The sequence below is a fragment of the Homo sapiens genome, chromosome 1 (genome assembly GCF_000001405.40).
Source record: "Homo sapiens chromosome 1, GRCh38.p14 Primary Assembly".
NCBI classification, from domain to species: Eukaryota; Metazoa; Chordata; class Mammalia; order Primates; family Hominidae; genus Homo; species Homo sapiens.
Window position 1 is genome coordinate 101,142,538 of NC_000001.11, and position 71,310 is coordinate 101,213,847.

The 71,310-nt window shown below is 38.3% G+C and overlaps 1 long non-coding RNA gene across 8 annotated transcripts, besides 1 other annotated feature; it reads left to right on the top strand.

The window, feature by feature from the left end:
• Window positions 1-8,077: 8,077 nt before the first annotated feature.
• On the top strand, window positions 8,078-34,018 carry LOC101928334 (uncharacterized). Of its 8 annotated transcripts, XR_947640.3 has the most exons (5): window positions 8,078-8,371; window positions 20,918-21,128; window positions 21,606-21,668; window positions 22,302-22,355; window positions 23,920-24,691. It is a non-coding gene; the product is annotated as an uncharacterized LOC101928334 (long non-coding RNA). The 8 variants fall into 8 exon arrangements; XR_426738.4 differs by lacking the exons at window positions 22,302-22,355; window positions 23,920-24,691 and adding an exon at window positions 32,991-34,018; XR_947636.2 differs by lacking the exon at window positions 22,302-22,355 and having other exon boundaries at window positions 21,606-22,047.
• Window positions 57,131-57,180: an enhancer, noted in NCBI's record as "active region_1394". NCBI's record gives its function as "activates an Ori minimal core promoter by ATAC-STARR-seq in GM12878 lymphoblastoid cells {active_cell/tissue: GM12878}" and the evidence as "EXISTENCE:reporter gene assay evidence [ECO:0000049][PMID:35858748]".

Sequence of the window (71,310 nt, forward strand, 5' to 3'; positions counted from 1 at the left end):
AGGTCCTCATTTTCCTTCTGATAGTGAACTGAGGGCCATTACAGTGGCCATTTAGAGGCCACTGTAGTCCCTGTTTCATGGCCCCCTTCCTCTGTCTTAAAAGCCAGCCATATTGGGTTGAGTCTTTGTTGCATCTGTTTCTGACCACAGCAAGAAAAAGTTCTCTGCTTTTAAAAATGCATGTAGTTTGATTGGACTCACCTGGGTTGTCCAGGATATTCAGGACAGATAACCTGAAGGTCCATAACCTTAATTGCATCTGTAAATTCCCTTTTGCCATGTAAGATGACATATTCACAAGTTTCAGAGATTTGGACATGGACATCTTTGGGGGCCATTATTCTATCTACCACACATGAAGAAGCACATGGGTGGTGGAGGGAAGAAAAATTATCTAAGAAAGAACTATGTTTTACCATTTTTTTTTCTGCAATGCGTCTCCCAAACATTGTCCCTGTAAGTGGTTTCTAACTCTTGAAATGACATGCTTACTGGTTTACAGTGCATAACTTAATGGTTTACAGTGCAGTTGAAGAAGACACCCATTAGGAAGCATGACACACTGGCATTGTTTTCTTTTGTTAGAAGGTCTGTTGGCCTCTCCTATTTAGGGTATTATGCCAACAAGCATCAAGAGTCTCCTGGGTTTCTGACCTCATGGTCTGATATCTGGATCTTACAAACTGCTCTAAATGTTCAAGGTGAACTATGGCAGTTCTCCAGAAGTATATAGCCTTTCAGGAGACCCTACTCCAAACAATAGGACATGCTAATTGTGGGTCTCTCTAGGGGATCAAAGTTACTTTTAGGTGGACTCCAATGAGGGTCAGATTTAATCCAGTTATTTCTAATAGTCTGACCAGCAGACTTTTCTGGTGGTCATTTTTTTATGTGGGTCTGGACCATCGATTTAAGTTACTAGACTATTGCAGTAGCCTTCTAATTCATCTCCCTCCTTCCAGTCTCTCTCCATGATATCTTATCCTTTATGTTATCAGAACAATGGGAATTCTCAACTTTTTAGTGTTTAACATCCCTGAGGAATCCACTATACTTCCATTAGTAACAGTGCTTCATAATGGCGGTACTTCTCAACGCAAAGTCTGTTAGGTTTACAAAAGAATCCTAGATGATTCTGAGCCTCCATTACTCATCCCCAAATAGTTCTGCAATCTCCTTTTTATATACTTTAAGGGGGCATGGGATCATCATCATAATAAAACTTTTTGCCTGTAATCCCAGTGACTTGGGAGGCAGAGGTGGGAGGATCACTTGAGCCCAGGAGTCTGAGGCTGCAGTGAGTCATAATCATGCAACAGAGTAAGACCCTGTCTCTTAAAAAGTAACAAAAATAACCTTTTTATTGTCATTACAATAACACTTACGTGCTTCTTACCATGTGCCAGATATTGTTCTAGGTGCTTTATATATGTTAATTACTTTAATCTGTGTAAGCGCTCTTATTAAACCAATGTTACAGATGAGGGAAATGAAGTTAAGTGACTTGCCCACAGTCATATAATTAAATTAGTAAGTGAGGGACCTGTGATATAAACTCAGATTCTATACTCTCAACCACTAAGCCAAACTGTAACCCAGCACCTTCTGTTAAGAAGCCAGGATTATTTATTTGCTAAAACATAAATATTATCATACTCCTACTTTTCCAAACTTTCTGTTAAAGATTTTATTTACTTATTTTTATCTTATTTTATTTATTTTGAGACTTAGTCTCACTCTGTCGCCCAGGCTGGAGTGCATTGGTGCAATCTTGACTCACTGCAACCTCCGCCTTCTGGGTTCAAGTGATTCTCTTGACTCAGCCTCCCGAGTAGCTGGGATTACAGGCACGCACCACCATGCCTGGCTAATTTTTGTATTTTTAGTAGAGATGGGGTTTCACCATGTTGGTCAAGCTGACCACAGGTGATCTGCCTGCCTCGGCCTCCCAGAGTGCTGGGATTACAGCCTCCCAGAGTGCTGGGATTATGAGCCACCGTGCCTGGCCTAAAGATTTTAGCATAGCATTCAAGACTCTTTATTATCCATATCTAACCTCAAAACTGACCTTCGTGATTTCATTCTAGTATCCCATCACATTTGCTTCCATTTAGTAAACATGGATTGGGTATTTTGATCTAGGTAGAAAGGGTATAAAGACCCTACAAAGTACAGTAGAGAAACAAAGAAATAATGATCATAAACAGAGAAGGGGATTCATTTATTGAGGCTTTATGTGTCAGGCACTGTGCTGTTGCATGTATTTACCCCTTACAGCTGGGATGGCAGTGGTACAACTGGGATTCAGACTCTGGCCTGTCTCCAAAGCTCATGGTTTTTCCATAACACCAGAGGTTTTTAAAATTTTTCTTTCCTGTCAAGAAACTTATTATTGAAGTGGAAATAAGCCGAACAGATAACAGCAGAACTCTGATTAATCAGATGTGAAACCCAGCCCAGAACCCCTACCTACCTCCATCCCCAGGTCTCTGACAGGACACCACAGAGCTCAATTTGGAAACCATGCACTTCGCAATGCTGCTTTTCTTTGGTTTGGCCTTTTAATAACGTACAAAGTGCAATAGTATAAATAGTGTAGCGTGTGCAATGCATTTTGGGAACTAAAAGAAAAGGAGGAACCAGAACTAAATTTTATAAAAGAAAAGTAATTTCCACAGAGAAGGTTACATTTGACCTGCATCTTAAGAACGGGTAGGGGTTTTCCAACAGGAGAATGAAGTATGAACTCTGAAGGCAGCCACAGCAACATAAATACCCTGACCACATTTGGCATTCTCACATTTCATTGCCTTTAAAAACAAAAATGGAAACTTGGTGCCTGGACAGTGTAGTGTGGTGATAAGAGACTAAGCTGGAAGACAGGGGACTGGAACTAGACATACTGGATTAGCTACTTCAGTGCCTTGTTCTTCTTTCATGTATGAATTCAGAGGATTTCACTAGGGACCAATAAAAGCTCCTTCAAGCCATAGAAACATCATTTTGTAGATCATGTGCAATTTCTTTTCTGCTATCTTATCTGCAAATGTAGAAGAAAAACTATTACAAGTGTCATGAGTAAGAGCTTGGGTTCTGCTCCTCACATGCTTTATGATTCAGAGCAAGGTTCTTAACTACACTATGCTTGAATTACCCTAGTTGACTATATAAGGTTGTTGGGAAAAGTATGTTAATGCATGTAAAGTACATTGCCTGGTATATACCAAGGGCTTAATAAGTGTTAACTATAATTATGTGTGTGTGCACATAATACATATGTATATCTACATGGGTAGAAATTTTAAAAGATTCACAGGGTATACAGAATATGTAGACTTCGAAAATGCAATAAAACAAGAAAAGTATCTTTGTAATCTTAACTAGAAGGAATTGCTTCCAACATGAAAAACTGGACTTTTTAAAAAAATGTTTAATTTATTTTTTTAATGGACAAATAATGATTGTACGTATTCAGAGAATACATAGCAATGTTTGGATTCATATAATGTATAGTGATCAGATGAGGGTAATTAGCACATCCATCATCTCAAACATTTATCATTTCTTTGTGTTGGGAACATTCAATATCCTCCTTCTAGCTATTCGAAACTACATTTTTGTTAATTATAGTCATCCCATAGTGATACAGAATACTAAGACTTATTCCTCCTATCTAGCTGTAATTTTGTATCCTTTAACTAATCTCTCCTTGTTCTTCCCTGTCTCTTACCTTCCTAGACTCTAGTATCCCCTGCTCTACTATTTACTCAAAAAAGTGGACTTTTACTTATTGCTTTGGCCTTAGGTCAAAAAAGTGAAGGAATTGCATCTTCTTATCTGTCCTTTTGGTCTCTTATAACTTAGAAAGACTTATTTTCTTTATTATAGTTTATTTTCTAGATAGAAATAATCTATCCAGCTTCTAAAACTCCACATTTAAATGTCTGTTTTGGTTTAATTCAACAAGAAAAATAAGGATAATAGCTCTCATGTTTACAATACATGTGTGTCAGGCAATTTTAGACACTTTACTCAGATAATCTCATGTATCTTCACAAGAATTTTATGAAATAAAGATTCGTATTCCCATTTTACAAATGAGCAAATAGAGGCGAAGAGGATTAAAGATTCTGCCCAGGTCATGTGACTAAGAATTGCACAGCCAGAATTCTGTCCCAAGTCCCGCCTTGCCAGTCACGTTTGGCTTTCCCACCTGCAGTGCGGGACCCAAGCTGCTTTCTGAGGAGAGCCGGGAGCTGCCCTGAGATCAACACTTGGTCCTGTTCTATCAGTAGTTACCAAAAATGGCTAATGATCTAAATTCTCTGGGTGCCCAAATGTCCTTCAACAGATGAAAGAATAAACAGAATGTAGCATATCCACACAATGGGATATTTTTTGGCCATAAAAAGGAATAAAGTACTATGCTAATACATGCTACAACTTGAATGGACCTTGAAAACATTATGCCAAGTGAAAGAAGCCAATCAAAAAATACCATGTAATGTATGGTTCCATTCATATAGAGGTCCAGAACAGGGAAATCTATAGAGACTAAGATGGTTGTTTAGAGATGAAGGTGGCGGGGGTGGGGCGGGGGACAATGCATTAATTGCTAAAGAGGATGGGATTTCTTTCTGAGGTGATAAAAATATTCTAAAATTAACAGTGCTGATGGTGACACATATCTGGGGATATACTAAAAACCATTGAATGGTATGCTTTAAATGGATGAGTTACATGGGATATGAATTATATCTCAACACAATTGTTTTTAAGAAATTATCTGGAGATTTTTAAAAAATGCTGATTCCTGACTTTGCCTCACCCCACCCACACCTCCATCTCAACTCCTACCTCTGAGTTTCCAATTCAATAAATCTGGGCTGATTCTCTGGAAATTTGTATTTTATCAAAGGTGCCCCCAGTCATTCTTGTGATAATGCATGTTTGGCTGTTACTGCTCCAGAAATGGGTTGGGCTGGCCAAGAACTAACCCAGAACTAGGTCAAACATGTTGAAACCCAGAATTCCTGGGCGGACATGGCTCTTTATAACTGGCATGATTTTCAGGGTGGCTGGTGGAATACCAAAGTCACTGAATACCAAACATCACAAAGTTGGCTTGGGCACTTTTTTCCCAGGAGTAAAGCAGTGTCCAGTAAAATCTGGAAGAATATTGTTTTACCGGAACATCTTGAGATTCCTGTTGAGCGAGCTTTTTCCTTTTTGCATAATTTTGGTGATCCTTTTTGCTCCATTGTAAATGAGTTCCCAAAGCTCTTCTTCAGTTGATTTTTTATATGGCAAGTTAATAGAGTATCTTATTTCTGAGATGTGGAGATAAGGAGTCAAAAAAGTAACTTAATAGAGAGAAAGCATATCAACTCCAGGAGAAGGAATTATACTGAGAAAGAAGTAATGGCAAAAGTTTAGTGTCTGAAATTTTATATCTTAATGACAGATTGGCTAAATGATCAGAAAATAGATTTAAGGAAATGACACTAAATTGGAAGGAGATGAAATAAATGAGCTTCTAACTAACGTTTAACCATATTTCATGATTATAAATATTAAGCCAGGTGCATTTCTGGGGTTTTTACTATTCAAATATAAACAGTTGGGCCTCTGAAGAGAACAACACTACATTTTATTATTCTAACATTACAAATACTTTTGAGTATTTCTAGAATGTGATATACTTTTTCTGACTAAACAGCATTATCTCTTAGTTAAGATCCAATGCTACAATTTGACCCCTTCTGGCAAATTAAATATAATTATGCAAACTACTAGGATTTGGGCCTAATCTAATTAATACGGTACATATAAAGCAGATAATAATTTCCCTGGTGGAAAACTAGATTGTCTAATTTCATGTTTGAAATGTGGTTTAGAAAAACATTGTATTATGTAAGAAAGATTTCATTATCTTATGTATTCTGTTTACTCAGCCCCATAATGGACATGTTTAGAAAAATAAAGCCCAAACTGGAATCTTCAAATGATGACATCTTGTTTCGGAAATTTAAAATTAAAAAATAAGATATTCCATGAAACTAGAAAAAGAATAATTTCATTTAGAGAAGATTGCTTTTTCTCTAATAAAGTACAAACATAGCACTACTATAATTTTTCTCTTTATATAGCCACAAGCAGTACTGAATATGATTTAATGGAGATAATTCTGTTCATTTAAACATAAAAGTTTAAGGGCTTAAAATTGATCTAGATTAGATGCATGCCAATAAATTCCAATCACAAACTTTCTGGATGATATTTATAATCCTGAGATTGAGTGCACGCTTTTTAAAATGTCTGAATCCCATTAGCATTAATCAGTGCTGTATGTGTGCACTGAGCAGAAATCAAGAAAGAATTTTGTTTAGTGCCCCTTACCAAGAAAACAAAAGAAACTATCTGTTTCATATGGAAAAAAAACAGGTCTTTTTTTTGTTGCTTTTCTCATACAAAAGTGAATTCTATATGTAACTGAAGTCCTGGTTTAATAACACTGAATATTCGTTTTTCATCTAAAGGAAGTGCACATGGTGTAGTGAGACAAGGAGCTTTCTCAGGCCTGTGTCATTTCCAAGTGTGTGAACACAGTCTTTGCTCATTTGTTCCTTAGCTCCTCGGGGAGACTGCCAACAAGCAGGCCAGCTCTCAAGCTGTATTGTGCAAAGATTTCTAGCTCACAGGAGTTGGATTTTTTTTCCACAGGTAAAAATGTCAACGTCATAAAGCTGTCTAAACACATGTTGGAGAGCAACAACTTTTAGAAAGTAGTAGCCTGTGTTACTTATTTTTAGCAGAGAAACATCAGTCTGGTGGATAAAGAGAAAAAGTTCTGTTGAGAATTCTAATGCTATATTTTCTACTCTGCTTGTAAACCTGTAATGACAAATATATTCCTGAGAAATAAAGCAGTAGAAGCAGTGTTTGTGTTGTGAGTTTATGTTTATGTGCTATTAAACAAGCACAAATGTGAGTGATGCTAGCAGCTACTTTCATTGTGCCAGGGATTCCCCACTCATGGGCTACATACCTTTGAGATGGGGAAGGCGGCACAGAGTTGTAGTAAAGAAAGGAGGAGGGAGCAATAATCCTCATGTTCATGTGGAGTTTTAACTGAGTGGTATTAAAAATGCAACCATCGTAATGTGATATGGAAGGGCCCTCAAATATTTTCTATTAAGAACAAAAATAAATCATCTCATATCTTAGATTTGCTTCAGAATAATCTGAAGTGGGATGAGTAAGTAAAGCACAGATAAAATAAGGTGGGTCATGAGATGATAATTGTTAAAGCTGGGTGATGGATACATGGAGGTTTGTTAAACAGTCTCTAACTTAGGATTTTTTTTTTTATTTTCCAAAATAATAAGCTTAAAAATATTATGCTTAGAAAGGTTGGAGACCACTGCTTTTATACTAAACTATCAAGTAATTTTGCTTAAAAATTCTTGCACTGGGTACCCAATTGATGACAAATATGAGAGTAGTCAAGTTGTTAAAGCAAATATTAAAGTGGGTTACGGAATGCTACATAAGAGATACAATTCAATATTCTTACTATAGGGGTGCCCAGATCTAGTTTTTACACTTAATCTAATTTTTATCTCACATCAAATATTGGAAAGAAAAAACATAGCATTTGTGTACCCACAATGGATTATAAGATCTATTGACTGAGAAAAGCCTAAAAATTAATATGCATTTATCACAATTACCTGTTATGCCCTTTTTCCTTTTTCCCTCTCTTCCTGTCTCTATTTTTCTCTAATCCAGTGCTATTTACCTTAAGTTTGAAGATAATGACCTATTTCATAATTTAAGTGGCAAACACAAATTAGAATACATCCTTTTGGGCTATTACTCACAACCACTTCGTCTGCGACAACTGTTCTACTTTTCTTTAGCCTTGGCAAGCTATTCAGAACAACATTTCCTTCTTTTCATTCTTATGCAGGGTGATTGTTTGGTGCTGATACAACATTGACTTTTCCCATAATTTAGCTTAGAGTGTTTTACACTGGGGAGTTCCAATGTGTTTAAATTGTAAAACTTTTTCCGAGCATTTTTGTAGCAGAACTCCATGTTCTAATAGCCCCGGCAAAGTTGTTTTTAATACTTTTTCTCTACGAATTTTCATTAAAATTTAATTCCATTTTAACTTTGTCAATTTTCCCCAAAGATAAATTAAGACACACAGAGAGATTGTCATTTCCTGTTTGAAGTCTCATTCCTGTGTACAATGTCAGTCTTTTTTATTTAGGCCTATGCCATTCCATCAGGGTAAATAACTTTCTAACTAGTCATTTAAGAGCAACTCCCGGGAAACTGTGATGCAATCCCACATATCAGCCAGGTGAGTTACGTTGGGATCAAAGATTATGTGATCGCATGTATGTGTGTTTCTTTGTCATATAAGTTATACTCTGGCTTATCACTGCGTGATAACTTTACATCAACTTCCCACATTCTTATCTTTTGAATGATATGTATGGTGAGCTGACCAGTGGGTTTTAAGATGTAGTAGCAGAAGAATCCAACAGAAAACTGTGGAGATTTTAGCTGAGATAGGAATTTTTAGGTTGGTCATATTCGCTTTGGGGATGAATTGCCATGATTTTGTGCTCTCAAGGTATTGTCTTCTGCTTTCTTCAGTAGGTTTTGGAGATACTTTCAGAAATGTCTGCATTTCTTGTGAAAATACTAGAGCTAGTGATGTGTTCCTGTAGCATAGCGGGCTTTAATTTTTCCTGCTCACATACAGCCTAATAGAATTTTGAAAAATATGGTGTGTCCCCCTTGCACATTGTTAACAGCTGAAAACTTTTCTTATACGTTCAAATAGTCACAGAGGATGTGATTTCCCTGGTGTTGTAAATATTCTCCTTAAAAATATAACTGTTACATCACTTTTTAAGTAATAACTAATGTAATCTAAATGTTATGGCAATTCAATACCCCTACTATCCATTTAAAAACACATTATACATATTATTAAGCTTTCTTTAATAGATATTTACATCATTTTTTTCCTTAAACTCATGTTTCCATTCCACTTTGCCAAGGAATTTTGTTCCAATATATGTTTATGCTTGAACAAATTGATGACCCTATGTTTCACTTCAACAAAAATATTTATATAAATAAAAATTTGTGTAAATTTACTTCCCTGTAATCATAACACCCAAACTTCTAGAGGGCTCACATTACAATTATTAGCAGTATATAATTGATCCAAATGATTTTAAACATTGACAAAAAGAGTTAATGTAAGTAAATGTTTACTAAGAAGTAAATGTAATTTTACTAGAAATACATCTGTTAATGAGATAAATGTGCAGGGAATTGGGCTTTTTAATTTTTTAAAATTCTGCTTCTTTTATTTTCTGTTGTTTTAGGGCTTGTTTTGCCTGACAATCGGTTTGTGTGTATTTATTGCTGAATAGTTATTGCTTATTGCTGGAACGAGATAATTTCAGCATTGATATAGTCCGTATTTTATATTGTTATACATGCATGTCCTGAGAAGTCTTACCATATACATAAGTAGATGGCACTGAAGAAAGGCTTTTTTTGTGTGTTTATTTTGGAGATGAAATTTTACTTAAACTCTTTGAATTGCTTCTGAGCTATATATCCAAAGTCACTCAGCAATCTTTTATTAAAAAATAATCTGGAGGCCAGGCGTGGTGGCTCACGCCTGTAATCCCCGCACTTTGGGAGGCCGAGGCGGGTGGATCACGAGGTCAGGAGATCAAGACCATCCTGGCTAACAGGATGAAACCCCGACTCTACTAAAAATACAAAAAATTAGCTGAGTGTGGTGGCGGGCGCCTGTAGTCCCAGCTACTCGGGAGGCTGCGGCAGGAGAATCTCTTGAACCTGGGAGGCAGAGGTTGCAGTGAGCCGAGATCGTGCCACTGCACTCCAGCCTGGATGACAGAGTGAGACTCTGTCTTAAAATAATAACAATTTGGAGATCTATCAGTGCACAACTTCATGAAGTCTCACACTTGGCTACTACTTCCTACTGCCTTTCTTCTAGAACCTCTTAAGTGAGAAACAGATCTTAAAACTTTCACCAAGACCTCCCAGGCCCCATGCTCCTCTCAGCCTGAATGCAGTTCGTTTCACTGCTTCTTCTCTGAGTAGTGCCAGTCGGCAGGTCGTCAGCAAGCAACACATTCACAGACTGGCTCCTCTAACTGGAGAGGGGATCCTGCCCTGAGACAGAGCCATGGGTGCTTCTCAGTAACTAGATGAGTGGAAGCCAAGCCCCAGATGCTGTCCTACAATGGCATCACATTCCTCTGCCCTATTCTCATCTGTTAAATATGGATTACTATTAATAGCAACCTCTTAGGGTTAACTCAATGTTCCATTGAGTTGCTATACGTAAAACTTTAAAATATTACACAAATGTTAGTAGCCCCATGTTGAGGATGTTTGAACATGATCTGTCCCAATCTTGATCTCCTCATTACATAAACCGGATCTGCTCATAGAACATGATGCTAAGACACATGCAAAAATGTGGCCCAGCCATTTGGACCTGCATTTTATTCTCTAGCCACTTGGTTTCCCAGTTAATGAGCAAGGATCTCATTGACCACCTAGGTCCGCCTTGTTTAGATGAGCATTTGGACCCTGAGATGTTCTTACCTCAGCAGTGTTTTCTTCAGGTAACCTTTGATGCTTTCCCTCTTGTTCCACACATTATATAGTATGGGGCAAGAGACACTCCTGTCTTCTTTCTTGGCCTCTTTCAGGCTGAACTAAACCCAGACAAGCCTTCACTGGAGATGGGGAATTGGATAAATATGGACACAACTGGAGATACAATGATGAAGAGAATTTAAATAACTCAGTCTGTTCACTAAATAAATCTAGATAAAAATAAATACTTACAATAAGAAAGCTTAAGGGAAAGTGACAAAACAGATTTTAACAAGGTATGCAGCTTTCTTTGGGGTATTAATGGTTTATTTTTATTTTTATAAAAATATCTATTAGCAGTATTTATATAGTGAAAAATTAGACAAAGAGCAAAATATTTAACAAAAACTTTATTGTATTTTTTCTATTTTTCTTTCTTAAGATTTCATTTTGAAAGGTTTCAATTTATTAATCAGAAGTTTGCCTCAAATCAATGCTACACAGCAACTGCTGAAGTAATTTTAGTTACGTGTTAAGTTAAAAATTCCCCTCTAAACTGCATGTTCAATCAACTTTCACTGTGAAATAGGATTTGATGACATTTAATACTGACTCTCTTGATACAAAGGGTTGGGAAAAGGTCATTGAGTCAGTTGACATTTGCTGTGTGCCCACTGAGAGTGTGACTCTGTAGTAAGTATTATTATGTAGTAAGTATTAAGTATGAGGCACTTCATGGATCTGAAGGACTCCTCGAAAGTGAGACTTATTCAATGAAAAAGAAACTTTTATATGCTTACTACTCAAACTCTGGTGAATTTTTTCACCTTTATTTGTACTTGGGTCAGAGGGAGCTGTGACATCAAGGCAGTGATAAAGAAATAAGCCAGGGACATAAGGAATGGTATGGTAGGAGAACAGATGTAATTAAATATAGGTAGCTCCAAATTAACTAGTACAGTGCTAAGACTCTTCTGAATGCTCAGTTAATATTTATTGATGAGGCCATTCATACGCATACATCCTTTCTTTCCCCAAATCCCTTTGCAGGCAGCACATTGGAGGTTGTCTGGGCTCTGAAGTTCATCTTATAATATTCTCTGCATAAAATGAAATACATTCTGAGGTCTGAGACTGTTCGAGAACTTTCAAATTCTTTTTTCACTTTTATAGTCCCCATATAATTTAACTTTTCTAAAAGTTTATAGACATGTTCATTTGGTTTAAAATTTTTTTCTTTCTTTCTTTATGGCGGTAAATATACATCATATAAAATTTACCATTTTAACCATTTTTAAGTATATAATTCAGTGGGATTAAGCACATTCACAATATTGCATTGCTTTTTGTCTAGCTGAATGGGATTCTCAATGTGCCTGTGACAGAGATGAATGAAGTATTAGCTAAGAAACAATTGTAGTCAGCTTAAAGGACATTCCATAATCACAGAATACTCAGTAGGGGACACAAATACACATCACATAGGAATTGAGTAGATCCCAAATACCATCCAAAGAGGCAGGAAAGCCCCATAACTGCTGTGTCATGTGCAGCATCAGATCTTTGTTGGAACAGATTGTCTTATAGCAGGCCAATACGAATTTGTCATTGATGCATAATTAATGAACTGAAAAATGGATGAATGAGATTTCTCTCTAATTAATGTGTCCCTAATATCTGGCACAAAAGCAAGCTGTATTAATTAGTAGAGTGGTTGTTGTGTGTGTGTGATTGTGTGTGGATGTGGCGTGTCTGTCTGTAAGCATAGTTTGACATGTTTTATTTTTCAGCCTGTTTCTTTGTCTGCTCTTATCCTTCTTCCTAATTCCTACCCTCTCATCACTCCTTTTGTTCTTCTCAGAATTGCATTTTGTTTTTATATGTGGATGAGGGAGAAGGATGACAGATTGAATGATTCCATTTTTAGATGGATGTCTGAGCATACATGAATTAATCAATATTTCATAATCTAGGTGATGAAAGCCCCTCCTTTTTTAAAGCATGAGGACATTATGCTTTGTGTGTGCAGCTTAACTACTATTAAGGTTAACGGAAATCAGGCGACAAAGCCCCTTTCTTGAGTTGATAACATGCACTAGTGTGCATCATTGTCAATTATACATACACTCTTAATCACTTTGGGAGGGAGGAGAGGTAAATCCCGCTGCTGAGCCAAAGCACCTCATGTAAGGATTATTGGCCAGCATTAGGATCTGAACTTAAAATCTGAATTCTCTATTTTCTTTCTAACTTATTCTACAATTGTTAATTAAGTCAAATATTCCCCTAGGAAATGAGTGAATGTGTGGGTGCTTGCACATGGCGGGGGGAAGGGGGTGAAAATAAAAAACACTGAAGGCAAAGAGGAAGAATATTTTTGCATTCGTATTTTAGGACTACTAAAATGTGTAGCTTGTTTTTATAAAATCTTGAATCTGAATACTTGTCTGCAGATATAATATCTTCCATTAGGTGTATAGTTCTGGTATTTTTAGTTCCAGGTGTGAAATAACCTCTATTGAAAGATTTACTCCTCATTTGGCTAGACATTTCTTCATTCAACAGATATTTATGAAGTCTATTCTATGCCAGGTAGTAAGTGCTGTGAAGATAATTAGGCTTTTACCATCAAGTAGCTCCTTGACTAATGAGAAAAACTGACATATAAACAGGCATTTAAAAATGTATGAGCATTCAGTTTGCTAGAGTTTAAATTCAAGCTCAAGACTGATGAAAGGAGAGGCTGGAGATGTAGGGAGAGGGCACATTGTGGAAAGTCAGTCCAGCAAAGATGCTGTAATGAACAATGATTTGAAATAACAGAAATGGAGTTCACACTCCCTGACAGTTTAGCACAAGCCTTCCAGACTGTGGCCCTACCTAGAGTATTGAGTCTTCTGCTAGACCTCCTGCATCTGCCTACATCCTGGAGAAGAGAGGGAGGAGTTAGGCCTGAGTCCACCCTGGAGTGGCACACATCAGTTCTTCCCATGGTGATCATATGACCCAGTTTATGCCTGAATTCTCAGCACAACAATTAATAGTGCCCTCTTTCACTCTTAACAGTGTCTCGGTTTGGACAATAAATTACATGATCACATTAATTTCTCCCATATTCTATGAGTGAGAATTCAATCACATGGTCACACCTAACTTCAAGGGATGCTGGAAATCCTATGTGATCAAGAGGAAAAGGCAATGGATATTGTCGAATGCAAGGCAGTTTCTGTTGCACATGTCAAGAGGTTTAAAACTTTATTCTCCATATCCATTGACTTTTGAACATGCTCACCTAAATACGAATATTTCTTTGAAGTCTTCCAGTATATTTTGCAAATTCATAGGGATCATGCATCCTGCTCCATATACGTGTGTTTTTCTTAAAATAAAATAATGTACTTTATTTCTTCAAAAATCTATACAAATAAGTAATGCTCCAGGAATATGTTCCATTCTTTGTGGGAGAAATTCTTTGCAGGTATGTGCAAATTATGTATCTGCATATATAGAGATATCCAGCAGACTTTCAATAAAATATTAAAACATGTTTATTTCTGATGGTAGAATTGGAGATGACGTTTCCTTTTTCTCTGCATTTTTCCACATCATTTTGGAATTTAAGAACGGTTTTTATTAGTTTTATTAGTGAAGTTAGTTTTTATTTTAGTTTTATTTCATTTTTATGAAGAGCCACCTCATATAGCATTGGCTGTATGAATATCCAACTTGGAACACACAGCACTGAACAAACAGTCAGGTAGAAGAATGACCTGGCCAGATTTTCATTTTAAATAGGACATTCTGACAGCTGCATGGAGTGCAGATTCCAAAAGACAGAGACTGGGAGCAGGGAGACCAATCCAGACTGTTATAGGTATCTGGATAAAAGACGATAGAGGATCTGATCTAGGTTGGTGATAGTAGGAATGTTTGGAGATTAAATCAGTAGAGCTAAATAAACCAAAAAAGAATTATTGATAAATTTGACTATGTAAACAGTAAAGGTTTTGCTTCTTCAAAACATCATAAAATTAAGTTTAAAAAGTAAGGGACAAACTGTAAAAAACACTTGTGAGATATGAATGATAAGAAAGATGGGAAAGGTTGGCATCCTGGATATATTAAGAGCTCTTAACAATAAGAGAAAAGTATTCTAATATAAAAATGAACTCAGCAATTTATCAAAGAATAAACATGACCTCCAAAATGTTAAAACCTGACCAAAGATAAAAAAATACTGGAAATAAAAATACAATCTTCATTATCATATTAGTGAAGATAGTCACAGAATACAGTACAGATATATGTACAAAGTATTCATCTTGGAACTGTTAATAACAATGAAAATTGAGAAAATAATTCTTTCAACGAAAGGTTTGTTAATAAATTATTATAGATCCCCCTATTGGAATATTAGGTAATGATTAAAAATTATTGCATAGATATATAATATTGAAATAGAAAGTTGTTTGTGCATCACAATGCCTGTGACCTATTATTAAGTAAAAACTGGTTATCAAACTTCAAGTATAACATGCCAACTTTATGTAAAATTCTTTTTGTGTGTGTGTGTGTGTGTGTGCAAAACATATATCTGCATATGTAGGGATACCTAGAAGACTTTCAATAAAATATTAAAACATGCTTATTTCTGGATGGTAGAATTGCAGATAGCTTTTCCTTTTTCTCTGTATTTTTCCACATCATTTTGGAATTTTAAAATAGACACCATGCACTATTCATATAATTTTTAAGTAAACAAAGCCTTATTATTTGGGGGAAAAACAAAAGCTAGTAGGTATTTTTTACTCCAAGGGTGTAAAAAATAATGAGGACTTGGTGATTGATTGATTATAGAGAGCAAATGAGAAGGACTGGGCAAAGATGACTTTCAATTCTCTCATTCCTTGTAATAATTCACTGGCACTGAATGAAAGACAGTTATCCTCTCTCCTATCCCTTTACCCTGTTGTCATTCTTTTTGCTTTGCAACTTCTCATCCAGATTCGTCTCCTCCTAAGACTGTCCCTAGACTCTCTGAAATGCTTGTTCCAATGCTAACAGCCCCTCTGCATCCGTTACCTTATTTCAGAATGCTTTCTCCATGTTTTCCCTAACTGAATGGCAGAGGATTAGAGATGAGACATGGTGCTGGAAATGACTGACACAATATTCTTATACCAGTACAGGTTGTTTTGATGGCAGCATCCTATAATGAGGCTTCCAACCTAGCATCAGAGAAGATGGGAGATGAACAAATTTATGAGGGACACAGTACCAAGTGGACCTGTCTCAGGGTGTTCAAAATAGCTGGGAGGTCCAGGGATGGGGTAAAGATTGCCAACAGATTGCAAAGTCTGGTAAGGAGCAAGGCAACCCTCATACTTGTCTGAACTGATTGTTCAGGGCAGGAGAGGAGGCGCAATAGTGAAAGTAATGGCCAATCCTAGTTAACAATCTAAGAGGAACTGCCAACTCGTTATTTTTCTTTATCACAGTTTGCTTTGCAAACCAACAAGCAAAAATACCAACCTATTCATATACAAGCATAAATGCCATCTGTGTAAATGTAAATACTAAACACAAGAGCTTTTCAATGATCAAGAGACATTAAAGATTGATGTCAGAGATATGTCCACTTCTTGAATCTTACTCTTTAGGGCCACCAGTCCCCAGACACTATCTTTGTATTTTTGTCATCATTGAGATCTTTGCCATTCGAGGCTAACTCATCCCAGTGATCAAGAGCCATGCATTTCTTCTTCGTCTCCTTCTTCTTCTTCCTCTTCCTCTTCCTCTTCTTCTTCTTACCATACTTTAAGTTCTGGGATACATGTACAGAATGTGCAGGTTTGTTACATAGATATACACGTGCCATGGTGGTTTGCTGCACCCATCAACCTGTCATCTACATTAGGTATTTCTCCTAATGCTATCCCTCCCTTATCCCCCAACCCCCAACAGACCCTGGTGTGTGATGTATTCTCATTGTTCAACTCTCACTTATGAGTGAGACTATGCAGTGTTTGGTTTTCTGTTCTCGTGTTAGTTTGCTGAGAATGATGGCTTCCAGCTTCATCCATGTCCCTGCAAAGGACATGAACTCATGTCTTTATGACTGCATAGTATTAGATGGTGTATATGTGCCACATTTTCTTTATCCAGTCTATCATTGATGGGCATTTGGGTTGGTTCCAAGTCTTTGCTATATGTGCATAGTGGTGCAATAAACATACGTGTGCATGTGTCTTTATAGTAGAATGGTTTATAATCCTTTTTGTATAGACCAAGTAATGGAATTGCTGGGCCAAATGGTATTTCTGGTTCTAGGTCCTTGAGGAATTGCCACACTGTCTTTCACAATAGTTTAACTAATTTACACTCCCACTAGCAGTGTAAAATCATCCCTATTTCTCCACATACTTTCCTGACTTTGTAATGATCGCCATTCTAACTGGCATGAGATCGTATTTCATTGTGGTTTTGATTTGTATTTCTCTAATGACCAGTGATAATGAGCTTTTTTTCTTATGTTTGCTAACATAAATGTCTGCTTTTGAGAAATGTCTGTTCATATCCTTTGCCCTCTTTTTGATACGGTTGTTTGGTTTTTTTCTCGTAAATGTGTTTAAGTTCCTTGTAGATTCTGGATAATAGCGATTGTCAGATAGATAGATTGCCAAAATTTTCTCCCATTCTATAGGTTGCTTGTTCACTCTGATGATAGTTTCTTTTGCTACGCAGAAGCTCTTTAGTTTAATTAGATCCCATTTGTCAATTTTGGCTTTTGTTGCCATTGCTTTTGGTGTTTTAGTCATGAAGCCTTTGTCCATGCCTTTGTCCTGAATGGTATTGCCTAGGTTTCCTTCAAGGGTTTTTTATGATTTTAGGTCTTACACTTAAGTCTTTAATCCATCTTGAGTTAATTTTTGTATAAGTTGTAAGGAAGGGGTCCAGTTTCCAATAAGAAGTCAAATCCCTGAATAGACCAACAACAAGTTCTGAAATTGAGGCAGTAATTAATAGCCTACCAACCAAAAAAAAAAGTCCAGGACCAGAAGGATTCACGGCCAAATTCTACCAGAGGTATGAAGAGCAGCTGGTACAATTTCTTATGAAATTATTCCAAACAATAGAGAAAGAGGGACACCTCCCTAACTCATTTAATGAGGCCAGCATGATCCTTATACCAAAACCTGCCAGCGACACAACAACAACAAAAAAGAAAACTTCAAGCCAATATCCCTGATGAACATCTATGTGAAAATCCTCAATAAAATACTGGCAAACCGAATCCAGCAGCACATCCAAAAGCTTATCCACCATAATTAACTCGGCTTCATCTCTGGGATGCAAGGCTGGTTCAACATGTGCAAATCAATAAACGTAATCCATTACATAAACAGAATGAATGAAAAAAAGACACATGATTATCTCAATACATGCAGAAAAGGCCTTCAACAAAATTCAACACCACTTCATGTTGAAAACTCTCAATAAACTAGGTTTTGATGGAATGTATCTCAAACTAATAAGAGCTATTTATGACAAACCCACAGCCAATATCATACTAAATGGGCAAAAGCTGGAAGCATTCCCTTTGAAAACTGGCACAAGACAAGGATGCCATCTCTCACCACTCCTATTCAACATAGTATTGGAAGCTCTGGCCAGGGCAATCAGACAAGAGAAAGAAATAAAGGGTATTCAAATAGGAAGAGAGGAATTTAAATTGTCTCTGTTTGCAGATGACATGTATATATAGAAAACCCCATCGTCTCAGCCCAAAATCTCCTTAAGCTGATAAGCAACTTCAGCAAAGTCTCAGGATACAAAATCAACGTGCAAACATCACAAACATTTCTATACACCATAACAGACAAACAGAGAGACAAATCATGAATGAACTCCCATTCACAATTGCTATAAAGAGAATAAAATATCTAGGAATACAACTTACAAGGGATGTGAAGAACCTCTTTAAGGAGAACTGCAAACCACTGCTCAAAGAAATAAGAAAGGACACAAATAAATGGAAAAACATTCCATGCTCATGGATAGGAAGAATCAATCTAGTGAAAATGGCCAGAGTGCCCAAAGTAATTTATAGATCAATGCTATCCCCAACAAGCTACCATTGACTTTCTTCACAGAATTAGAAAAAACTACTTTAAATTTCATATGGGACCAGACCAAAAAAGAGCCTATATAGCCAAGACAATCCTAAGCAAAAAGACCAAATCTGGAGGCATCACACTACCTGACTTCAAACTATACTACAAGTCTACAGTAATCAAAACTGCATGGTAATGGTACCAAAACAGACAGACAGACCAATGGAACAGAACAGAGGCCTCAGAAATAACGCCACACGTCTACAACCATCTGATCTTTGACTAATCTGACAAAAACAAGCAATGGGGAAAGGATTCCCTATTTAATACATGGTGTTGGGAAAACTGGCTAGCCATATGCAGAGCCAGGCATTTCTTAGTATGCATTGAACTCATGCCAAACTATTGTTTCTCACTATTATTGTCTAAAAGACAACGTGTACTACAAATGTGAGACAGGAAATGTCCATCTGACCTTATTACGGTAGAAGAAATTTTCCAGAGTTCATATGCTGATGTAATTATTTTAAGAATTATTTTTATTTTTTAAAGTGGTAGATCCTTAGAACAATTGTCTTTGCTGTCACAGGCATAGCATATGGCTTATCATCTCCCGTTTAGAGGAATAGAGCACTGTAATTGCTGCAATCAGGTTTTATATTATTTTCTAATTAGGTTTTAGGAGTTCTTTTTATTTGCTTGGTTTATTTGTGTGTGTGAAATGTAACATATATATTTCTATGTCTTAACCTTTACTTCTTTTGGAAGGTCCTTATTTATTTTACATAGAAAAATTTTCCTTTTTCCACAAAGCTATGACCACATAACTTACTTCCTTCTGTTCCAGTATTGTGTTTTATGTAATTTCCTATAAACAGCAGCAAACAACTTCAGTATACACTGGCTGTTTGTTCAGTGTTCTTGCAGTACTTACAATGGACATTTCTCAGCATAATTAATCTCTTTTTAAAATTTGGCCCTATTCTTATCAGCACCAATATTATACTTTGAAATGAATGGAAATGCTGTACTCATTGAAGGGATAAGGATTAAATCTTAAATGGGGTCTAGGGATGAAGTGAGGAGGGAAAAAACCCTTACAAACCTGGTGCTTTTTTTCTCCTTTGGAAATGAAAAGCAACAGGCTATACTCTGTGAAAGAAAGGAAATGGTGCTGACGAGCTTTTCCCCAACCACTGTACACCTCTGGTTCAGAACTAGCAGAAGCCAATTAGTTATTTAGTTCACTCGCACATTTAAGCGTGATATTTGATTTATATGAGCATCAGGAACTAGATATTCAGGCATAATTCAGGTCCTTTTTCTCTTTCATTATAATGAGTAACTTTAATTCTTGTTTTATATTTGTTTGAATCCATGATCTGTTTTTAATCCTATATCTTCTGTATCTGACAGACTCCATTTCATCCATTTTTTTAGTTGTCCTTTTTTACTATATAGTTTTACAGAATCCAGGAAATCCTTTTCTTCTGTTAAAATGCTATCACTAGTAGTAATATTTCTAATGCCAATTTAAACCTTTTTATCCTAGCATACTTTGTGCAGAATGAATTGTTAAGTGCATCTATAGAAAACGAATGATTGGTATTCAGCCAAGCTTTGCCTATGTCTTTCCATGACCAAAAACAAGTCAGGTGAGAAGGAAAAAAAAAATTAATTAGTCTGTTGTTTATCTTTGTGGCTTTGAACAACCTATTTCTATATTTTGGGAAAATTTTTTCTCATTGAATTACCGGGTATATTTATCATGTACATTAATACTTGAATTTTCATTATATAGCTCCATGGTGAAAAGTTTTGAATGAGAAACTATTTTTAATAGCCATTTCAGAAACAAGTGAGGTCAATGAGCATCTTGTTTTAGGAAGAGGGGGATGGTGTGGACATTGGAGTGAAAGGAAGTCCTATGTCAGAGGGCTCTGTGCACATTTTCCTGAAGTACCTCAGCGATGCTTAAATGTAATCTGTTATTTTAACCAATCATAATGGTTGCATTTTGCCTTTTCTCATATTAAATTATAAAATTGATAACTTATAAATAGGGCAAAAGTTTATTTTTCAGGATGCCTTTCCCTTCTGTAACACTAACAGATTGAATTTTGTTTCCAAAGACTTCAAAAGCTGCCAGATTATTGTGAAAGGAGAAACACTGTTTTCGAAGGCTGCTGATAATGCCTATTAGCCAGAAGAAAGAGCCTGAATCATTCAAAGGTTTTCCATCTAGTAAAGAAGTGTGGTAAAAATCTTGCCCAGATCTGCATGTGCTAAGCATCTACGTAAGTTGGAGCATCATATTAATGACACCCAGTGAAGAAACGAAAGGTAAAACTATAATGCAATGTATTTCTGTGCCTCGTGTTGAAACTTCATATTCAAAGGCTAAAGGGACTTCATTTTTCTTCTCCTTCCCCAGTTGTGTATTTCAGTTTTGTATTGAAATGTTCTCTGGATTCATAAAATATTTAGGGACTACATAAAGAATAAAGACTTTGGAATCGAAGGCAAGATTCACCCAACACAACTTCTGTTAGATGAAACTAGGAAATCAGGATCTATCAAAGGCCCAGTGTTAATCGGTATCAGTTTCTCACCATGTTTTGATTAGAAGAACATTGAACAGCAAACATTTAAGGATTTGTCTGACTGAATACTGACTTAAAGTTCTGATCTCTAGTAATGTCAGATATATTGCCTTGGTAGATTGTACAGGTCAATTGTTAAAGATGAAAACATAACTTACTTCTACATTTATTGTTTGAATAACTTTAGAGAAAAAAATTAATGTTATTTATTTTTCAGAATGAAGTGTAATTACTATATCAAAAATCCACAGAATGTGAAAGTATAAAGGAAAACTCTCAGGTGAGACTCGATTATTTTTATTTCAAAGATCTAGGTAAAAATGTGAACAGATTGGGAGGCTGAGGCAGGAGAATCACTTGAACCCAGGAGGCAGAAGTTGCAGTGAGCCAAGATTGCACCATTGGACTCCAGCCTGGGCAACAGACAAGACTCTATCTCAAAAAAAAAATGTGAACAGATATATTGACATAAAATTCATAAAACATATGGATATACTAAAAACTAGGAAGTCTGGTTGCTTCTGAGGATAAGAGTTGAGGACCTGTTTCAAGAATACTTTGCACAGCTTGTACTATTGCAGTATTTGAATTTTTTCTTGTACATGTATAACTTTTTTAAAAAGAATGAGAAATGCTGTACAAGTGCAACTATTTTTACTGTAAGTTTTTATTTCCATAAAACTATAATTAAGTGTGTGGTCAATAGATCCTGTTATATAGCTATGATATCCCTTGAATTTGTTTACCTGGTAACACTAGCTCACGTTTGTAAATCCTTTGGAACTCCCAAAGCGATTTTACATACATTACCTAATTTGTAAGATTACAAAACTATTACATTAGCTTTTCTGGTTTTCTTGTCTTAATACGTGATTATCATATTAAACTGCAGTGTTTTTTTTTTTCCATCAAGTCACACACACAAAACAGGAAACCAGCAGTTGTAATTTCTTCAGCAATTCTTAATGTAAGTTTTTAATAGTTTAGTACTTTTCTTTCATAAGTATTGGACCAAGCTGTAATGGAATTATACGACTCATGCTTTCAGAACAGAGCCTTCTGTTACTCGTGTTTTTATCCTGATGGCCATATGACCATGTGAAGTTCCATCATGATTCTGTTGGATGTTACCTTTGTCTTATCCACTGAACTCAAGCCAGGGTGTTGGAGAATTCAATAGCTGAGTCTGAGGGTAAATTAAAATACCAGTCAAAATTAAATGGACTGTGTGAAACAGGAGTGAGCTTACAGGTTATTATGAGATTTGTCCTGCCCAGTTTAATACAACCCCTTCTCTGCTGAAGGGTAAGTAGGAAGGCTTTTCATACAAATAGAAGACCAGGTCAAAAAAAAATCCACTCCTTTTCCTTCTGCTTGGCTTACTGGACTTGTAGGCAGACCTAGTTTTCCTACTGTATTAATGGCTATGGAGCTGAATTTCTTTGCAATAGAAGTTGTTATTTGAGTTTAGCAACATTGATAAAATTGGCTCATCAAACCGTTTTATATTGAAAAGGGCTTCATGGACAGTGACCTGCTGTGAGTTGGCTGACAGCTGAAATGATGAACAATACTGTTTAGTTCTGCCCATCGTGCCTGCCAGAGACTAAGAATAACTTGACCAGTAAGGAGGGTGGATCTTTGTTAGCTGTTCTGCATTATTTCTTCCAATTTAGTATTTAACCCCAAGAAAGAATCAATCGCATGTGGGTGGCTATTCATTGTAATATTTAAAGGTAAAGTAGCACAGTGGTCAAGGGTGAAGGCTAGGAGTCAGACTTGAATTCAAATGCCAGCTCCACCCTTTACCACACATGGGAACATGGGCAAGTTACTTCACTTCTTTAACCATCAGTTTCCTCATTTCTAAGACAAATCTTGTTGGAATGACTTTTTTTCAAAATGAATTAAGTGTATAGTAGAGGGCCTATAGTTTTATATGGTTTATATAATTACTAAAACTTTTTGTATATGATTATAATAACTACATACAAAATGTCATGGCAAATGCATAAAAACTGACTATTGACTATGCTATCCCCCACTCCACTCCCCACCATTCATTCCTAAGCCCACTCCAGTCAGGCAATCTGCCATTCCACTGATACTACACTTGACAAGGTCACCAATGACATTTACACTGCTAAATGCAGTGGCCAGTTCTCAGTCTTCATCAGAGTTGAGCACTCAGCAGCCTTTGGAAAAGTTAATCTTGCATTCCACTGCCTGCCCTTTTTTGTTTTCCTAATCTCTAAACATTGGAGGGCTCCAGGGCTCCATCCTCTGGCCTCTTCTCTATCCATAACCCCTCCCCTGGTGACCTCATCTAATCTTGGAGATTTACTATCATGTAGATGCTACTGACTTCTCAAATATATATTTCCAGTTCACATCTCTCCTGTGAGTTCCAGACTTGTTTATCCAGATGCCTGTTCAATTTCTGCTTGAATGTCTTAGGTAGTTTCTCAAACTTGGCATGTGAAAAACTGAACACCTTGATTTTCCTAAAAATCTGTTTCTCTATCATTTAGCTGCTCAGCTAAAAACTTTGGAGTTAGACATATGGACAGCCCACCCCAAGGGAAGAATCAGAGGAGAAGGGACACAAGACCCCAGAAACACACAAAGCACCTTAATATGCATGCTGCATCTCTCTAAAATTGTGGAACCTGTTTACCTGCTCTGGAGAATGGCTGCCTGTGGCAGACATAGGAGTTGTCCTCATGCTGTGCTTCCTATCTTCCACAGTAATTGACTTGTAGCTGCAATACAGTTACCAACCAGGAATACAATTTCTCAGCCCCATGTCTTGCACCTACAGCTAAGTGTGGCCATGTGACCAGTTTTCACCAATTAAGTGTGAATAGCAACAAAGTGCACCACCTTCAATTGGAGGCTTTGAAGAAGCAGGGCAGCCTTCCCTTGCTCTCTTTCCCCTTGTTCTGGTGGGATACAGATGACAATAAGGCCCTGGGTTTTGAGGTAGCCACAAGATGCAAAATACCTCAGACCTGAGTCACCACAAGGAAGAGAGAAGCCCACTGACATGGAATACCCAGCCTAGTCTACAGATGAATAAGAAATAAACTTCTATTATGTTCGAACATTACAGATTTTGTTCTGTTATAGCAGTTTATCTCACCCTGACTAAACTGTTGCCTATCTTCCAAGATAGGCCCTCCTTCCCTGAAAGTGACTTTTTCATACATGTAATCTGTATTTTAATTCATATTCTCCAAAGCATATCCACATCTATTCAACTATTTTCATGTCTTCCATCAATAAAAACCTCATATAAATATATACGAGGTTTTTTTTTTTTTTTTTAAGACACTTTGGAGTTATCCTTGACCCTGTCCTCTTTTCTCATACCCATATACGAACCATTAAGAAATCTTGTTGCCTCAACCTTCAAAATCTATCCAGGATTTAACCACTAATCAACCCCTTCTCCTCTGTCAGTCTGTCCTCCTAGATTTCATCTTGACCATCCTTAGAAACTCCTAACCAGTCTTATTGCTTTCGCCATTGTACATCCAGACTATTCTCAAATGGCAACCAATGAGATCGTGCTGCACTTCTGCTCAAAACCTGCAAATGGCTTCCTACCTCACTTAGGGTAAAACCAAATGGGGCCTGCACAATCTGGCTTCACCTCCTAGTGCTTTCCTCCTTGCTCATTCAGCCCAGCCACACTGCTCTTCTTGCTTTTCCATGAACATGCTAGACACACTCTCACGTTTGGGCTTTTGCACTTGTTTCCCTTCCCAGAATGCTCTCCTCGTGGATACGCACATATCCAGCCCCTTATCTCCTTCAAATTTTAGTTCAAATGCCACTTTCTCAATGAGGGTTTTCTAACCAGCCTATTTAAACTTACAGTCTCCCATTGTCTAAAGCCTTGTCTCCCTTCCTGCTTTACTTTTCTTCATAGTAATTACCACCATCTGACTTATATTTGCTTGCCTTTCTTGTTGATTTTCTGTTTTACCCACTCAAATGTAGTCCATAAGGGAAGGGATTGTTGTTTCATTTGTTCACTTCTCTATCCCCTGGGCCTGAGCCTGGCTTTGGGTAGGCACTCAGTTAATGTTTGTGTAAATTAATAAATGAATGAATGACATTTACTACCTTATATGGTACTATAATATAAAAGCATATGATGCAGAGAATTAGGAATCTAGAAACTAGTTTTGACTCAGCATCCTATGTACAAGGTTATGTAGACAAGTCATTTCACCTCTCTGAGCCTCATTTTTCTAATATTTAAAATCTACCCTCCAGAGCTGTAAAGTGTTCAAATATAGATTATCTTATGGAGTGCAGTCTCATGCTTGCACAATGAAAGAAGTTAATTTCTACATACCTTCCATGTACCCACAATCAATGGTTTATGTAAACCTCACCTCAGGAAAATTAAGTTCTGTATGAGCAGATTTTTTTTTAAATTGCCACTGAAATAAATACCAAATTAAGCCAAATAAATACCAAAACAGACTTTGCATTTTTCATCTTTAGCCAAGCTCCTCTGGTTTGCATACTCATAATATAATTCAAATGACCATTTTTGGAGTTTTGATTTTTAGTGCTCTTTTTCTCTGCTAGGAGAAATGAATATCTGATGCTTTGTTTTTCCAAATTGTTGTATGAAAACTGAGTAATGCTATAAAGCTTTTTAAATATTTTAGAGGTATAGCAAGTGAACTATTTTATAAGTTTCTGGGATTTTTGAAAATATTTTTTATTTTTAATTTTTACTGAGACAGGGTCTTGCTCTGTTGCCCAGGCTGGAGTGCAGTGGTGTGATCTCAGCTCACTGCAGCCTCTGCTGCCCAGGTTCAAGCGATTCTCATGCCTCAGCCTCCCAAGTAGCTGGGACTACAGTCCTGTGCCACCATGCCTGACTAATTTTTTTTGTATTTTTAGTAGAGATACGGTTTCGCCATGTTGGCCAGTCTGGTCTCGAACTCCTGACCTCAAGTGACCTGCCCACCTCAGCCTCCCAAAGGGCTGGGATTACAGGCATGAGCCACTGCACCCAGCCTGAACATATTTTTTATGTTCAATATAATGTTGACTACCTAGTAAAGTCATATTTGTTCAAATTCCCCTGATTTATTTTCTAATGAATACCTCGATATTTCTCTTATATGCTGGTCACTTATCAAATGATTCCCAGTGAACACTTTTGATTGATTAATGTATAACTTGATCAGGTACTGAATTTGCATTTGCTTAGTAAGGCCCACCTTGAAAAATAGTGCAAATAATTTATTCAGGTCAGATAGGGAGAAAGAAATCATAAAAATACTAAACCAAACAAACTTTAGAAGTGGCTGTTAATAGATAAGATTTTCAAGGCCCATGATAAAGGGATTCTAGTTCTAGATCTGCTTTCCATATTCTTCAATTCCAAGGGACATCTTCAGCGTAGCTCCTGACTGGCCTGGCTAACGCTTCGTGCATCCTTTCTTGAGCTTTGAAGTTTGTCCTGTTTGCCCCTCAATCCTCATAAGGTCTCCTTGTGCATGTGCCCCTCCCTGAGTTTGTGTGTGAGTTGCTGTCTCATTCCTGGTCTATGTTCCCTATGTTTTTATTTCCTATCTTTTAGTATGTAAGTAGGTAGATAGACAGATTGACTGATGATTGATTGATAGAAATAGATATATAATTTATTTTCCCATGGGTAGATCTTTAAGGTTTTCAGGCATGGGAGTAAGATAACCACCCTATCCCTCTGTGTGGTGGAATAGGGTAGAGTATGGCTGTGGCCAGAGAGACAACAGAACAGTGTAAGAAAGTGTAAAAGTCTTGAACTATAGCATAGATACGCAAGAAATAAATGAAAATGCTGCTGTTTAATGTGCTGTTTGCAATTTTTAAAAGTCTATCAGTGGGAGAATTGAATAGGTAAATAAAGTTTTCATTGTTAACTTTGTAACAATAAGTTTCTGATAATCTGTAACACAACAATAAAGTAAGAAAGCTCAAAAGTATTCTCAAATTTCCCCATCAGGGAATAATTTCTTCCTGAATATCACTCACAGCTCCCTGGAATAATAATACAGTATAACCTTTTTATTCAATTGACACCTATGAGCCAATTTCTATTGTTTCTCAACCAACCCTCCTACTCTTCACCAGTCTGTGTTGGGGCCATATCTATGTATTCACATACATAGTATTCTTTTCTTACATCTATCCTAGAATATGTATGTATAACACCATAATACAAGTCAACTGTCTCTTATCTGCAACCACAAATCCATAAAGCTCTGAAAACCAGAAGTTTGTTTTATGATTGGTACCAAAATTTATTTTGTGCAAAACCTGGCTTGAACAGACATGAGGCTTGCTAGCTGATATGCCCCACTAGATGGTGAGCTTTATGGAGGCAGTCTTGATTCCTCCTGTCTGCCTGGTATCTAGTGAATCTCAACAAATATCAAATATTTGGAATAAGCAAATGAATATTTTCTATCAATTTAATATATTTGAATTTATTAGTCTTCCTCTGTTGTTCTTATTTGTTTTTTGAGACGGAATCTCACTCTGTCACCCAGGCTGAAGTGCAATGGCATGACCACAGCTCACCGCAGCCTCAAACTCCCAGGCTCCAACAATCCTCCTGCCTCAGCCTCTTGAGTAGCTGAGACTACAGGCACACACCACTGCACTCAGCTAATTTTTGTGTTTTTTTGTAGAGATGGGGTTTCGCCATGTTGGCCAGGCTGGTCTTGAACTTGGCTCAAGGGAACCACCCACCTCAGCCTCCCTAAGTGTTGGGATTACAGACATGAGCCACTGCGCCTGGCCTCTGTTCTTATTTTTTAAATGTTAAAACTTTGAGAAAACAAGAGTTAGGGCTAATAAGTGCTTTTCAAAAATTTATTTTTAAACTGAAAATATAAACATTTGGTCAGATTGAAAAATCAATGATGGAACCAAGAATAATATAGTGTTTCCTGAGTTTTAGATTAGTATTTTCTTACCTAGATAAGACTAGTATTATGAATGCCAGATAATTCCAAGGCCAAGAAAAACAACTTTCTTTAAAATCTATTAAAATGTTATGAGTGAAAATGATGAAAATAACGTTATTTTACTCCTGTGCCTGAAAACACTTAAGGGGTCCCCACTGGGGAAAAATATGAATCAATATCTACATATGTATATATTTACTTATACATATATTATACCACTAAAAAATCAGAAATAAGAAGGTAGGGCAGATAGATCAAGAATGACATAGCAACTTACATACGAACTTAGGTAGGAGAACTTGTAAATGTATTTTGAATATTTGATGCTTCTCCAGATTCTTTCACCTTTTCTTTATACATGCTTTTATGTGGGTTCACATATATAAAAATTATGTATATTGTATACAAGTTTGTATTTTTTTCTACATTTTGAGGAAATTTTGAGGAAGCAAACTTCTGCTTTATGAAACATCCACTCATGACATCAATAATTGCCAAGTAGAATCTTTTTCATAAAACACTCATGACCTAAATTGAAAAACATAAAAGTTTTATTGAAGTTACAAATGTCAGGACACAAGTACTGTTATCAAATATTAGAATTATGATATACCATAACATCTATTATTCTGCCTTGCATTATCATTCTAAATTTTGTAAATATTTGTTGGGTCATAAAGAAATAAATTTCTCTTTGAGCCATCTAACTTACTTCCTTCTAATATCCAATTTATTGAATAGGATGCCATTCTATTTCCTCCGATGAATTTTCATCTGATGTCCATTTGCAGTTCACCCTTAAACAACATGGATTTGAACCGCATGGGTCTATTTATACGTGAATTTTTTTTAGTAAATATATTGAAAAATTTTTTGGAGATTTGCAACAACTTGAAAAAACTTGCAGACAAACTGCATAGCATAGAAATACTTTCGAAAATTTTTTTTTGGCCGAGCGCGGTGGCTCAGGCCTGTAATCCCAGCACTTTGGGAGGTCGAGGCGGGCAGATCACCTGAGCTCGGGAGTTTGAGACAAGCCTGGCCAACATGGTGAAACCCCGTCTCTACTAAAAATACAAAAATTTACCGGGCATGGTGGTGGGCGCCTGTAGTTCCACCTACTCGGGAGGCTGAGGCACGAGAATCACTTGAACCCGGGAGGCGGAGGTTGCAGTGAGCCGAAATAGCACCACTGCACTCCAGCCTGGGTGACACAGCCAGATTCCGTCTCAATAAATAAATAAATAAATAAATAAATAAATAAATAAATAAATTTTAAAGTTAGGGCCAGGCACGGTGCTTCACACTTACAATCCCAGCACTTTGGGAGGCTGAAGCGGAAGGATCATTTGAGCCCAGGAGTTTGAGACCAGGAGTTTGAGACCAGGAGTTTGAGACCAACCTGAGCAACATAGTGGTACCCCATTGCTACAAAAAAATAAAAAGTAAAAAGTTAGCAAGCTGTGGTGGCACTCCTGAAGTCCCAGCTCCTCAGGAGTGGGAGGATCACTTGAGCCTGGAAGGTTGAGGCTGCAGTGATCCTTGATCGCAAACACTGTGCTCTAGCCTGGGTGACAGAATGAGACCCTGTCTCAAAAAAAAAAAAAAAAGAAAAAAGAAAAAAAGAAAAGAAAAGAAAAAAATAGGAATAGAAAAAGTTGGGTATGTCATGAGTGCATAAATACATAAATATGTGTAGCCACTAATCTATTTTATCATTTACTGCCATGAAATACTTGAGTCGGCCAAACCAACCCCTTCTCTTCCTCTTCCTCTTCAGCCTACTCAACATGAAGACAATGAGAATTAAGACTTTATTATTATCCACTTCCACTTAATGAATAGTAAATATATTTTTTCTTATGATTTTCATAATATTTTACTTTCTCTAGCTTACTTTATTGTAAGAATACAGTATATAATACATGCAATATACAAAATATGTGTTAATTAACTGTTTATGTCATTGGTAAGGCTTCTGGTCAACAGTAGCCTACTAGTAGTTAATTTTGGGCGGATCTAAAAGTTATACATGGGTAATTGACCATGTAGAAGTCGGCACACCTAACACCCATGTTATTCAAAGGATTCATGGGTCAACTGTATTTCACTATTTTTATCTATTTGTAAATTATTAATAATTGCTTTATGTATAAAAACAACAGCTGTCTCATCATCATTATAATGTCAATTGTTCCATCCTTATACTATTAATATGATAAATATACATTTATACTTCAAATGACAGAAAAGTAGGCATTAATCAGCAAAGCAGTTCAGGAAAATTAATCTGGCAGGACTGAATAAAATGGGCTTGAAGAAAGTAGGCTTAAAGCAGAAATATATTGGCTAGGACTCCATTGCCATTATCTAAACAAGAATTAATGAGTTTCCTAACTGGGAATGAAATAGAAGAAATGGAAAGAAGGGACAGTTTTAAAATGTAATGAAGGGAAAATTGATGCAATTGGATAACTGGTTGAATATAAGAAGCAAGACAGACTATCATAATTGTTAGATATTTCAGATAATGTGGGCATGAAAGAAAGAGATGCCAAGATGGTAGTAGGTAGTAGAGAGAAGGCCAAGGAAATACTTGTATTTCCTGAAGTTGGGAAATACTTATACTTGAAGAGTGTAGAAAGGAAGGAATCAGCAGAGAGAGCTAAGGAGAAGCAAAAGAACAATTTCACAAAAACATGGATTTAAAGAAGTAGTGGGCAGCAATATTCAGTGCCGCAGAAAAGGCTCTAGATTTTATGAGTAGGAAGTCTCGTGACCTTTAAGAGCACAGGGTTCCATAGAAGGGTGAGGACAGAAACGAAATTTGAAAGGATTAAGGAATGAGTGAAGTATAAGAAAATGTGACAGTATTTTTTCAAAATGAATAATCAAGCAATGAAACATGGAGGAACCTCAAATGCATGCCACTAAGTAAAAGAAGCCAGTGTGAAAAGGCTGCATGACTGTATGATTCGAGCTACATGGCATTCTGGAAAGGGCAAGCCATGGAGACAATGAAAAGATCAACGGCTGCCAGGGATTGCAGGGAGGAAAGGATAAACAGGCAGAGCACATCAAATTTTTAGGGCAGGGAAACTAGTCTGTATTATACTATAATGGTGGGTACATGTCATTATGCATTTGTCAAAACCTGTAAAATGTACACCAAAAGTCAACTCTAATGTACATTATGGACTGAGTGATTATGATGTGTCAGTGTAGTTCATTGGTTGGAACAAATGTACTCTGGTGGGAGACGTTAATAGTAGATGTTGGCCGGGCATGGTGGCTCACGCCTGTAATCCCAGAATTTTGGGAGGCCGAGGAGGGTGGATCACGAGGTCAGGAGTTCAAGAGCAGCCTGGCCAAGATGGTGAAACCCTGTCTCTACTAAAAATACAAAAATTAGCCCAGCATGGTAGCAGGCGCCTGTAATCCCAGCTACTTGGGAGGCTGAGGCAGAGAATCACTTGAACCCGGGAGGCAGAGGTTGAGTGAGCCGAGATCACGCCATTGCACTCCAGCCTGGCAATAGAGTGAGACTCCATCTCTAAATAAATAAATAAATAAATAAATAAATAAATAAATAAATAAATAAAATGAAGTCAATTTTAAAAGAATGTATAACCATTTTTATTAATATAAACTTCTGTGTTACATACATGTATTACTTTTATTGTATCATTTTATAGCCCTTAAAAATTTCAACAAAATGTAAAAATGTATTTTTGTGACCAATGAAATAAGTGGAGTAAAGTGATATTGTTCAGCTAAATATATGATAGATATAAGAATTTAGTTACATTTCTGGAATGACAGAGTGGTGATGAATTTTATAGCATTATGACGTAAGTAAGAAATGTTAGGTCTGTCTTCGGATGTCTATTGTATGTTCCAGTTATTTATTGCTGTGTGTAACACACCACACCAAAACTTAGTAGCTTAAAACAGTCATTTATTGTTATGTTCCATTTTTCTGGGGGTTGACGAAGCTGAGCGTTACTCACTTTTGTGTCCTTCAAATGGTTGCAGAAATATGACAGATGAGGCTGGAATTCTGAAAGCTTCTTTACTCACATGCCTGGCTCCTAGACTAGAATAGCTAGAATACCTGTGGGCTGGTCAGGATTTCTCCCTCTTTTGTCTCTCCACATAGCCATAGTGTGGCTTGGGTTTCAAACAGCGTGGCATTTCAAGACCAGGAATTCCAGGAGACCCAGGTAGAAGCTTCAAAGTGTGGGAAGTGTTGGAAGTCATACAGCGTCACTTCCACTATATTCTATTTGGCAAATCTGTCACAAATGAGCCCAGATTCAAGGGAGTAGAGCAATAGATAGATACAGGGAGGAGAGAAATTGATGGTAGCCAACTGAAAACAAGAAACAAGCTACCACAATCTATTTAGGGGATATTTATAAAAACATAGAGACACACATGCACAAACAACACACACGTACACACATACATGCAGATAAATACATTTTTATGAAAAAATTAAGAATTATTATGAATGTTCAAGTATACAATAATATGCAAAGGGAAAACCTTAATAATTAAAGTAGGAAATGAGACTAACTCTGAGAAGAGTAATCAAAGACATTGTATTTTTTTTTCAGTAAGATCAAGTAAGTCATTCCAAACTGTCTGGCGTCCTGTCCCAAAACATCTCTGAACTTCTCAGTTCAAGAAGTAAGTTCCAGAATTTATTTGGCAAAGGTAGCTTATGTTCACAGTACTGTCTCTGGTTTTCCAGTCTGTCTCCTAGTCATAGGCCCCTAAAGTCCACCAGCCCTTACACTTCCGGCTGCATGCTTGCAAAATCTACTATGTAGTTCTGATTTTGTAATTTTCATTTCAATGAGCATGAAAACTTTTAATACTGAACGTCCAGAAAAGATCTTGTTTTCTTTTATTCCCTTTCCTTTAGGTCATTTTCTTGTAGTTTTCTTCTTTCATTCAATTTTGATAAGACTTCTTTCTTTGAAAATGACATTTAAAAATAAGGTTAACACACAAGTTATTACTTTAATAAAGCACATAACGTATACCTTATAAAATATTTTGAATGCTTTAGAAACTTGTCTTTGCTGCACACAGGCAGAATGGAGTAATATTTTAAGATTTCCTGCAACTAGAAAGGTATGGAAAGTCTTACTGATTTATATTGTGTTCTGACTTCCTGAGGCAGTTTTCCTAATGCTATTCCATTTTAGTCATACCATGAAACAGAGCTTGCTCATTTATTGTGTTTTTTTTTTTTTAATCAGAATTCAGTGTAGAACTTTGTATTTCAGTTTTGTTTGTTGTTTCTTTAGCTTAATTTCTATGGAATTTTATAGTAATAGCAGTTTTATTTTATAAAAGTTCTCTTGCTGGGAGGATAATTCTGTAAGCATTTGAGAAAAGGAATTCCCAGTTCAATTTTCAAAATTATTTTCAAAAATAAATAACCTGACTATTTAACATATATAGTGTTCCAGACTTGCATTTATTGCCTGTACTATGTAATTAAAGATTTTATTATCTATAGTTACTTGGGAAGACACATCTTTTACATCAGTGTTTGTTTCTCAGGACAGGAAACATTTATTACGGTTCTTTTGTATTCCTAAAGTACCATAGTTCTTTTTTTTTTTTTTTTTTGGGGGGGAGAGAGTCTTGCTCTGTCACCCAGGCTGGAGTGCAGTGGCACGTTCTTGGCTTACTGCAGCCTCCACCTCCTGGGTTCAAGTGATTCTCCTGCCTCTGCCTCCTGAGTAGCAGGGACGACAGGCATGTGACACCACACCCGGCTAATTTTTGTATTTTGGTAGAGATGGGTTTTCACCATGTTGGCCAGGCTGGTCCTGAACTCCTGACCTCAGGTGATCTGCCTGCCTTGGCCTCCCAAAGTGCTGGGATTACAGGCGTGAGCCACCACGTCCAGCCTTAAAGCTCATACCATAGTTCTAGACAAATAATATGTAGATGCTCACTTGATAAAAGGGTGTTTATGTTGTATTCTTTCCATTTAATTCTTGTAATTTGAGTCTTACTTGCCTTCCTTAACCATACACCATAGAAACATTATAGAATTTCTTTTATTTTTTTTTCCATCAACTTTTATTTTATGTCCCAGGGTACATATGCAGGATATGCAGGTTTGTTACATAGGTAAATGTGTGTCATGTTTGTTGGCTGCACAGATCAACCCATCCCCTAGGTATTAAGTCTGTCACCCATTAGCTATTCTTCCCTGATGCTCTCCCCCAACCTTTACCCCAACACAGGCCCCTGCGTGTATTGTTCCCCCGCACCATATATCCATGTGTTCCCATCCTTCAGCTCCCACTTATAAGTGAGAACATGCGATGTTTGGTTTTCTGTTCCTGCATTAGTTTGCTGAGAATAACAGCTTCCAGCTCCATCCATGTCCCTGCAAACAACATGATCTTGTTGCTTTTTATGGCTGCATAGTATTATGGACTTTTTTATGATGTAGCTTAGTCTTAATAACATTACTGGTTATTTGTGCATAAGATCTTTCTGATTTAAATCTTTCCCCTAAATATTAAAACAGAAATGGGAAAATTTAATCTTTCTGAAAAGATCTCCTCTTTTTGTCATGTGGTTTTTAATGGCTTTTTATTAATACAGTCTCGAGCAGGGGTCTCCAACCCCCAGGCCACAGATGGGTACCAGTCAGTGCCTGTTAGGAACCATGCAGCACAGTGGGAGGTGAGTGGTGGGAGAGACAGCATTATTGCCTGAGCTCTGCCTCCTGTCAGATCAGGGGCGACATTAGATTTTCATAGCAGCAGGAACTCTATTGTGAACTGCGCATGCGAGAGATCTAGTTTGTGCTCTCCTTATGAGAATCTAATGCCTGATCATCTGAGGTGGAACGGTTTCATCCTGAAACCATTCCCCCAACCCACTCTGTGGAAAAATTGTCTTCTACAAAACCAGTCCCTGGTGCCAAAAAGGTTGGGCATTGCCATTATATATAATAGCTGAAGCGTATATACCAGGACATTTTTTTAAGTTCAAAATATAATTAGAGGCATCTCATTAAGATTTGTTTGTTTGTTTGTGACGGAGTCTCCCTCTGTCGCCAGGCTGGAATGCAGTGGTGCGATCTCAGCTCACTGCAACCTCCGCTTCTCGGGTTCAAGTGATTCTCCTGCTTCAGCCTCCCGAGTGGCTGGGACTACAGGCATGTGCCACCATGCCCAGCTAATTTTTTGTAGTTTTAGTACAGATGGGGTTTCACCACGTTGGCCAGGATGGCCTCGATCTCCTGACCTCGTGATCCTCCTGCCTCGGCCTCCCAAAGTGCTGGGATTACAGGCGTGAGCCACCACTCCTGGCCTAAGGTTTTTTTTTTTGGATTTTTTTTTTTTTAGATGGCCTCACTCTGTTCCCCTAGGCTGGAGTGCCATGGAAAGATCCTAATCTTTTCAAGGCTCACTGCAGCCTTGACCTCTTGGGGTCAAGTGATCCTCCCTGAGTAGCTAGGACCACAGGTGCATCACCTGTCTCAGCCTCCTGAGTAGCTCCTCAGCCTCCTGAGTAGCTAGGACCACAGGTGCATCACCACACCCAGCTAATGTTTTTTATTATTTTGGTACAGACAGGCTCTCCCTATGTTGCCCAGGCCGGCCTCAAACTCCTGGACTCTAGTGATCCTCCTGCCAAGTGCTTTGGGAGCACTTGGCCTCCAAAGTGCTGGTATTATATGTATGAATCACTGTGCCCAGCCCTCATTAAGATTTAAGAGAAGACTTTTACTCCCTGCATGCAATGGCTTATACTCACAAATCTCAGCAAATATCAGTTCTTCAAATGACATGACACTGACAAGAAATGGAAAGAACCGTTAAGAATAATAAAAAAGAGAAAGCTAACTTACAGTGACATAGAAAGAAATGAGACATTTCCAGAGAAGTAGTCAGTTCTTGTGATTATTAATTTTCTTCCTTCTAAACTGACTAATAAATAGCATTTTCAGTTACTTGCACCTTTGAAGCTTTCTGTAGCAGCATTGTTTCCATCACTGTGACATAAGTCTCCTGAGTACAACTCTTAAAATTAACCCTTTTGAGGTTGCCAGTGGTTTCAGTTTCTTTATATTCTTCTGCCTGTCACGCAGAAAAGTAAATCATTTTCTCTAAATTTGTCATCTTTTCTACTCTGTTATAGACCCGTCTTCATATTTTAATTTCCCTTAACTTTTGCAGTCTGAACAAATGAAGAAATCACATTTGTATCTTATTTTAAGTCCTCATCAAAAATTCAATTCCTTTTGGAGTTTTTCAAAAGCTTTCAATAGTGGAGGAGTTATAAGGAGAAGCGAGGTCAGATGGTTGACAGGAAGTGGGTAAAGTGTTTCATTGAGGAAGAGTGTGGGGTTAAAGAACACACAATAAAAGGAGACAAAGGAAGAAGTAGGGCCCCGTGGAAACAAGAGTCATAAAGACATAGAAGTGGAGTGCCAAATGTCTATATTTCTTCACAAAGATGACAAGATTTGAAAATACACGTCAGTGACAGTGGCTGGCAATCAACTACCACGATAGACCATAATGAAAGCCGGGTGGACAAGTATTCATTTCTTTGAAATGAATACTTTGAAATGAATAACTTTGAAAGGCTCAGATAAGGTCTCTGGTGTAAAGGAAAATACTCTACAAAAATTGATGCTTAAATGTACATGGGAGGAGCTTCTGACAATGTTCTATTTCTTGACTTTGTTAATGATCAATTATGCATTTTGGGATGATTCATTGAGTAATACACTAATTTGGGGCACTTTTCTGTGTGAGTGTTATATTTCAATTAAAAATGAAAGAGTAGCAAATAATAAATATTTGGCTTCCAACTTATTCAATTTTGTACTGTGTTCTTTGAGACCATTAGATTACCTAAACCAGTCATTATTTGTGTCTTTCTGAAGAGATCTGGTGATTTTCTTCTAATTCAAATCAACTCAACAAACATTTATCGAGTGGCCAAATGTGCAAGATACAAAAGGTGAAAAACTGCTCAAGAAGCTTACAGTCTAATGGGGAAATATAATGCAACGGGGTTAGAACAACAGCCTGGGCATGTAAATGGTGTCATAGTAAAAATGGGAATTCAGGAGTAGCATGGAAGAAGTAAGAGAAGGTTTTGTTCAGGAGGTGACTTTTGAGCCAATTAGCCAGTTCATACTGAAGTAGAAATTTCCTAATGTAGGAAAAGGCATTTCATACATAGGCGAAAGCATCACCCCACTATTTGTAAGTTACACGTAGATCAGTATTGCCAAGTTGTACACTTCTAGGTGGTATGAGTGGAGAGTTCAGAAGCAGACCTTATTTAAAACATTAGAAAGCCAAGTGCAGTGGCTCACACCTGTAATCCCAGCACTTTGGGAGGATCACTTGAGCCCAGGAGTTTGAAACTAGCCTGGGCAACAAAGTGAGACCCTGCCTCTACAAAAAAATTAAAAAACTAGCCAGGCGTAGTGGTTCACACCTGTTGTCCTGCTACTTGGGAGGCTAGGGCAGGAGGATTGCTTGAACCCAGAAGGTCGAGACTGCAGTGAGCCATGATCACATCACTGCCCTCCAGCCTCAGTGACAGAGCGAGACCCTGTCTCAAAAAAATATATAACAAATAAAATAAATAAGTATATAAAGAAATCATTAGAAGATCAGGCTGGGTGCGGTGGCTCACGCCTGTAATCCCAACACTTTGGGAGGCCAAGGTGGGTGAATCTCTTGAGGCAAGGAGTTCGAAACCAGCCTGGCCAATATGGTGATGCCCTGTCTCTACTAAAACTACAAAAAATTAGCCAGGCCTTGTGGTATGTGCCTGTAATCCTGCCACTCAGGAGACTGAGGTGCAAGAATCACTTAAGCCTTGTAGGTGGAGGTTGCAGTGAGCCGAGATCCCACCACTGCTCTCCAGCCTGGGTGACAGGGCACGACTCTGTCTCAAAATAAATAAATAAATACACACATACATACATACATATCTACACAAACAAATAAATAAAAAATTTAGAAGATCATAAGTAAAGAGAAGATAACACTGTCTTCCATCTCCCATATATAATGCAAAATAAAAATAAATTCTAAACTGTAAAGTAAGTGTAGGGAAATCCAACAAGTTTCTAATTTTTTCTAAGATTACTATTTTGATGCATTTTTAAGAGCAAATATAAAAAAGTCTTTTTCTAACATTCTTCTCTTTTTAAAGGTATTTTAAGAACTTAAATACCTTAAATTTTAGTACTTAAATTTACCTTAAATTTAAAGAACTTAAATACCAGCAAAAGGTCAAATATTAATAGGATCTATATCTAGTAACTTACTGATGCCTCACTATATTCCAGGCTCTATGATAAATCCTTTATATAGACTATTTCATTGAACCCTCCGGACAGCCTATAGGAAAGATACTCTTACTACTACTAACATTGCCATTGTCATTATTGACTTTAAATATTAGAACTTAGAGAGTTTAATTAATGTATCCATGCTCACACAGCTGAAATGTGATTGAGCTGGGATTGACTAACTGGGCACTGACTGATGATGGGGCCTGAAGTCCTTTCCTCAACATCATACTGCCACAAAATCTTAGAATATGCCAAATTAGATGTGTTGGGAAGGGTCTTTGCTCTTTGCAGTGCTCCTTAATCCTCAGATTTGTTCATTTATTCAGTTAGTATTAATAGAGTACCTATATCTGTCCGCACTGTGGTAGGCATTGAAGATACAGAGTGAATATTACAGAAGTGATCCATACCTCATGGAGTTATTGTTACAAGGAAGTGCCAACGGAGTTTGGGAATTTGGGAAGCCCTCTCTGAAGAAATGAGGATTGTATTGAGATCTGAAGGATGAGTTAAAATGACCTAAGTGAACTGGAGAGTTTCATGCATGGTAAATACCAAGCTGAGGTGATATACAAATGCCAAGCTCAGATCCCCTTTTAAGGAAGGACTTGATGCCCCTGGAGCTAGCAGTGCCAGCCCTTTCAGGCATTGCCTCAGCTACAGGGAGACACCTCACCCAAGATCACACCCTTCCACCCATTTGTGTGCCACTTCTGATGAGCCACTTCAGTTACAGAGCACTGTGTGCTGTTGGCTAAGGCTGTCAGACTTGCGTCTCAGCTTGATTTCTCCCTCTTCCCAATTCTGCTTCCGCCTCCTCCCTTCCCTGGGTGTTGACTCAAGAGCACTCTCTAATAAACATCCTGAACTCTAAACTCTGCCTTAGAGTGTGCTTCCTGGAGAACTCAATGTGCATTACGGCATGAAAAGCCTTGATGAGTAAGATGCTAAGAAGCATTCAGAATGGCTGTAGACTGTGTGGGAAATAGTGAGATGAACCCAGGCCAAAAACGAAGACGTGGGTCAAGTCATGAAGTATCTGGTAAACCATGTTGAGGATTTCCCTAAAAACAGTGGCTAGTAGGAAGCCATTGTTGAATTTTAAGCAGGAATGACATAATCAGATTTGCAGTTTTGAAATATCACTTTGGGGCCAGTGCGGTGGCTCACACTTGTAGTCTCAGCAGTTTGGGAGGTTGAGGCAAGCAGATCTCTTAAGCCCAGGAGTTCGAGACCAGCCTGGGCAACATGGCAAAACCCCTCTACAAAAAAATCTAAAAATTAGCTGGGTGGTGGCACATGCCTGTATTCCCAAGTACTTGGGAAGTTGAGGTGGGAGAATCACCTGAACCCTGTCCAAATGAACTGTGCTAATATAACTACTATATATCACACATATCTGTGAATTAAGGTGAAGAATAAAAATAAGAAAGCAAAACCAGAGATGTATGATTGGCAGGAGGACAGGTCTTTCTTTTGATGTTGTATCTGGAGGTCAACCCTGGAAGGTTGAGGCTGCAGTAAGCCATGTTTGTGCAACTGCACTTTAGCCTGGGCAACAGAGTGTTCCAGAGGTGTCCCCAGCCACATGCAACTGCAAGTCAATTACACCTCTTTTCTTTATAAACTTCTCAGTATCAAGCAGTTCTTTATAGAAATGTGAGAATGAACTAATTCTTTCTTTCTTTCTTTCTTTCTTTCTTGTGGAAGACCTTGTGAAAGAAAGAAAGAAAGAAGGGAGGGAGGGAGGGAGAGGGAGGGATGGAAGGAGGGGAGGGAGGGAGAAAGAAAGAGAAAGAAAGGAAGGAAGGAAGGAGGGAGGGAGGAAGGGAAAGAGAAAAAGAAAGAAAAAAAGAAAGAAAGAAAGGAGGGAGGGAGGGAAAAGAAAAGAAAAGAAGAGAAAGAAGAAAGAAAGAAAGAGGATGGGAAGGGGAAAGAAGGGAGGGAAGGGAGAGGGAAGGAAAGAAAAGAAGAAAGAAGAAATATCACTTTGGCTGTAGTGATGGGGTTCTTTCAGAAATCATTTTCCTTCTTCTAGATATTAATGGTAAAATAAAAATAACAAACTGTCTTTCCTGTCCATGAATCATTGCTTTTCATTCCCTTTCACTTTATCAGTAAAAGCTACTAAATCTGCTCCATGGTTTATGCAGTACATTCGTGTAGGGTATCATCCAGCATTAGCTTCTTGAGAGACCATAGGAAATAGTGTTACGTGTGGACTTGGCAAGCTATCTCTTCTATGGTGATGAAAGCAGACTGTTCGGTGTTGCTGGAAAAGCTTAAGGTGATAAGTCACTAGAGACATGACCTCCAGATACAACATCAAAAGAAAGACCTGTCCTCCTGCCTCTGGTTTTGCTTTCTTATTTTTATTCTTCACCTTAATTCACAGATATGTGTGATATATAGTAGTTATATTAGCACAGTTCATTTGGACAGGAATAACTTGGCAGTCAAGATTAGATTTTTTTAAAGCTTTGTTGCAATACAATTGGCATACTATAACTACATATACATAAAGTGTACAATATATAACATACGCACACACATTTGTGAACCCATCATTAACAATCAGGATAACAAATATTTCCAGCACCCCAAAGGTTTCATTGTATCTTTTTTTCATCTCTCTCTTTTCTTTTCTCTCTCTCTTTCTCTCTTCCTTTCCTTCTCCCCCTGGCAACCACTGATGTACTTTCTCTCACTATAATTACTTTCATTGTCTTTAATTTTATGTAAGTGTAATCATGCAACATCTATTCTTTTTTGCCTGGCTTCTTCCATTCAGCAAAATTACTCTGAAAATTAGATGTAAAATGTTTAACTAAATTATATTCTATGTAAGTCATCAGACTTGTTACACATAAGAAACTTTGGATTTATTTACACAACATTGTATGCATTATACATACCAACAATGGAAGTGATGCTCAACTTTTTAAGTATAATTATTCATTGTGCCTCAGATAGAAAATTTTGATCTAGTAATCAAAGCAATTTTTCTTCGAACTTATAAACCAAAACACATGATCTGTGATGTTCCCTGAGAAGTCTATATTTGAGGGAACACTAATAAGACATTGATAAAAGACTCTCCTCTCACAGAAAAATGTGGCCAAATAACCTAGAAAATTGGAAGCTAAAGAGCAGCTGTTATGAGATATGGAAATTAGAGGACACAGGGTGATCTTCTGTATTTCTTTAAGATAGTTAAACTGGAGGCTGCTCCCTCAACACAAATACACATATGCACACACACAAATACTCACACATATGCATATATAAACAATACTACACTTTTTTCTTCCATAAATTGCTTTTAGCTCAGCTTAGTTCAGCAATTGTTTTACATTACCATTTTAATTTTGTTATATCTCTAAAAAGGATAAAAATTAAAGATAGTTTTAAAAGTATCATTATATCCAAACCTTGACACTATTTGATTCTACCTGTAAAATGCAAAACTTAGAATAGGTCATGAAATAACCTCTTTTAACTTTTTAAAAATATTTTTTCAGCCAGGCACAGTGGCTCACGCCTGTAATCCCAGCACCTTGGGAGGCCGAGGTGGGCAGATCACAAGGTCAGGAGTTTGAGACCAGCCTGACCAACATGGTGAAACCTCATCTCTACTAAAAATACAAAAATTAGCTGGGCATGGTGGCACGCACCTGTAATCCCAGCTACTCAGGAGGCTGAGGCAGGAGAATCGCTTGAACCCTGGAGGCGGAGGTTGCAGTGAGCCAAGATCGCGCCACTGCATTCCAGCCTGGGCAACAGAGCGAGACTCCATCTCAAATATATGTATATTTCAGATATATACATAAGATATATACAGAAGAGGCACTCAGTGTATATTTGTCAAATGAATGAAACAAAACTTTCTGCTCTTTGACTGCTTTTTCTCTGATACCATGTCTCCTTACTTTGGTATACCTGAGAAGCCAATGTTAAAACTTCCTTCAAGAGAGCGTGTTCTTTATCTGATTGAAATTTTTGTAAAGTTCATTAATATGTTTTTGTTTTTCAATGTGTGTGCCTTTATATTTTAATCTTTTTATTCTATTTCACATAGCTTAGGCCTTTTTATACTGTTTTGGAGAAAGCATGGGTGACTATTTTCTATTTCTTAGTTTCTGACTCACTATTTTGCACATCAACTAACACAGCCTAAGAAAGGTTGCCTTTTACGGTCCCATAGGGCCAGTACCATATTCTTTGTAAGTTCACAGTGGATTAAACCTGATGTATATTATTTGCCAGTTCGGAATGATATGATCTGTAAATTTTTACATTGCACCTTCACTAACCAGAAACCATTGTTTTCTTTGATATGTATTAACTCCGATACATCACAAGAATGGAATCCTGTTATCTTGTGCTAGCTGGGAATATTATGGCAGCAGGGAGGTTTGTATGGGTTATAGCTCAAGTTTTCTTTTACTTGCCAAATGTTTTGTCTAGTTTTCTTACTTCTGACAGTGTTTTTAAAGATCCTTTTTGTATATTTTAACTTGGATCTGTTAATTTTTCAAATAATTTTTTAAAAATGTAGTTCTTCAGTTCAGTAACCAGACAACCTCATTGATGTTTTACCCCTGAGTGTATGCACCTACCTAAATTTGCAACTATTTGAAAAATATTCTAAGATCCTTTGAAACTCTAGTATGGAAAATAGTAAAATGAACTTTTGGTTTCTAGATAAATATGTATATCATTTGACTTACCTAAACAGTATATGACCAGTACTGATTTTCTTCTAGAGGCTTTAACGCTGATTTTATTTGCGAGCAAAGAAATTAAAAGAAAATTGAAAGCTTAATTCTTCCTGGGATTTCCTCGTATGTTTTCCTCATAGTTTGTAGCTAAGAAACAATAGAGCTTAGCTGCAAGAAATAGAAATAGTAATAGCATAGTATAATTTTTAAATGCCAGTTAAACCAAGGTAATGACATAGGTCATGTCAGTTTTAAAAAAATATATCTCAGAAAGGAATTCTGTCTGATTCTTTCTTTCTCTCCTTTCTCTCTCTCTTCTTTCTAATATGATTTGGCTTGGTGTCCTCACACAAATCTCATCTTGAATTTTAATCCCCAGGTGTTGAGGGGGAGACGTGGTGGGAAGTGATTGGATTATGGGGGTGGTTTCTCCCCCATATGGGGTCTGTTCTCGTGATAGTGAGTAAATTCTCACAAGATCTGATGGTTTCATATATGGTAGTTTTTCCTGTGCTTACACACCATCTCTCTCACCTGCCACCATGTAAGATGTGCCTGCTTCTCCTTCCTTCATGACTGTAAGTTTCCCGAGGTGTCCCCCAGCCACATGGAACTGCAAGTCAATTACACCTCTTTTCTTAATAAACTTCTCAGTATCAAGCAGTTCTTTACAGCAATGTGAGAATGAACTAATACTTTCTTTCTTTCTTTCTTCTTTTCTTTTATCTTTTCTTTCCTTCTTCTTTCTCTTTCTCCCCATCCCTCCCTCCCTCCTCTTTTTCTCCTTACTTCCTTCCTTCCTCCCTTCTTTCCTTCCTTCCTCTCTCTCTCTCTCTCTTTCTTTTTGGAAAAGGTCTTGCTCTGTACCCAGGCTGGAAATGCAGTGGTACAATCATAGCTCACTGCAACCTCAAACTCCTGGGCTCAAGAGATCCTCCCATCTCAGCCCCCCGAGTAGCTGGGACTACAGGCACATGCCACTGCATGCAGCATTTTTTTTTTTTTTTTGTAGAGATAGGCTCTTACTATATTGCCAAGGCTGATCTCCAACTCCTGGCCTCAAGTGATCCTCCTGCCTTGGCCTCACAAAGTGCTGGGATTACATGTATGAGCCACCACACCCAGCTCTATCTGACTCTTTTCTTCATACCACCCCCTGCAAAAGTCCTAAGACAAATTGTTGGCTCTTTTCATTCCACCACACCGTACAGATGGGCTACAGAAGAGCACCAGCACCCTTTCAGGGTTGTCCCCTAAGTCTACATGCCTAGCTCTTTAGTTCTCCCATTGAATTCTTTTTCATTGTATCATATGACATATTATTAATTTGAATAATAAATTAAATTTTTATATTCCTACTGCTAAGTCAGTACTGTGTATATAAACTGAATTTCCCAGCTTTTCTTGGAACATGGTGCTCACTAGAGGAATGGAAATTCAATTTAAAACAATAAATAGGGAAAGCAGAAAGAGTAAACAAAATGTGGAAGGGTGAGGCTTACTCTGAGGAGTGACTAAGCAGGCAGCTTCCTGTGGGCCCTTTAAAAAATGATTTTTTAAAAAATGTTCTTCCCTATTAGTTCTTAGAAAAGCAGATCAACTTGAAAAGATGCTGGTAGTTAGGTAAAACACAGATATATGGGTTTTTTTTTTTTTTAAAAAAAATGCAATAGAGACTATGTTATTCTAATAGTCATAATCTCTAAAACGGTTCATCTATTTTTTTTTTTTTGAGCTGGAGTCTCACTCTGTCCCCCAGGCTGGAGTGCAGTGGCGCAATCTTGGCTCACTGCAACCTCCACCTCCTGGGTTCTAGCAATTCTCTTGTCTCAGCCTCCTGAGTAGCAGGGACTACAGGTGCCCACCACCACTCCTGGCTAATTTTTGTGTTTTTATTAGAGATGAGGTTTCACCATATTGGTCAGGCTGGTAAAATGGGTCATCTTCTGCTACGTTTTAATAAGAAACTGATACTCATTCATATTCATATAGATTCCTAATCTAGAAACTCAATCCATAAACTGGATCCTTTATGAATTGCATAAAATATAAATTAATTTCTTTCATTAAGTGTTATGTAAATTTATAATACAACAACACCTGTTACAATTTTTAAATTTCTAATGGGCTTTAAATACTCAGCACCACTGAGAAGCTTGCTATTGCCTTGTGTCTATCAGTGTTTTCGCTCTAAGTTAAATGTACATTCCACAACAACAAACCACGTTTTGTTTTTTTTTTGGAGATAGGCTGGAGTTCAGTGACACTGAGCATAGTTCACTGCAGCCTCGACTTCAGGGCTCAAGTGATCCTCCTACCTCAGCCTTCCAAGTAGCTGGGACCACAGGTGTGCACCACCACACCCAGCTAATTTATTTTTATTTTTGCTAGAGATGAGGTCTCACTCTGTTGCCCAGACTGGTCTTGAACTCCTGGCCCCAAGTGATCCTTCTGACTCAGCCTCCAAAATTGCTAGGATTACAGGCATGAGCCACCACAGCCAGCCACAAACCACATTTGTACTCTTCTCTTTTTATTTACATTCCCCAAGTCAGTGCTAAGTACAGAACTGATGCTTAATAAATACTTGATTGATTGAGTTATGTGAATCTGTGAGAAGTCAATAGAAGTAGCCATGAACTGTCAAACCTCAGACTATATGATTAGAAATTCATGCTCCAAGGAAAGAGCATGAGGAGCTTGAAGTGAATCCTTGCTCAGGAATATACGAGCGATGTGACCATGAGGAAGTTACTTAACTTCCCTGAGCTTCAATCTTCTTAATAAAATGAGATACCATCTCACACCAGTTGGAATGGTGATCATCAAAAAGCCAGGAAACAAGAGATGCTGGAGAGGATGTGGAGAAATAGGAATGCTTTTACACTGTTGGTGGGAGTGTAAATTAGTTCAACCATTGTGGAAGACAGTGTGGTGATTCCTCAAGGATCTAGAATGAGAAATACCATTTGACCCAGCCATCCCATTACTGGGTCCATACCCAAAGGATTATAAATCATTATACTATAAAGACACATGCACATGTATGTTTTTTGCAGCACTGTTCACAATAGCAAAGACTTGGAACCAACCCAAATGTCCATCAATGATAGACTGGATAAAGTAAATGTGGCACCTATACACCATGGAATACTATGCAGCCATAAAAAAGGATGAGTTCATGTCCTTTGCAGGGACATGGATGAAGCTAGAAACCAACATTCTCAGCAAAGTAACACAGGAACAGAAAACCAAACACTGCATGTTCTCACTCATAAGTGAGAGTTGAACAATGAGAATACATGGACAAAGGGAGGGGAACATCACACACCAGAGCCTGTCAGGGGATGGGGGGCTAGGTGAGGGATAGCATGGGAGAAATACATAATGTAGATGACGGGTTGGTGGGTGCAGCAAACCACCATGGCACGTGTATACCTATGTAACAAACCTGCACTTTCTGCACATGTATCCCAGAACTTAAAGTATAATAAAAAATAAAATTTAATTTAAAAATGAGGATAATAATAATTGCCTTAGCATTATTGCAAAGATTAGACATAAATGATTTGAAGTGGCTGGCAAGGGGCTGGCTGACAGCCCTGAATTCATGATGCTATTTCCACTTGACAGATGAAGAGAAACGGATCATTATTGAAGTAATTCGTACCTGATCACACAGCCATTAAATGCCAGAGGCAGGGTTCAATGCCAGCTTTATCAGACTCTGAATCCAGTGTCTAACATTTCTTATATTGCGATCACTTTTTGGAAAGGTCATGTCCAGGGTAGATAATGAATAAGAGGGGCACAAAAAGAAGGCAGGTAACAAATGAGGATAGTGCCTTTCACACTTTTTGATCATGACCCACAACATTACATTGTAAACCCTGAATACATACAACTATACAAAACAGTTGAAGCTTACTGCACATGTTGTAGTCAGGTATCTATTTTCTATTCTATTTCATGTTTTAAAAATTCTGATTATAGCAAGCTGGATGGTGGGGGCCTGGGGAGGTGTTGAGATGCATGGGTCATTTAACAACCTCAGTCACAGGTCACCAGGCAGAGCTCTTTGCTGTCTCTGCAGCCTCGGTCTCCTCATCTGGTAGCGGTCTTTGCCCTGTGAATAAACTGTAAACCCATTTTCAGGGAGCTGAGGACTGGCCCTTGCATGGCCACAGGTATAGGTCAGCCTAGAGCACCAGGATTCACAGGCCCGGTAGGTCAGGAGACAGGAAAACAGGGCCCTGGCTGCCAGGAGTAGGTGCCTTTCATGTCAGTACCTGTTTGCCTGGCCCTTCATGAAACTGAGAAAAATCGAAGAGCAGAGCCTCCTCAGGCCACAAAGCAGGTAACTCAAGCAAATGGTCAGAATGCAAACAGTACCCAGGAGTGTACAGCAGTGAACAAAACAGTTCCTGCCCTCATGGAGCTAACCTGAAACAACCAAGAAAACAATTAAATAGTATAGTAGAGGCACAAGAGTCATATTAATGGGCCAGACAGATGAGGAAGATGAAGTTTGGCTATCTCTTTTTCCTGCAGCCTACTCTGGTTTTGTCTTAAGCCAAGTTAAGATTTTACAGGCTCCTTCACTAGTGAGTCACGGAAACTGTCATGAGAATGCTGTACACATGGCTGCTCACAAGCCCTAGGAAGATGGAATCTGGGGAGAGCTGCTGGTGGAAAGGCTGGGAACAGCTCCAGTTCAAAATCAGAAGTGGTTTTGGGAAGCTGAAAGATTTGAGGCAGGGAGCAATTACTGGGCTCGTTGGCATTGGGGAAATTTCAACGTCCAGAGAACTTAACCCCTGATAAAATCGTGGAACTGAGGAATAAAACTGTAGGACCAACACTAAACAAGAATACCTTATTGCTATTTCAAATCCAAGGTAGATATATTGCTAGAGCCAGTATGTTGAAAAGAAGAAAAAATATAGTCCAAGTAGACATCCCAGGGGAGCTAATCTCTTTGGGGCAGGAGACTTGAGGAGTATGGATGACCTAGAGCGGCATTACAGAGAAACAAACTCTGTAAATGTCTCTCACAATCATGATGTGTGTATAGCAAATAGTACTAAAATTAAATTACCACTGCATTTGATAATGCTATTCACTAAGAGATACTCACATAAAACATTTCTTTGCTTAGGTTAAAAGTGTATGGGGGCAGGGGCAGGCTTTTTAGTTAAATAGATCTTTATATTCATTAGAAGTATCTTGAGGGTTTTGACCTTTACAAAAAAGGGGAAGCTGCCAGTAACTTCTCATTTTGATCCTGCTAATTTCTGGATTATGTATGTAAGTTTAAAAAATTCTTAAAATTTTGTTTTGTGACATCTGTTCAGTGGCAAGAAAGACAAAAACAAAGCTTGTCATGATTTACTAAATTGATTTAATACCACACTAATGGGTCATAACCCATTTTGAGAAACTCTTAGATTAGGAGATTGCTATAGTAATCCATGTGAAAGATGTTGGTAGCAGAACTAATGTAGTAGCAGTGGAAATGGGAGAAATAGATGTGATACTTATTTGAGAAGTAGAATCAACATGTCCTTAGGATTGTTTGAAGGGAACAGACACAGTGAAAAGGTTTCAAGCTTGGATAACTGGTTACCATTCTTCAGATAGGGAGCACTGGAGGAACAATTTGGATGGAAAATGGACTCTATTTGTGATGCTTAGGGCCATCCAGATGAAGATTTCTAGTAAGCAGTTAAAAGTGTGAGTTGGAGAAAAGGAGAGGCATCTGGGCTGGAGATACAGATTCATCAGTATGCAGATGATGTTTGAAGCCATGGCAATGGATGAGACTCCCTGGGGAATCAGTGGGGAAGGTGAGGCAAAAGTGGCTGAGGATTCACTGCAGGAAAGGCAGAGGGAGAAGAGGAAGAGAGGAGACGGACAGACTCCAGGAAAGTAGAAGGTAGAAGAGAAGAGCCTTTGAAAAATGCTTTTAGTTATGTGTTCTCATGATATCATGCACTGATGATAGCATTGAATCATGATGGAAGAAGGTGAGTGGCAATGCAGTGTATCAAAGAGTGCTGGAACTGGAGAAGGAGGTAGTCCCATGCCAACCTTCACCTCTGCAAGTGGCTTTCTTCCCTGTGGAACGAAAGCTTTGCGTTAAATGATCTCTGCGGTGTTTAATTTGAAGCAGAGGGTGGGTGGGTGGAGAATATGGGAAGATATGAAAATTAACCCATTCACTCATTTATTCAACAAATACTTATGAGTTCCTATGATGTTTAGGTACTGTTTTAGTCATGAGGACATAATGATGAACCAGACAGACCATAAAACCTGACACTGTAGTGAGGGAAACAGACCATAAACAACTAAACAATTTAAATAGGGTGTATTTTCAGGTACCGATAAGAACTCTGAAGAGGAATAAAGTGGGTAATAGGGTAATCTGGGCAGACTTCTTTCTGTGTCTGTGTGAGGGCCGAATGAAGTAAGGGCGCATTAATACCAGGGGCTTACTGAAGAAACTCCTTGGAGAGGGAAACAAGTGTCAAGGTCTGCAGCAGGAATGACTTGGCATATACAAGAAACAGTAGGAAGGGCAAAAGTAAAAGCAGGGAAACATGATTGCGATCAATGATTTTAGTATTCCTGGTAAGAGAAAATGAGGGTGGGATTAAAATGGCAGGTTGAGAGCTAGTACCAACTAACCTTAATTGAGCACCTACTATATCCAGGCTTAATTCTAAGTACTTTATATGCATTAACATTATTTCTACAAACAACCCTATGAAGTAGGTGCTATCGTTATTTCCATTTTACATATGAAGAAAATGAAGCAGAGAGGTGAAGTCACTTGGCCAGGATTACACAGCTAGTAAGTTTAGAGCCAGAGTTCAAACCTAGTCAATCTGCCTCCAGAGTTTGCCTACTTAATCTCTGTGCTAGAAAGAAATCAGAAAAGATTTTAAAGATACAGCTGACAGATCTTGATGGATTTAATGTTGAGTATGAAGGAGATGAAAAGAATCAAGGAAGACTCCCAGGACTTTGTCATGAGCAACTGTGTGATATTTATTAAAATGAAGAAGACTAAGCAGGAGAGCAGGAATCAAAAATTCTGCTTTGGCTTGACACAGAGTCTTACAACTGTGATCCCAACACTTTGGGAGGCTGAGGCAGGAGGACTGGTTCAGGAGTTCAAGAACAGCCTGGCTAACATAGTGAGACCTTGTCTGTACTAAAATTTTGAAAAATTATCCATGAGTGGTGGCGCATGCCTGTAGTCTCAGCTACTTGGAAGAATGAAGTGGGAGGATTGTTTGTTCCCAGGAGATGGAGGCTGCAATGGGCTATGATCATGCCACTGCACTTCAGCCTGAGCGATACAGCAAGACCTTGTCTCAAAAAAAAAAAAAAAATTCTGCTTAGAACATATTAAGTTCAAGATGTCACATTGACATAGATAGCTAGAGACATTTGGTGGGCACTCCAAGCTCTTTCATATTTGACAACAGGCAGCTCTGTTTAAATATAAAGTAGAAACAATATAGCATTATGTTAACAAAATATTCTGCTGAAATCAACCTTTATCAGCCTTTCCCCAAATTCTTAGTAAAATGCAGTTCCCATTTGGGGAATTGAGTGGAATAATTTGCTAATATAACTACAGGAAAATAACCAAGCCAGCCAAGATCTCACTTTTATCAGCAGTCAGTCAGTGAGCAAAGGTTTTTAATAAGAAGCTCCCAGAAATCTCATTGCCTCAGACCTCAGACAGGAGCACCACATACCTGCAACTCTTAACTTTCATAGACGGCAAGTTCTCCCAGGTAGAGAATGAAAGTTGACATTGATATTGCCACCCTGGTGCCCTGGCCTCCACCGCTGCTTGGATCACTGCTGAGGTCACTGGACCTTGCCTGCATGACACACAAGATTGCACAATCCCAAACCTGCTCTGACTTACAAAATACTGCCCCCTTGTCCCCACCACCCCCGACTTCAGTATTTGACTTTTTATTTCATCTGACCTCAGGTGATTCAACCCCTTTAGGCAGGCTCAAACTTAAGATTCACTCACCTACTCCTGCCTGACCAAACTTGCCTCCTACTACCCGTGCTGAACCTGACATCTTGGAGCACTTTGTGTGAGACACTGTGCTGGGAATGCTCTCTACATGGACTACATGGTGGTCACACAGGTGTAGACGCTTTTAGCACTCATCAAACTAGATATGTAGATAGCTCAATTTAAAAATACCTCAGTTTTTAAAAAATGATGTTATTCTAGGTACTTTTCAAGTTTTCTCCCCCTCTCCAGAAGCTTACAATCTGAAGAAGGCATGATATGGAACAATAGCAGGCAATATTTAAGTGCCAAGAAAATAACCCCAAAACAAAGGCTATGGTAATTGGATTGTAAAGGAAAACTTCACAGAGAACATGGTACTGATTTAAACATTAGAATTTAGTGGACTGAAGAAGCAAAAAGAGAGAGAAGCAATTATTTTGCTACATTAAATATGGTTGTGCTCTCCTTTATTGCAATATTTTTTTCCTTGGATCCATACATGACATGACCCTCGTTATCCTCTTGCTTCTGTAGGTGATCTCTCTCACTAGGCAAGGGAAATGGTATGAGGCAAGGTGTAAGTATGGGAATTAAAAGAAATTTTAGGTGACAGTGAGTAGACCAGCCTGGATTTGTTTTCAGAAACTGGAAATTAATATTGGGAGACACCCAGCTTATTCAGGATCTTCACTGCCAGGATAAGAAGTTTAGAAACTATTGTTTGGGTAATACAATATTGTAAGGAGGTATCAAAGTGGTTGAGCAGGAGAATGTTCTCTGCATTTTAAAGGAAATTGATCCCCTCCTATATTCCACTGAAGAATCACTGCCTTATGCGACTCAGCTGGAGACAGGCCTTCTGTATATACTCTAACAAAGCCTTTGAGGAGAGGAGCCAAAGAAAAATGTTCCATCTCTGGATATTCAGCTTTTCATGCAGACTTGGCCTTGTTTTCATTTCACTCCAGATCCTTTTTTGTCTTTACTCTGAGCTCTATTTCAGCTGTATTTTTACATTTTCTTTTCTTTTTTCTTTTTCTTTCTTTCTTATTTTATTTTATTTTATTTTTGACAGAGTCTTGCTCTGTCACCCAGGCTGGAGTGCAGTGGTGCAATCATGGCTCACGGCAGTCTTGACATACGAGGCTCAAGTGATCCTCTCACCTCAGCCTCCTGAGGAGCTGGGACTACAGACTTGCACCACCACGCCTGGCTAGGTTTTTGTATTTTTTGTAGAGATGGGGTTTCACTATGCTGCCTAGGCTAGTCTCGAACTCCTGAACTCAAGGCATCCACCCACCTCAGCGTCCTAGAGTGCTGAAACTACCTTCTTCCTCTTCTTCTTCTTCTTCCTCTTCTTGTGAGATGGAGTCTCCCTCTGTCACCAAGGCTGGAGTGCAATGGTGTGATCTCGGCCCACTGCAACTTCTGCCTCCCTGGTTCAAGGGATTCTCCTGTCTCAGCCTCCCGAGTAGCTGGGATTACAGGTGCCTGCCACCATGCCCAGCTAATTTTTGTATTTTTAGTAGAGACTGGGTTTCACCATATTGGCCCGGGCTGGTCTCAAACTCCTGACCTCGTGATCCTTCCCGCCTTGACCTCCCAAAGTGCTGGGATTACAGGCATGAGCCACTGCACCTGACCCTACATTTTCTTCTTGACTTGACTTTACCATCAATCTTTAAAATGTGTGGAGACCTGTGTTAAGTGCCCTCAGGGGCACTTAATAGTAGGCTCACCTACTATTCTAATAGCTTTTTCTAAAGAATTCTGGTGACAGAGAAGGAATCAACCCCTTTAGTCCTTATTTTCTTTAATTATTTTACTACATTAAATATTGTTGAGCTTTCATTTTTTGCAATATTCTTTGCCTTGGATCCATCCATGATGTGACTCTCATTATCCTCTTTCTTCTCTGGGTGATCTCTGTTTCTTACTAGTTTTTCCAATCTTCCAGCATACTCAAAGTAAAGAATTCCTCAAGACTCTGTCATCACCCTTCTCTTCTACATTTTCTACCAGGCAATCTTATCCACAACTACATTTTCAACTATCTTCTCCGTGCAGATGATTCTAAAGATGGATCATCAAATGACTGGTATTTGTTTTTGCCAAGATGCCTGTGCAGCAACTTAATCTCAACATGTCCTAAAAGAAGCCATTTTCTTTTCTAAGGTAGCCCTTCCTGGTGGTTTCTCTGTTTGCAGAAGACGACATCATTACAGTCTAAAAAATTTACTCCTGAAAACCTTAACATACATAGACTAAATCCTTTTTCTCTTCATTTCTTTTCAACCTTTTGACTTTTTTTAGCCAATTAACATTTTATCCTATTTCTTACATGCTAATTCTCATCTATACTTTTTTTTTCCCCCATTTTCCTTACTATTAGGTCAAGCCTTCATCCCCTCTTACATTGACCATTTAAAATTCTCTAAGGAAGTTCACTTGAATCTGTCCTATATATTGCTGGCAAAATGTTCTCCTTAAGACACTGTGGCTGGGCACAGTGGCTCACACCTAATAATATCAGCACTTTGGGAGGCCGAGGCTGGTGGATCACCTGAGATTAGGAGTTCCAGACCAGCCTGGCCAACATGGTGAAACCCCGTCTCTACTAAAAATACAAAAAAATTAGCCAAATATGGTGGCGTGTGCCTGTAGTCCCAACTACTCAGGAGGTTGAGGCAGGAGAATAACTTGAACCCAAGAAGAGGAGGTTGCAGTAAGCCAAGATGGCACCACTGCACTCTAGCGTGGGCAACAGAGAGAGACTCCATCTAAAAAAAAAAAAAAGAAAGAAAAAAAAAGAAAAAAATACACTGTGTCACTCATCTACTCAGAATCCTTCAGTGACTCCCATTCTCTTAAAGTGATAAAGACAAACAACTACCCCAGCATCCAAAGTTCTTGGTACACTAAATCCAATCTACCTTTCTGAATTTATATGGTACTATTCTCTTCAGCATCATGTGATCCACACAAACAACTACTCACTGTTTCCTGAACATTTCCCACACTCTGTTACCCCCGCATTTCTGCTTACACTGTCTGTCATGATTAGCCACTCCAATAGAAACCCCGCCATCCTCCAAGGTCCAGCTCAAATTCAAATTGTATCAGTCAGGAATGAGGGAAAAAGGCCTTTGCAAGAGATTGGGTAACTCTACACGTACTTTTCATACTCTGTAATATCTAGTGCAGTGACCAATGCAAACTAGGTTTTCAATCAGTGAATGTGGAAATGTTATCTGAATGTAAAGATACCCTCCTTAATGTATCCAATGCAGTGCTAACATTTCTTTTTATATAATCTTTTCACCTTTTAAAAATTATGTTTTGGCCAGGCGTGGTGACTCATGCCTGTAATCCCAGCACTTTTGGAGGGAGGTTGAGGTGGGAGGATCCCTTGAGGCCAGGAGTTCAAGATCAGCCTGGCCAACATAGTGAGACCTTGTCTTAAATAATTTTTTTCTAACTAAAAAAAAAGAATTACATGTAATTGACTAACACATTTTCATCATGAAAAAGAAATCAAATATTTAATGAAAAGCTGAAGGCTGTTGACCATCTCCAATCTAGTTCTCCACAAAGAGGGTCACAGTCAGTTGTGCCATGTATGTCTTTCCAGATCCATCCCTGTGCTTTTGCATATCTATACAAATAAGTAGTTGCATTCATGAAGGATAAATCAAAACATATTTAAAGAATGCTGAATTCTAAGTTTAAAATCAGTGTACACATGGATATGAAATATTCATAAGCAGTATCATTATAATAATCATTTTGAGTATGTAGATATTCTTAATAATAATGTTGTATTTTTTGAACATTTATTCTACCAGGCACTCTTCTAAGTGCTTCAGGTAAGTTATTTAATTCTTACAACTCTGAAGTAACTGCTATTATTATCCTCTTCATAGAGGTGAGGAACTGTACCCCTATCAAAGTTTGGTAATATACCTAGGGTCACACTTCCAGCTAATAAGTAGAAGAGCTGGGATGCTGACCCAGGGAATTTGGCTCTGGAGCTTGTATCATTCATGCTTCATGTTGCTGTTCACTGAGACGGGATACCGTTGACTGTGACTTTTTCTTTCTCTTTTTCTTTTTCCTTTTTTTTTTTTGAGACGGTGTCTTGTTCTGTCACCAGGCTGGAGTGCAGTGGCAATCTTGGCTCACTGCCACCTCCGACTCCCAGGTTCAAGCGATTCTCCTGCCTCAGCCTCCCAGGTAGCTGGGATTTACAGGCACATGATACCACACCTGGCTAATTTTTGTATTTTTAGTAGAGACGGGGTTTCACCGTGTTGGCCAGGATTGTCTTGATCTCCTGACCTCGTGATCTGCCCGCCTCAGCCTCCCAAAGTGCTGGGATTACAGGCGTGAGCCACCACCCCAAGCAGACTGTGACTTTTTCTGCTATGTCCTCACAGTTTCTCCTCCATCATGGTGGTAGCTGCTCCATCCCTGGGCTCATTCCTCCCCATGTGTTCACACATTTCTGATGACTGCCTGGTAGTAGCTCTGATCTGACTATTCAGCTAAGTTGAGAGGGAGAGGAGACTTAAATTAAACAGCTACTTGATTATATTCATTCTTCCCAGTAGTATAAGCTCTGAATAGCCTTTAAAAAGTAATAGTAATGTAAGCTCCATAGTGCCAAAAACCATATTCCTCATGCCTGGCACATAGTAAGCAGGCAGCAAATATGTGTTGAAATGAACTGAATTGCAAAAATTGACCAGGGAACTCCTAAGTCGGTCTGTTCCCTCTTCCAACAACTGAGGGATAGTTGTGGAAGCCATGAGGGGAAGAAAGGAATGAAGAGAAAGAGCTACACGGGCTTTTTATTTTGCTTATTGTACCAAATGCATGTATATGGTAGAAAGATGAAATAGAAGAGTTTATAGTGAAAAGCAGCAATTCCCTGTCCCTCCTCTCCCGACTGCCAGTTCCTAACCCAGGGACTGGGGCTATCACTTGAAAGGTTTTCTGTTTTTAGCACTTCTTGTGGTTAGTGTCATACCTTTAAATAGCATGTCTATATCATTGCTTCTTTAATCAACTTTAGAAATAACATTGTAATTCTACTAAGAAATGTGAGGATTTATGAACCTGTTCTTTAAAATATGGATCTGTGGTAGGCCTGGGGTGACAAGAGGTAACCCTGTTTCTTCTCTAAGGATTGCCAGAGCTCCCCGTGCATAGTTCCATTAAGGCAATCAACAGGTTTCCTCGCGCAGGCTGAGCAACTTGAGGACATTAGTCATCTCCTTAAATTTGTGTTTCCAAGACTTATTGGTGACTTCCAGGTAGCAGGCAGGCTCATTTACATCTATTTCTTGAAAGGATCAATGAATGACTTCTGTTGATAAAGGTACTGAAAAGCTGATGAATCATGAAAAAGGGAAGTTCTTGATAACTGATCATCCAAGAAGCAAGTAAACAACCGGTTACACTATTCACTGACCAAATCTTCCGGCCACCCCAAACAGTCAAAACTTGACATTACCAAATCTTTTCTGTACTGAGCATGGGTGGCGTGCATCCCCAGCAAGGGGAAATGTTCTCAGTTTCTAAATTAGTAATAATATAAGCTATTTAAATGTAAGAATTGTCATTACTATCTAGAAGAATTTTGGGAAATATAAAATTATGGTTGATGCATTATTTTACTATTTAAATTAAGTAATCTTTTCAAACAGGAGTTGGAAATGTATTCAACTTTTTTTCTTATTTCTTTTTTTAACCCAAATCAAAAATGGTCAATATATTCCACTTGTAACAAATATTTTTAAATACTAATTTTAATCAAATTTAACTTTATTATATTCTAGTCTAGAATCGGAACCTAAGCATTAAATATCCAGGGCCACCATTAGCTATTTTCAAAAATAAATGTAAGTTCCTCCCCAAATCTAATTTTTCTCCTGATTTCTCATTTCAGTAAATGACATCACCATAGACTAAGTAACCCAAGGCAAAACTTGTTTTCTTGGCTTGTCTTTTGCCTCCTACATATGGTCTGTGATCAAGTCCTGGTAGTTCTATTTTCCTAATATCCCTCGCATCTGTCTTCTCCACCACTCCCATTGCATCTCCCTTCATTCGGGAAGGCTTTCATTAGTTTTTTCCAAAGTCTTTTCAAGAGACCTTCAGTCTTCAATCTTCGTCCCCCTACTCAGCCATCCCTCTGCCGTGTACCACCAGAGTGGTCTTTTAAAAACACAAATCTTATATTTGTTCAATGTACCCAAGTTGCACAATAAATTGTGTAAAGTTATCCTACTTAAAAAAGGTTTTCTTCATTGGTCTCCATACTTGCCAGTGAAAAACTTCATAATTAAAATTTTAAAAGAGGTCTTCTTCAGACCTCTGTCAAAGCATTTGTAGCTAGATAGGGAATAAGAAGGAAGATGGTTTCTAAAAGTAAGGAAAAGCGGTAGTATCACATCTCTCTGTCAATTTTGGATGCAGCCCATAGTCAAGGAATATAGAGAACAGGAGTAAAGGAGAAGATTGATAAGACATAGGCAACTGTAAAGTTCATGTTCAGGATCAAGCTCCACCTCAGTGATGAACGGAGAGTTGGGCAAGGCACGGAAAGTGAGGCATAACTGCAGGAATGCAGGGAATGCAGAAATCCAGAGGCTCCTCAGCACCCAGGCCTAGGCCTGACCACACAGATTCTCAGGCTGCTCTCAGCAAGACTCAGTTCTAGGCCTCACCCCCACATTGAGCTTAGTGCTCCTAATATACTGCCTGCCCCCTGGCAATGGAGTCTGGAAGAGGAGTGAGCCTTAACTCTGGGGAGCAAGAAACAGCATACCCAGGGGTTGCCCCCAATTCCAGGAAATTCAGGTCTGTAGAATCACATGGAAATATAAACTGTTAACTTCACTATCATTGAATGGAATAATTTACATTACATTAAAATATACCAATGTATAGTAATTCCATGAAAGTTAAACCACTGCTTCCAAGATTCACTAAAAGCCAAAATGCTATTTGAGTGAAGTCTTGCTCAGAGAAATGAGCATAATGGTTTTATTCTTGTAGACTATGATTTTTATCAATGATGTGATTAGGCATTTTTTTTAAATGTTGCAATTTGGAGAGAAAAACAAACACTATAGTTTGACTCTCAAAAGCTGCTGTGTAACTCTATGAATTTTATGTCATTTTAGTCAATCAAATGTAACTTTTTTTTTGCTTTGAATTAGGTATTCATTTTTTTCTGAAAAAAGAGGATAAGAAATTGTTAAACTCAATGAACTGCAACGAAAAGTTGATCTGTCTTCCCTAGCCATTATAGGAAAGATAGCACAAAACTGAGATTGGTATTTACACAAAAACAGATTCATTATCGTAAAATAAAGAGCATTTCTAATCAATTTGCTCTCTTTCTTTTAAAAATGCTAAACATTATTTTCATGTTATATATACATTTCTATCACTGATTTCCCTTTTTGCCTTTATCTCTATCTAACAGAATGTTGCATCTGATATTTAGTTTTCAAATTACTTTTAAGGAACTGAACCCTCTATTGTCACTTAACTTCAATAAGAGGATTATTTTAAGTATTAAAGTGTTTAGTCTTAACTCAGCTACCGTAGGAGGAAAAGACTACTGCATTTGGAAGTCCTTACACATAACCATAGCACATAGACAAATGAGAGGAAAGGACAGGCATGCAGAGATATGTTTTACCTTCACTGACTTAATTGATTTTGATACAATGCTTCCACATAACAATGGATTTTAAAAATCAGTATCACATGTTCTCTTAGAGAAAGGATCTGGATAGGAGTAGAGAGGCCAGATCTCTTAAAATGACTAGGAATGACAATTGACCCTTGAACAACACAGGTTTGAACTGTACTGCTCGACTTAAACTCTGATTTTTTTTTTCAATAAGTGCAGCTGGACCTCTATATGCAGGTTCCACCTTCACGACCAAAGGTGAGTGGAAAATACGGTATTCGGGGGATGAAAAACCCATGTATACGGAGGGTGGACTAGTGGACTAGGGGACTAGTAATTGTGGAATTGAGTATAGGGGAAGGTAGGCCCAGGAACCAATCCTTTTCGGATACAAAAGGACAGCTGCATTCTAGATAGAAATGGTTTTTAACGGTTGCCAAGGAGGACAAAAAGAAAGACATTTTATTATAAAATGAGGAGCCTTCCTTTTAAATAGCTTATTAAATAGAACTTTTTAAAAAATTCTGTGCAAATATTGAAAAACATACTTTAAAAAATAAGGTTGCATCTCTTTAAATGATCAGTTTCAATGTTAACTTCTCTGGCTTATTGAATTATTTAAAAATGGGTAAGGTTTAAGTATTTGTCCTTACTTTGTTTCTCCTACATACTTGAGCCAGTACATTGTCAAGTCTCAATCACTGTAAAAGAGGTTTATGATATTAGAAGAATCACCAAAGCCAGGTTAAAAATTAAGCATAACAGATAGTATTTTGTTCTAATTTTTGCCTTCACATTATATTTGATAATAGATATACCATCTTATATGTTTGGCAGTCATTCTGCTAGGTTATGGGAACATATGGGCTTATGAAGTTGTATCCAAAATACCACCATGCTGATCCCATCATCAAAGAATTTGGCTTATAAAGACCCTTGTGATTACATTGGGCCCACCCAGATAATCCAGGTTAATCTCCCTATTTTAAGATCCTTAACTTAACCACATGGGCAACGTCCCTTTGCCATTAAAGCATTATATTGAGAGGTTTTGAGGATTTTTGAATGTAGACATCTTTAGGGGAGGGAGACAGTATTCAACCTATCATGGCCTTGTTACCTGTCTACTTTTATTCTACTGTATTATATTTTTACACATTTATTTTTTGCCATTAGGTGTTATAACAAACAATATATTTGACTTGTTTTAAAATTATTCACTCTATGTAATGGACATTGCATATTTTTGACTCCGCAGTGGATAAGGCTTACAGAAGGTGGGCCCAAATTCTTGCTACAGTAGATAAGGGGCCAAATCCTCTCTTTCCTCATATCTGGCACTTAGGCTGTGATCCTATGGCTGTGGCTTAGCCCATGTGGGCTCCAACTCCATGTCATAGAGACTGTTAGGCATTGCTCACAGGAGGGTAGTGGCAAGGAGGGTCCAATGGCAGGATATCCATCCAGCTCCTTGGCTGTGTTTCCTGCAGCCTAACCTCCCTTGGTTCCTGCCATTTATTTCTGAACCTGGGCTTCCAGCCTTCCCTTCTGAGAGCTACCTGTTATCTTTCAAATGAATTTCTTTTATGCTTGAGTTAATTAGAGTTCGTTTCTGTTGCTTTTACAAAAAAACTCTTCATTGATATCAGGTTCTTCTTGTTATTATTATTAGTTTAAATGATTGACTGTAGCCTAGGGGCCTCATCATAATTATGTATCACTAATTGGGTATAAAAAATAAATTGCAGTAAGAGGGAAAGCATTTATTAATCCAGACTCTTAACCCCATTATAGCTAGAGCCTATACAACAAGGAATGGCTCCTTGAAGATGACCTTGAGACACATATTACCTTTTGATCATCAAGGAATGATTTATGTTTTGTTTGGGTATTGAGGTTTTTTTATGAATTGACAGTGCCAAATATGAACTTCACTCTCAACCATAATATTTGATCGACTAGAATTCTCTAAGTCTTTAACCACGAGATAAATAGAAATGTGTTTAATAGTTCTGTCATATTTGCCAGAACTTGATTTTTTGTAATTTAAAAATTTGGGTATTATAGCAAATTTTGAGAAAACAACACATTAAAATATGTTCATTGTTCAAATGAACATAATGTTTGTGTTTAGACTCCTTGGTGGGTAATATTTTGTCCATAACGTTTACTGAATGCATGCCATGTGCTAGCCTCTGTGTGAGATGCTGGGTACAAAGATGAATAAGACTACTGGCTCCTTGTACAATGCCTGGCAGTGGCAAGAGGCACTCAGTGAATGCTTTCTGAATTAATGACATAATCCCTGCCTCTAAGGAGCTCTATCCTGTGGGAAAGAAAGACACCTAATTGGGGCATACCATGTGCCCAAAATAGTGAATTTGAGTGAGAGTGAGTATGGAGAGGAACTGTCGGCATGTTTCAGATGCTTTCGTGAGTCCTTAACATGGTGTCGAGGTCACACTGTCCTGTCCAGTGACACCTCCTGGCTCTGTCAGAATTGTTATTCAGGCCTCTCTTTCCAGGCCCTCATAGTTAAGCCTGTGACACTGTGTTTGAACTTCTATTAATAGGCCTAGTCAGCATCTCAGCAGATTGCATCTTAACATCAAACAGCCAGAATCCCCAACAATGACTTCTTGGCGCAAAGCCAATCCTCAAGCATCAAAACCATATTCCTTGCAAATCAGCTCCACGTGATGATAAATAATGGCATCAGGATTCCAAACCAATTATCTCATAGGGAAAGGCATATTCTTCAAGGGCACACTGGGCTTTATTTAAAAAAAAAAAACAGTAACATTGCTGATGCTAGCCCTGAAATGTCAACAATGGACACAGCCAGCTAATGAGAGGAATAACCAGAAAAAGGTGTATAATTCATGTCCCCCACATTACACTAACATGGAAAAGTTCAAGAAAATACGTGTTTAGGCACAATTTTAAAGTGCCTGACCTGAGCCCCCACTGGAAAAATTACTGGAACCCCATCTTTGTCTGGAACGGTGCAGTGGAGTAGAAGCATGTGCTTTTCAATTCAGATCTCAACACTTGAATTAGCTATGTGATTTTACACAAATCATTCTCTAAGCCCCAATCTCTGCACCTGTAAAATGAGAGATATTAAGCTCTACCTCATGTATGTTTTATGGATAGCAATAGCATGTCAACACTCCAATAAATAGGAGCTTTATGGTTAATTAGAACTAGTATGCCAAACACTATACTAAGCTCTTTATAAACATTATTTTAGTTCTCATGCCAACCCTGTGAGGTAGGTATTTTACCCCCAATAATAGATGCATAAAGTGAAACTCGAATTAATTACCCAATACCCTGGGTAGTGAGAGCGAGTGAATTCAAACTCAGGCTGCTGACTTCTATGACCAGACTCTTAGCCACATTACGATGTTTCTCTCTGACAGCATCGGAGCCTCCTCTTTGCTGGCTTGTTCCTCTCTATTGCTCCCATGATTTCTACTGTCTCCTTGTTGATCTCACCAGGACAAGACAGTCATCATCACTGTGTTCACCTGGTTCACTGGACAATCTGTCTGTTGGGTCAAACTCCCATGGCAGATATGCAAGAAAGAACCTCTGTAGGAACCCTCATTTAGTTGATTCAGTTTAAAATAAAATATTATATTTGACTCAGCAACACAATACCCCTCAATCATCTGTAACTAAGCCATTAACTAAAGCATATTGGGAAAAACACTGGCTTTGTGGGGTCTGGCAACTTGTATTTAAGTCCCAGATCAGGGATCATGAGCTGTGTAAATTTAATCAGGCATTTAATCTCTCTGAGCCTGTTGTATTCTGAGTTAATGTATGTGTCTGGTTATTCTATGGTTTTCCCCCAGATTCATTCTCTCTCCCCACAACTCCCAGTTCTCTACTCATTTCTATACTCTAAGGATTTGCTGCCTCCTACTAACCACATTGCCAGGACTCCCTTGCCATCTGGCTTCTAGTTGATTTTAGCAGCAGATCAGAAGGTGGGAAGAGAGAGGGAACAAAATGATTCTGCCCTTGCTCACTGCTTCTGTACCATATACTGGGAAGCAAACTGGGAGGCCCAACTTCCTTGGCTTCAGCTTTTCATAGAGCTCTGGGTAATACCGTTTTCACTCCATATCCCTTAGGTTCTAGGGCAAGTAATGGCTTTTTACTCTTGCTACTCTCTGGGTGCCTCAACATCCATTGTTTGCTCTTTAATCTCACAACTTCTGTAAGTAGCTCCTTCATTAAAGTCTCTTCATTGCACCCTCTGCGTAAATTCTATTTTTTGCTTGGAACCTGACTGGTATAGTCTGTGAAAGGGTTTCAAAACTATAGAGCACTATTGATAAAAATACAGGTCATTGGCCAGGCACAGTGGCTCACAACTGTAATCCTAGCACTTCGGGAGGCCAAGGCCAGAGGATCACTTGAGGTCAGGAGTTCAAGACCAGCCTGCCAACATAGTGAAACCTTGTCTCTACTAAAAATACAAAAATTAGCCAGCGTGGTGGTATGCGCCTGTAGTCCCAGCTACTTGAAAGGCTGAGGAGAGAGGATCACTTCAGTCTGGGAGGAAGAGGTTGCAATGAGCCAAGATTGCATCACTGCACTCCAGCCTGGGTGACAGAGAGAGACTCCATCTCAAAACACGAAAAAGAAAAAGGTAAGGGGGAAACCCAGGTCATCAAGTTATTATTTATTATTATTATGCCATATTTTCACCATCAATACTATATTCTGAAGTTTGCAAAACTTTTCTGGTTGTATCTAAATATTGTACCAGCCCATAAATTTTTTAAAAAGTCAGAAACTGGTGATCAAGTTTACATAGAATAAAGGGCATCTGAGTCTAATGTGCTTCCTCTTTATAAATTAAGAAATGATCAGAAAGTTAAACAGTTATCAGAATGGAAAAATTTCCTATCTGATAATGAAACTCTCTATCCTCAAGAAACAGGTGCCTACATGTGGAATAAGTAGATATTGTTTTTGTACAAATCTAAATAGGACTGTATCTGTGTTTGTGTGTATCTATCTATATACACATACACACATACGGTATTTTTTTAGCAAAAAGACAGTGGCAATTACTGCCACACACAGCCATTGTAGTGACTCATTTTATTTCTGGTGTAAATATCTCATTTTGGAGGTAAGAATTTATATTCATTGTAATTTTTATTTTTATTTATTTATTTATTTATTTTTTTGAGACGGAGTCTCGTTCTGTCGCCCAGGCTGGGGTGCAGCGGTGCAATCTCCACTCACTGCAACTTCCACCTCCCAGGTTCAAGTGATTCTCCTGTCTCAGCTTCCTGAGTAACTGGGATTACAGGCGCATGCCACCATGCCCGACTAATTTTTGTTTTTTTAGTAAAGGCGGGGTTTCATCATGTTGGCCAGGCTGGTCTCAAACTCCTGACCTCAAGGAATCTGCCTGCCTGGGCCTCCCCAAATGCTGGGACTACAGGCCTGCACCATCATGCCCGGCCTATTCATTGTAAAATGTATTTGAACATTAGCAGTTTTTCATAAAAAGATCTCATGCTACTTACAATTACTTTTTAAAAATAATGGTTTTTAAAATAAGAATAACCTTTTTCTCAATACATTCAGAAAAACCATGGTTATTACATGCACGTTAAAACTACTTTTGTGTCTGAGGAGTGAACTTCTGGATGACTCCTAAGGAAAAATGAATTCTCATTTTTGCTGTTTCAGCATATATACTGTAATTTTTTTTTCTTTTTTTTTTTTTAAATCGAGTTTTGCTCTTGTTGCCCAGGCTGGAGTGCAATGGCGCAATCTCGGCTCACTGCAACCTCTGCCTCCTGGGTTCAAGCGATTCTCCTGCTTCAGCCTCCCGAGTAGCTGGGATTACAGGCACGCGCTGCCACGCCTGGCTAATTTTTTGTATTTTCAGTGTAGACGAGGTTTCACCATGGTGGCCATGCTGGTCTCAAACTCCTGACTTCATGATCTACCTGCCTGGGCCTCCCCCAAATGCTGGGATTACAGGTGGGAGCCACTGTACCCGAACTATATACTGTATTTTTAAAAGTATAGTAATTATTTTAATGACATACTTCAATCTACTTATATGGGAAGATATATTAGGATTCCTTGATTGTAAGCAACAGAAACAATGCAAGGCAATTTTACAGGAAGGATATATGGGGTAGCTCAGTTAAGTTTGGGGATCTAGATGGCAAGAACCAATGGATGATTTCTTCAGGATTCTGCCATCAGAAAGTCTTGGCTGCAAATGTTTTCTGACTCTGAGTCACCCTGCTCAATTCAAATCCTAGGAAAATCAGTCTGGACTGGCTCAGGTCCCAGGCACACAGGTTGGCCAAGGGAGTTGGGTCGCTTGATTGGCAGTCCTGGCATGTCATGGAGAAGGATGCTTTGCCAAAAAAAAGTAGGGTGCTAGGACCAGGAAAAGCGGCAAGAGATTCTAGGCTGGTAAAAAGAACAGATTCTCCCACAAATGTCTTTGGAGCATTTTATGACATATTAAGATATTGGATATGTTTTAAAGATATTTTCATCTTTAAAACAATTTCTACAATTTGAACATTGGGACACTAAGCATATTTCATGAACCTAGGATTGAAAGGTGGCCCCAGATTTGGTTCTGAAAAATTCTTGTAGAAACTGAAGTTTCTTCACCTGGACTGCCCTGGGGGGTCGGCAGTCAGGAAACATTTTCCCTGATGCCATCCTTCATGGCTCAGTTAACATGCCCTGGATAAGGAGAAGTAAGAGGTGCACAGCTACTGGCAAGTTTTCCTTGTCACAACAAAAATATAATATTATAGTACCGGCAGCAACAAAGACTTATCCTATCTCCACCCCTCCAGTTAAAAACAGTGGTTTGGATTTCAGGAGCTTCTCAGTTGACAAAACAAACATGAAGAGCCTTTGAAAAGTAGCTATTAACTTTAGGGTAAATGTGCTATGCAGATGATGCATGCTTTTTCAGATCTGCTTCTCCACAATGAAATTCTTGGATTAAAATAAAATATTTACTCATGAGGGCAGAAATTGTGTTAATATTGCTTGCTGCCATATCTTCTGCACATAGTAGGCACTTAATACATATTTTAGAGTAAATGGATCAACAACTTATGAATACACCTACTATTTAAAAAGAGCCTGGATTCAGTGGCTCACGCCTGTATTCCCAACACTTTAGGAGACTGAGGTGAGAGCATCCCTTGAGGCCAGGAATTCAAAGACAGCCTGGGCAGCACAGAAAGACCGTGTCTTTACAAAAAAGAGAACAGAAAAATTAACTGGGCATGGTGTGCACACTTGTATTCCCAACTACTTGGGAGGCTAAGGCAGGTGGATTGCTTGAGCCCGGGGGTTTCAGGTTCCAGTGAGCTATTATCGCACCACCGCACTCCAGCCTGGGCAAGAGAGCAAGACCCTGTTTCTAAAAATAAATAAATACATAAGGAACTTTATATGAATAGAACTTTCTTCCAGAAAATTTTATTAAAAAGTGAGCAGTTTTTGCTTTTAGAGTGTATAGAATCTTTGAAACTTTTGGAAAGAAAATACATTTCAACAATTTCATCCTGTTTTGGATTTAGGGTTATTTGTTTCAACTATTTTTAACATACTGTCAAATTTACTTGCTTATAATGTTGTCTATTTCTACGTGCTAGAAAGTGTTTTTCTTTTTTACTGCTCAAGTTGTAGCATAATATTTCCCTATTAAAGATAGCTCTTAAAAAGAATATATATGATAGGACCATATTCTTAGTTATTTGCAGAGTTCCCAGAAGGTTTGAGCCCCAGTGAAATCTATTCCATTCCAAGAATAATTTCAGAGTGGGTTCTGGCTGAGCCTCTATCTTCTCGAATTCATGGTTCAAGAAGTTATTTATAGTATTTAATAAAACATTAAAGGTTTTCTTTTCTTTTCTTTTCTTTTGAGACAGAATCTCACTTTGTCACCCAGGCTGGAGTGCAGTGGTGCCATCTCGACTCACTGCAACTCCGCCTCCCAGGTTCAAGCAATTCTCCTGCCTCGGTATCCCGAGTAGCTGGGATTACAGGCGTGCACAAGCACGCCTGGCTAACTTTTGTATTTTTAGTAGAGACAGGTTTCGCTATGTTGGCCAGGCTGGTTTTGAACTCCTGGCCTCAAGTAATCCACCCACCTCGGCCTCCCAAAGTGCTGGGATTACAGACGTGAACCATGGTGCCTGGCCTAAAGGTTTTCTTTAAAACTACATTTTTGTATAATACCTACTTAAGTTTAATCCTTATTAAAAATGAACCAGTGGTGCTCGTGTTCCAAAAATCAGTTAGCTTGATGAAGATTATCTACAGAAAATACAAAAAATATTAAAGAGTAAAGTAGAACTGAGCAAAGAAAATCATTCTCCACAATTAGTTTCCTTTTCTGCTTTCATAGGTAAAAGATAGCACCTATGTAGCAGCTGGAGTCCTGCTTCTTATATAATTAATAAAGGCGTGGGTTCTTCACGAATTTTTTTCCAGGGGCCCTACAAGTTTTAGTAATAGCATTATAACTGGGTATAATTTTCTTCTCTGCAGAATACCATTTTCAGAGAAAAGTAATGGGACATTATCTGTCTTGTTGTAACAGCTGTAGTTATTTTACAAGCAAAAAAAAAAAAAAAAAAAAAAAGAGTAAAATGTCTATTTTACCTAATTACTAGTCAAATATAATGACTCTTTATGCATGAATTCTGTTCTTGTGAATTTATTCTAGTATTGAAAAGACTGCCAGTAGTAATTTTGGAACATACTTATATTGTTCAAATGTACATGTGATTGTAACTATGGACCTTATAGGCTTCAATCACTTGTTCCTTCAGCTAGTACTTATTGATGCCATGTCATGTGCCAGGCATTGTGCTAAGAAGACCACAGTGATCAGGAAGACAATGTCCCTGGCCTCACATAGCTTGTAATCTAGTAGGGATACCCATTTGCAAAATAACTAGACAAATAAACTAAGTGTGAGTTAGTATGTGCTACAAAAGAGAATAGAGAAGAAATGTAGCATGCGACATTGGACTTGACACGCTTACGAGGATCAGGGACAACTTCCCTGACCAGTGATGTTTAAGGTAACACCCAAAGGATAAAAAAGGAATTGGCCTAGTATGGGGAGACTGCTGGGCTGGGAGAGAGGGCTGGTAAGAATATTCTTGCAACAAGACAAGGTACATGCGAGTGTGCATATTTAGAAAAGAAAAGAAGTCTGCTATGACTGGAGAATGAAAAATGAGGAGGTAGGAGGAGCAACAGACAGAAGTAGAAAGGTTGGCAGAGGGTCTTAGAGGCCTTGTTAAATGTTTTGGACTTTTAAAAATTTTATTTTTATTTATTTTGAGACAGGATCTCAGCTTTGTTGCCCAGGCTGGAGTGCAGTGGTACGATCTCAGCTCACTGCAACATCTGCCTCCCCGGATCAAGCCATCCTCTCATCTCAGCTTCCCAGTGGGACTACAGGTGTGTGCCACCATGCCCAGGTAATTTTTGTGTATATATATATTTGAGTGAGGACGGCAGGTAAAGACGGGGTTTCGCCATGTTGCCCAGGCTGGTCTCAAACTCCTGGGCTCAAGCAATCCACCCACCTTGGCCTCCCAAAATGCTAGGATTACAGGCATGAGCCACCACACCCAGCCCAGTATTTTGGACTTTATACTAAAGATAAGAAGCAGGCTGTAAAGGATTCGTGGTTTTTTTCTCCTTCTCAGAAAGGAACATTTAATAGGGACCTACAGACAGAAGTCATGATGTCTGGGTGGCCACAAAATGAGATGGCAGATCCCCACACCATTACCCATCCCACCTCCCCCAGACAGAGCGCTTATATACCATAGGAGAAGAATATGTAGCACAACTGAAGTACACTCTTTAGGGAAAGGCAAGAATGTTATGTGAATCTGCCTAAGGGGAAGATTTACAGTAAGTACATGCTCTTACACAAGGAACAGTAGATAAAATAGAAATCTCAGAGGCCTTCCCAGAACAGGGGTTAATATGGAAGATCAGCATCTACGATCGAGTTGCTTTAGCCTCCACGCTCCATCCCACTAACGCAGCTCTTAGTTTCACATGCCCTCGTCTTCCGCAATGGCCCCTGGGCCGTTAGAGAGGGTGCTTGATATTGTATAGTTTTAGCAGCAGTGCATTGGCAGTGGAAAACAGATCTGGCCCAGTGGGATTTCAAATGAGGGAGATTCACAGGTTTGGTTGAATCATCTCTAGTCTTTGAAACTTTGGTTTTGTTGGAAGTAAAACAATGAAAGACACACAGCATTAATAATTTGATATAATACACACAAAGATTATAATCAAAAAAGAATTTGTATGCAAGAACAACAACAAAAAAACCCCTTTTCCATTAGAAAGCCAACTAAAAGCATTGTTAAATGAAAACCAAAAATTAAAACCTGGTTCTTCTTAATTCAGGAAATAATTCAGGATTTAGCCCAAAGTATAGTCAAAAAATAAAAACTGAAAAACAATGGTCAGGGCTAGAATCTAAATTTTTCTCTCTCCAGTTTCTCCATTTATACCAAAGATAAATCATATAAGGACCAATTTATTTGCAAAATAAATTTTAGTCTATTGTACTTGGCCTGATTATTTGTATAAAATATAGCAAGAGTAGTTATAGGTCATATAGACTTTTAAGTTGGCTTTGCTGGAACTTTTATAAACAATTTTAAATTCAACTTTTTAAAAGCCCCAAGGCTAGAAGCCAAACCAAGAATTCACCATCAGACTGTGCTTATAATACCTGTATGAATTCCTGTCTTCTTGTGGTCCCAAAATATCTTGAGCTTCCTGGGCTGGAAAGTGACATTCTTGGCTTATCACAGGTCAGGAACTTTGTAAGGGAACTATTTAGACAAGGTACCAGGCCAGTCTTTCTATGGGGATTCTTATTGACTCTTTGAAGACAATTGGAGCTTCTGGATAGATGAATACACGGAGGTTCCTGGAGGGTGGCATACCCAAGGAGGGAATGGAAGCTCCACATTCCTTCCCCCATACCTTGCCCTGCACGTCTCTTCATCTGTATCCTTTGCAATGTCCTTTATTATAAGCCAGTAAATGTAAATGAGGTGTGTATAACTGTTTTAAGTTAAGAAACTTGTCCAAAGCCCTACAGCTACTAAGCAGCTGGGCTGGAACTCAGGATTAACTCTGCCTGACTCCAAAGCCCATGCACCTCCATAGACCACACTACTCATGCAGCTTCACAAGGCTTTCAAAGTTCTGGAGTATGACACTTCTGCATTTGAAGCAGGATTCCTTTGAGATTCTCATCCATCAGAGACGGGTTCTTGCTATGTTGCCCTGACTGGTCTTGAACTCTTGAGTGCAAGTGATCCTCCCACCTTGACCTCTCAAAGGGAAGGTGACTCTTTTTCAAATGCCTAAATCTCAAAAAGAATCACAAGGCATGCAATGAATCAGGGAGCTAAAGCCCAAATGAAGGAATAAAATAAGTCCCTGGAAATGAATTATAAATGTATCAAGTTAATCTCAGTTCCTCAAAGCAGTCTGATCATATATGAAAATATGCCATTCTAGTCAAAGCCTTAGGAATAATCAGTGTTGCCAATTGTGTCAAACAAAAGCCATTATGGTCCATGGGAGGAGATGGCAGATCCCACCAAATTTTGCTTTTATTTTATTTTTTAAAAATATTAATTTTGAGATGGAGTCTCACTCTGTCGCCCAGGCTAGAGTGCAGTGGCACCATCTTGGCTTACTGCAATCTCCACCTCCTGGGTTCAAGTGATTCTTGTGCCTCTGCCTTCTGAGTAGCTGGGATTACAGGCACACACCACCACACCTGGCTAATTTTTATATTTTTAGTAGAGATGAGGTTTCACCATGTTGGCCAGGCTGGTCTCGATCTCCTGACCTCAAGTGATCTGCCCGCCTTGGCCTCCCAAAGTGCTGGGATTACAGGTGTGCGCCACTACACCCAGCCCAAATTTTTCTTTTAAAAGTTCCTTCTGTTAGAGGATTGACACTACCAAACTTCAAGACTTACTATAAAGTAACAGTAATT